Genomic DNA, 72,089 nt, shown 5'->3' with positions numbered 1-72,089 from the left:
GCAGTGGGCTATCTGGCCCCCACACTAAAATGGGTTCGAGACTCATGATCCACACCATGTAATAATAATCTTTACTTGGACTCCTTGAGTCCTGGGTGGAGAAGCAAAAGGTAAACAGATTTACGTGAAGAGGCCCCTCCACCCTTACACTGCTCAGCAAAGAAACAAAACAAGAAAAACAAATCTTATCAGACAATGTTTCACTGTGCAAAATAGACACGAAACAGGCCAAGAATAACCACAGTTGAACATTTGGCCTTTGCAACCAGTTACGTCTTCCTATACGACGATGCATTAAAAGCCCACCTATTCACATGAAAGAAATTTAACAAAGTTGTAGGAAATCAATTGAGGCTTTTCTAAATAGTTTGTGAATGGGAAATGAGTGGATGCAGCAGCTCACGTTGCTTCCTCAACTGCGTGCATCTCGTGTCTGAGTGTTCAAGCTGGTCGAATGCTACCACCAGCTTCTGAGTGGGAATTCAGAGGGCTGGCTGTTTGTCAAGGAACCTTATGCCCTGATGTCATCCCTGTTTTTAAGGAGGCTTCTTGTTCGTACTGCCACTTCTTTCGCCGAATCTTTTTGCTCTGTTCTTAGCCGTTCCTGCGGGCGATTTCTGCTTGTTATGTTACGTCTTAGCGGCCATAGTCTCCAAGTGCTTTATGGCAATCGCGCATCAAGGTTATTGACTCCCTGCTCACTCAAGCGCATTGTGGTGCTGAACGTGGCATTCACTGGTGGCCATAGTTTAGTCGGTTCCTGCAGAGTGCGAGCTTACGAATAGCTTCCACAACATTCATTGCACACCACCAAGATTGTAGTCCTCCTCAGAAGATAAGTGGGGCTCGTTCTGAGCCTACATTCATTGTGGCAAACTCCGTTTTTGGGCGGCAACTTTATGAAGGTGTGGTAATATTTGCTACAAATGCTTAATATCTGCAAAGCAGGAAAACAGCAGGAACTTCCACCACGCTCATCCACTTGCTTCACAGATCACCGAGCACTGGTTGCAGTCGTCGGTGGCATCCACGACGCAAACCACGTATAGCTATGAGAAGTAACAAAGTCGTGCCTCTGTCCTAGGGTATGTGCGCACACGACCGTGCTACAGATATCGCTTTCGTTGATTCGCACATTGTGGGTGAAAAACACAAGATTCTTTATCCTGGATTGATTAGGGGAAATTAGGGGAAAAGAATTTGGTTCGAGCAAACCCTCGAGATATCCTGCCTAAATTATAAGTAAATTTACTCCTCGTTTTATTGTTGTTGTTTTTGTCACTTTCCTGAGCCCTTCTTACCATTTCTCCAGCCATCTCTTAGTACAATTAAACTTTTGGAAACCACTTATTCCTTCATAAACCACTCTGATCCCAAAGCAATGAAAAAGTCTGCTTCAGTGTAAGTATATACCTACAATGCCCTGCTATTACCTTTGCCTGTCCCCATAGTGTACAATTTGTATCCGTCTCCTCAGGTCCTGACCGATGAGCCTTGGTCCTCAGTACCTGTCTTTGCCACACAGAAGCAAACATTTTTGAATTGTGAAAAAAGTTCTCTTTTCTTAATACAAATTTTCCTGCATAGCAGGCTTCTTTTCCAATCTCGAACTCCCTCATGTCTTTTTCAGCTTCCTTGACTGCCCTCTTAACTGACATAGTCCTCTTCATTCTTTTCCAGCATTAGCCCAGTACCTGGTAAACAACCCACTTATTATTTCCTACTGTCGCACCTCTCATGTAATGGCGACGAGATGTTTTGGTAGTGCCACCTCAAGGGCGCCCTCCTGTGACGCAGCTGGTAGGATGCGAGGAGACGACGCACTATGTCAAAGCACAGAGTGACTATGTTACTTCACATCTACGTTGATTACAAAGTGTATTTATCAAAGAAACGTGTATGATGTTTTTGTAAGTGATCTTTGTAATGAATAACAGTGCTTTGAAGTTGCTTTTAATATTAAAAAATACCTTACAACGTTCAAAAACAAGCATGGAACTTCACATTACAGCTTGTGTGGCGTGCATCAAGGCTATTCACAGCGTTTCTGATTCTTACTTTTCTGGGTCTGTGAAGGCTGCAGTAGAAATAGATTTTGCATTCATTAAAGTAAATGACGTGCTGTTTTTTTAGCTTTGCACGTGTGCACAGTTGTGTTGCAAAGCGCCGCACACTTGTTTTAGCTACATTAAGCTTGCCGATACCGATGCTTCTATCCAGGCGTAACTCGACAGTCGCTGACGAGCAAATGCTCATCAGCAAGAGACGCTTAGCTCCTTTTATATTAAATATGTAGCAAAGAAGTTTGTCACATCGCAACATCTGCTCGAAGAAAAGCTGAAATTTTCATAAATTCTCAAAAGATGCTGGACATAGCCCGGCGAATTTAGCTGATTGATCTATTTGTTTTATCCAATTTTTACTAAGAATTTTTACAAATTCACAATCTCTCACTGAGAAGTGCGTCACGCATTATGCACATTTGGTGCACAAAATTAAACATACAACGGTAGTAATTCATAGGAGGCGTATACTTCATTTTTTGGGACACAGGAATGTCACCGACTTACTACACTTAAAGGGGTTATGACACGAAAATTAAACAGATAGATTATTCTTGAAATGGAATGCTCATAGGCTACTTAGTATATACACCAAGTTACGCAATTTTAGAGCTCTGATAATTGCAATATTCAATTTACGAATTTTTATAATTTTCATCTGCCGACCAGGCAACACTGCTCAAATTAGTCACACCATGGTGTCCATAAACCACGTGACCATGAACACTCTCTCATTCTAGGCGCCCCCATGATCGCCCAAGCTCTTCTCGTCGCGGTACAGACAAAACCGCTCAAACAGCTCGGTAAAATTAGGGAGTTTTCGTAGATCGTTTTCGCCGTTCCGCAAGGCCCTCCGCAATCCGCTACAATAGCGGGAACTCCACAGTGAAGGCTATCGGCGCGCAGGCGCAATAGCAACTTCTTCGTTGCGAAAGGCTTAGCGGAGGGGGCAGCGCGGTCTACGAAAACTCCCTATTCTCGCTCTCGCCCCCCGGCCGGTTGACCCTCCACCCTGCATGCGCCTGCGAGATATTCCCGGACGACGGTGACCACGGCGAACTCGTCGTCGCTGGAGCTCGTCGCCAGCGGGTCGCAGCCAAAATGAACAGCTTCCAACATCTCTTGATAGCAATCACTCTCATCGCTGCTGCGATCAATGTCGAACACTTCGACAAGGCGATCGATGCCGTAGACGTAATCGTCACAGACCAGATGCTGGAAACGTGGAAGCTGAGAGAGAGCCGAATCTGTGAGTGCGTGCAAGTAGACACCGCGCTCGAGGCTGGCTACGTCATCAGCCTCCAGGTCCGCCCGGATCTGCCCCTCCGAGGGGCCCTCATATAAATCGATTTATCCACGAAATTATGGCGCCTTTTTCAAAACAAATTTATCAGGATTATAGAAACATACAATGGGTCCTAGCAGTATAGTTATGTAATATTTTATTTTTGGCATGTCATAACCCCTTTAAGACTTCAAGGGAGAGGGGGTCTCGCACGTTTCACATCGGCCAGGTAAATAAGCAGGGATTTAATTCAAACGACTCCGGAAGTCAGCCACCGCTTCTCCCTGCCAGTTATTTTGAGGAATGTTTGTTTACTGGTTTACAAAATTCAAAATGGAATCAAGTCTGAACTAATAAGAGACCAGCACTCACAGAACACGTTGGAACCAACAAGATCCACGGAGTCGCTTTCATTGGAGCGTTTACTACATACGCAAGAGACACTCGAATTTCGCTTCCCTATTTTCAGTTTTGTGAGACATTCCTTGCTCAGTTTTATTTAGTATGAATCAGAATAAAAAATACAGCCTATCCACTGCAAGAAGTTGTAATGGGGCAAAGTGCTGGATATTCCATGTTCATCTTACTGTTTTCTGTACTGAAGTAGTGAACAGCACGCCACTATTCGAGCGCTTCGACACCTCAGCACAAAAGCGTTTGTCAGCATGACTACGCATGCCACGCTTTCAACCTTTGGTAAAACGTCCTACTACAAATATTACTACCGTATTTTCCGGTGTATAAGTCGCGGTCTTTTTCAAAAAAAATTTCTGGTGCGTCTTATACAAAGGTGCGACTAATATATAAACTTTTCAGTCAAAACGGCTTGTCTTCGTGTTGCGCCATCTATCGTGGCGCACCGTAACTACGCAGCCATAGGTGCCGTTCTTCCGGTTTCCCCCAGGGGGCGCTGCTAATATCTTGGCTATGTAACAACAGTGTAATTCAAGAGAATTTGTGGGGCATACTGGGTACATTAGGGGTAGAAGCTGGAGTAACTAATCTTTTAAAAGATATATATAATAGCAACAAGGTGCTTATAAAATGGGAAACAAATGTATCGGAGGGGGCTTAGACAAGGCTGCCCTTTGTCGCCTTTGTTATTCATCTTATACTTACAGGGATTGGAGAACAAACTAGAGCGGAGCGGGTTTGCCTTCAACCTTTCTTTCATCAAGCAAGGTGAATGGATTAAACAATCACTACCGGGGCTGATGTATGCAGATGATATAGTGCTAATGGCCGACAACAAAGAAGATTTGCAGAAATTAATGGATATCTGTGGTACAGAGGGAGATAAACTAGGTCTTAAATTTAGTCAAGAAAAATCGGCAGTGATGATTTTTAATGATAAAGATGGTGGCGAGCATAGGATACAAGAGGTCATGTTGGAGGTAGTGGATAAGTACAGGTATCTTGGGGTATGGATAAATAATGGTGTTGAGTATCTAACGGAGCATGAAAAACATGTAGCGATGAAAGGTAGCAGGAATGCAGCCGTCATGAAACATAGGGCTCTGTGGAATTACAGTAGGTATGAAGTGGTGAGGGGGATTTGGAAAGGGGTCATGGTTCCCGGCCTGACCTTCGGCAATGCGGTCCTGTGCATGAGACCAGATATTCAAGCAAAGTTAGAAATTAAACAGCGGGGCGTAGGTAGGCTTGCTTTGGGAGCTCATGGAAATACGCCTAATCAGGGGGTACAAGGCGACATGGGATGGACGTCATTCGAGGGCAAGGAAGCTAGCAGCAAGATAGAATTTGAGGAGCGTTTGAGGGAAATGGAGGAAGAGCAGTGGGCTAGGAAAGTTTTCAGTTATTTGTACATGAGGAATGTAGATACCAAATGGAGAAAGCGAACTAGAAAATTATCAAGCAAATATTTGGGCGGCAGTGGGGGCACCAACCAGGAATTACGGGTTAAGAAAAGGATAAAAGAAACAGAGAAGGGTCTGTGGGAAACGGGTATGCAGACAAAACCAGCACTGGAGACGTACAGAATGTTCAAACAGGAAATTTGCAAAGAAAATATCTACGATAATTCTAGGGGAAGCTCTTTGTTGTTTGAGGCCAGGACAGGAGTATTGCGGACTAAGACGTACCGGGTTAAGTACCAGGAGATGGACACTTTATGTAGTGTGTGTGGGGAGCAGGAGGAAACGGCTGAACACTTAATACTTTTCTGTAAAGGGCTTCACCCAACAGTTAACAGTGACCGGGCAGATTTAATCAAAGCATTGGGTTTTAAAGACAGTGAAGGAAAAATAGACTTTACACGGGTAGAAATAACCAAGCGGAGGTTATCAGACTGGTGGCTAAAATCGAGGCAGGGGTGAGATTTAATCTTGGAATTCAAAACATATAATTAGATTTATAATGTTGGCTAGGTGGCGCAGGCCGCCGCCCGATTCACAGGGTTTAGCCAGATCCATCCATCCATCCATCCTATCTTGCCTTCCCCGTTCTGGCGTCTGGCACTGTACTGGCAGCTCTGGCCAGTGGCTCTGGCCATAATCGCCTTTGTTCCTGACTTGTTTCGTTCACGTCAGGCTCGTTTCGACGTCGCGCGCCCGACCGAGTTTTGAGCATGCCGCCACCGGTAAAGCGGAGAATTTATACCGCGAAGCAGAAGTTATCTGCAGTCAACTATGCGATTGAAAATGGCAACCGTGCTGCCGGAAGGCATTTCAACATCAGCGAAAAGATTGTCCGGGACTGGCGGAAAGCTGCGAACGAGCTGCGTTCTATGAAGAGCTCTAAAAAGGCTGACCGCGGCAAAAAGGCGCGATGGCCTCAACTAGAGGATCGACTGCGGACGTGGATACTCGAGCAGAGAGCAGCGGGCAGAGGACTTTCTACTGTGCAGGTACGGCTGAAGGCGCAAACATTGGCACAAGATATGAACATGGCTGACTTTGTCGGCGGGCCGTCTTGGTGCTTCCGCTTCATGAGACGGCACCAGCTATTCATCAGAGCCCGCACAACAGTCTGCCAGAAACTTCCAGACGACTTCAAGGAGAAGATGGCGAGTTTCCAGGCATTCGTCGAAGAACAAATTCAAGCCCATGATGTTAGGCCTAACCACATTGTCAACATGGACGAAGTCCCTCTGACTTTTGATATCCCGATGGGCAGGACCGTGGCCGAGAAGGGCGAAAAGACTGTCAGTGTAAGAACGACCGGCCACGAGAAATCGCATTTTACTGTCGTATTGGCCTGTTGCGCTGATGGTACCAAATTGCCGCCCATGATTATTTTTAAGAGAAAGACTATGCCTAAAGACAGTTTCCCGCCCGGAGTCGTCATTGAATGCAACGTGAAAGGCTGGATGGACACAGAGATGATGGGGCTCTGGCTGGAGAAGTGTTTCTCGCAGAGACCGGGCGGATTTTTTCACGCGAACAAGGGCCTTCTAGTGATGGACAGCATGAGGGCGCACATGACCGACTTGGTCAAGACGAAGATCAAGGCAAAGAACTGCATCCCGGTAATAATTCCTGGCGGCATGACGAAGATGCTGCAGCCGCTGGACATTTCCGTAAACCGCAGCTTCAAAGCGGTCCTGCGGCGTTTGTGGGAGGCCTGGATGACGAGCGGCAACCACAGTTTCACGAAAACTGGGCGCATGAGGTGCGCGTCATTAGGCGAGGTGGCCGAGTGGATCAGTGAAGCCTGGAACTCGGTCTCCGCAGGGACTGTGACCGCCGGTTTCAGAAAGGCCGGTCTCATTGAATCTGCACCTGAGAGCGGTGCCGCTGAAAGCGACTACAGCAGCGGGCCTGACGACGACGAAGAGCCCATCGCGTTGGATCCAGTGATCGCCGCACTCTTCCAAAGTGAGTCTGAAAGCGAGGAATTTGACGGTTTTACCGAGTAGACTGCGTGGCAGTGGTAATAAAAGTTTGGTTGACGTAGCCTGATTCAGTCGTGGTTCTTGCCTCACTCCAATCACACTTTAAGGTAAGTGGTAATACGTTCGTATCGTCTCCGTGGCTAGGCTTAGTGGGCCGCCCAAGCTTTGTTGACAGGTTTCTGGCACATTAAACTTTCGCTCGCTCAACATGCGCTGGCCAGCACATTTTGCGTCCTTTAGTTGTGAATGACCTAACTGCCCCTGCCAGAGTGTGCCGTGCTCTAGGCATTTCTCGCTAATCTAAACGTCGTTGTGCGTGAAACGGTACGGTATCTTTGAACCAGCTGATTACCAATGCGAAATTCCGGTTTCGCGGTACCGGTCAGCGTAAAAAGAAAAGCGCGAACCATGCAGAGGTGCGACTTATACAAAGGTGCGACTAATATATAAACTTCTTTGTAAAAATGGCTCGATATACGGAAGTGCGACTTATACAACGGTGCGACTTATAGACCGGAAAATACGGTATACCAAAGAAACACAATGCATGAAACAGGCTTTCCTGCGCGTTACCCGAGCAGCGCATGAAGCGAGAAGACGAACCAAAGGATCCAAGATCTACACGGTCTGTCCCAGTCTGTCCTACCCGTTATGTCACAAACAGACACAAGCACTCCAACACAATTGTGGTACCTTACAGCAGAACCCGATGTTTAAAAAACTACTTTTTCGTACGAACCATTAACGAATGAAACAGTCTTCCTGCCAACATTACCAATGTCTCGTCCGTTCAGGAATTCGCCTCATCACTACAGCGTTATTTCTTAGATGTGCAGTCCTAGATGTTTTTCCTTTTACTAGCGTGCAATGTGGTTTTCTTCTTGTGTGTTGCCCTGTGTGCCCTCTCCTGCCTTGGCTGCCAAATGGCAGCCGGCAGTATGTCTAAATAATAATAATAAAATAAAATTGATGCTAAATAGAGAAACGCCCCCCGTAGCTGACGTACGCCGCGAATACACCTTTCAAAAAAACGCTCCTAGGCCGCCTCGATGTTGCTGATGCTGATACGGCTGGTGCGAGTCTCGCACCCTCTGTCAGCTACAAATTTCCTGCCACTTTCTTGAACTGTGAAAACCCGCTCAGCGCAATTCTCTATTTGTGTTTTGCGGTTTTGCATTCAATGCTTTCGGGCCTCTCTTGAAAGTTTCCATTTAATTTTTTTTATACGTGCTGCGTACCTTTCTGTGTTATCTTCCACTGCGAGAAATAGGGCTGGTGAGTGCCCGCCATTCAAGCTTTCCTGCCCGACGTTCACGGGAAACAAAGTTGGGGAAGGACGTCGAACAGCCCTCGACGCAGTTTTGTGAACGATGACAATTGTTCACCCCCCTCCCAGAGATAATCCGTGTAGAGTCCTCAGTCATCTCCAAAAACAATTGTCCGGGTTCGGGTGGGAAACGGGTCAATCGCATTCGTTCCTTTGCCTTGGTGCCGTTGTGAAAAAAGGAAGCTCTCCCCAAAACGTGCCCCAAATTGAAGTCATCTTGGATTACGTCCGATCGTCAAGATCGTCCTCGACTGTGACTGTGTTATTTGAGATCTTTCTCAAATAAATTATTTTCATATAACGCTGCATCGTGTGGTATGTACGATATATTGTTCGAATGTTAACACTTCCTCAATTGTATGTCCATGTCCTGTCCATCGGTAAACATGTTATTTGTGAGTGGGAAAAATGCATGCCTTTCAGCTATCTTCTGTTGCAAATTATTTTTGACAACTAAGCACTCTGTCGTTTGACACGCGGCTACTAGGGCGGTGCCGTCAAAACTTACTATCGTAAAGAAAAAGAAAAGCGACAAGTAACATTCCAGTTGCATTCGTTCTGTCACGTGCGTACCCAACAAAAATAGTTTAGTTTTTTTTCTTTTTTGTTTATTCAAAAGTGGCACAATACTTTCTCAATGTCCTCGGGAAAATACATGCACCACAAAACTTCCAAGAGCCGCAGGGGTGGGGGGGGGGGGGGGGGGGGGGGGGGGGGGGGGGTGTAAACTTCTGTTCAGAAAAATAAACGAAACTCAAACTTCTTTCAATCTATCCGAAAAAAAAAAAAAGCAGTCCATTTGTACGTAAGGTAGCACAAGACAACCAAACTGCAAGCTGCCTTTCGATTTAAAACGCATTCCATTTCTCTTTTTGGGAAAGTTCTCGTGTGACCGGGAGGGTGGTGGGGAAGGGGGGGGGGGGGGGGGGGCATAGGGGAGGAATTGTGAGCCGCAGCTTGGCCACCCCTGGTCTAGCCTCAAACCCAGTGACTGGGCTCGAACACGATTTGTTGAGCCTGGGTTGGAGTGTTTCTTGGAAAGGTGTATAGGAGCCCAACATTTAGCCTGCCCAAAGTCAATTCACGGCTGTCATGAACCTCTCCTCAAATTCAACATCACTGCTTGCCTTCCTCTCCTCGAAAAAAAAACAAAAAAAAAACAATCACTACGCACATTTCCATCTGGGCATTTAGCTCCCTCTGCTGGGAGATCTCCGAATCGGCGTGGACACCTAGGAGTTTGTGAATAGCTATACAAGAAGCGCTGCTATAGAGTATGACCGCCTTTAGTCTAGACCAACGTTACTAGAACTCGGTTGGAAAACTGCACCAGAGCCTGCTGTCAAAAAGTGGCACCGAACTGTACTCGAGTACCAAGCTAATCTCCCGCAGCAGCCACTTGAGAAACTAACTGCACGTCTGCTAGTATTGGTTCTGAAGTATCGCATTCGATAGCTTCCGCTGTGACTGTTTTCTATTTTGGCTTTAACCGGCCATTTTGGTGCCGAAACATATACGGTGGAAGGGGTTTCAGGGATGCTAACCCGTTTCCCAAGCATACAAGCCGCGAATTACAACCGAACTTAGGACGCGCCCAGGTCGGGATGCACTACCTGAAATCACCGGTGGGACATGGTTGAATAAAAACAATAGTGATTGTGCCGCAAAACCTTGTAAACTAGATATTTTAGAAAACATCACGCGCATTATTTCGTCCTAATCTCCAATAAAAGCTACTACAAAAAAAGTTTTCGCCGTTTGTTTTTATGCAAAAACATGTTTTCTAAAAGCTCATGGTGACTACAGTAAAGAATGAAGATTGATCCGCCATCTTGGCATCTCGAGCCTGGGCGTTTCGGTGGTCTGGGAACATTCAGTGACTCTAGGGGTCCTAAACTCGTCAAACACAAAGTTGGGGCCGAAGTTGACAGAACGCACGGATTGGACAATCACAACAATGACTTTGCGTTTTGTCCACCGACGTCCAATCGGCGCACTCCACTAACTTTTGACTCCAACTTTGTGTTTGACGAGTTTAGGGCCGTAGCAGTAGCCAGAACCTAAGTAGCCATAGAAAGTAACTTTCAGGTTTCAACTCGTCGCTAAAGGATGGTACTGTTATCATATTTAGGTCGGTCTCGGTGGATGCCAGCGGCCCAGGTTTCAAGGGAGAGTTTCCCAACCGAGTGTTTTAGTAACGTTGGTCTAGAGACAGTCACTGTCCTGTTTATAAAAGAGTTGGAAACGAACAAACCAAAAAGAAACTCACCAGGACTTGAGGACTGAATTGGTTCCATTCGAATCGCTGCCCAAGGTCAGGTTTGTAAGGAATCTCGTGAGATCTAGAGGGACGCACGGGACCACTTCAGATCCTAGGAACCAAATGCAATAAGCAATTACAGTAATTAGGAACAAAGTGAGCACACCCTCCAAGCACATCAAGCTAGTAAGACACCAATGAGAATAAGACACAAGAAACACCAGGATTTGACAACTTCAAGATAACAATGATGAATGGATGCGGAAACGCATCCATTCATCCTGTGTGCCTAGTAATGGGTGGAAGCCTATGCCACCTGACTTTGATTTTGAAGGTATCTCAAAACAACCTGTTTCTTCTTGAATTGCCAGTACTGTAAAAATACTATCAGTTAAAGGGATGGTGAACCGAAATTTGGATAAAAAAAAATAATGCAGGAGATGTAGGCGGGACGCTACAATCCCTACAACACTACTCGTAAGACGATATCTCGGGTGGATGGCCGTATGTTTGGAAAGAGAGGTCGAGATTGAACCAGGCTGACGAGGCGCACCTCGTCATATCTCGTTTCCTCCTCTCTTCGCTTCGCTCCCTCAAGGTGGCGAGGCGGAGAAGACGCGAGGCCGTTCCCTCTCCTTCTCTAAGAAACACGACGTGAACATTTCTGTCAAATGCGCCTCCTTTTCTGAAAAATATGGACATCTGTTCGAGATATCGCTGTATGAGTGATGTTTTGGTGTTTGTAGCATCCTGTTGCACGCTTTTGCCACGTGTTTTTTGGGATCCAGATTTCGGTTCAGCATCCCTTTAAAAAAGCTGGGAGTTGCACGATACAAAAGCTGAGGTAACTATATATGGCTGGAACCTATTCGGTGTCCCTATATTAATGCTACATTTGTTTCATAAACTCGTTGAAGCGCGCAACCCTCGAATTCACCCACTGAGGAAAACCGCAACGTCCCTCTTTCAACAAAAGGTTTAGAGTGTTGCAAAACAGGGAACATGCACCAGGGAAAACTAATTTTATTATATGATATAATTGAATTAAACTTCCACAAATTATAATGCTTGATCTCCTTTATATAAATCTTGTATTAGTTTTGGTACAGCTTGTTCGCTAAAAAACGTTTTATTGTTTTTATAAATATAAAAAAAATATATACACTTTAATCAAACCTAGGTAGTTCTAATTCATTTATTTTAAAACCTATGCATGCCAAATTTGGCTGTACAGGACGGTTTTAAAAACAAAAATTCTTGCACGCTTTTTGTGAAGATACCCCAAAATTACATAAAGAGAAAAATGTGTGAATGGTACCGTAGATGCATAGCAACACTCTTCCACAGTGGGAAAAATAATTTTAGTTAAAATTATTTTTTGAGAAACTAAAGCTACAGAATACTGCCATGGACAAAGACAGTGTGAAGGCAACGACGACCATTTGAAGAAGCGCACACACAAATATGGCTCATTGCTCAAACATTGCTTTCAGACGCCCGAAGCGGCATGTTGCGGACTGCGTGCTCTGCGCGAAGTACACGGACGTGGACGTGAGGTTTGTCATATGTGCGCAAGGAGCAGACGAGGCAGCAGAGCATGTTATACTAGAATGAACAGGCCTGAAGCCGGATGTTACGTGTGAATAAGAGAATGGTGGCACTGGGCTTCCGGGGCGTTGACGAACAATACGCCGCCAATAGTTGGCAATCAGTGGAGGTAACGAACAGGAGACTGGAGCGCTTGTGGAGGAGGACAAGAGAACACAACTACGACATTGGCTAGTGTAGCTACAAGCCAGGCTAGACCTAGAGCCTGCTGAGATCCCCCGATACAAAACGGTTAGCCCCAAATTTAATCCAATCCAATCCAATGTATGTTCCTACAGCCTTGATGTTGGTACGCCTCAACGGGTGACCGGTCTCTTAGCTGTAGAGGAGAAATTTAACCAGAGCCGAGATGCATTGGCCTACTCGGCCACCGATTCTCCCCCGCTTCGAAACTCGTTCTAACCATTCGTTTTATACGAGTTTCGTGTCATGAGTATAGCAATTTCCAGTCGAGGTGCACGACGTAGTCGTATAGCTTTACTCTTTCACTAAATGTTCAGTTGAAGTTCGGCACTCGTCCTGTCCAATCCTCCCTTTGTATTTTTTGCGCGCTGTTACCAGTTTGTAATCAACAACCAACTTGCCTGCATCGCTACATCGATCCGCTACTGCTTTACCCGCGAGTCTCCTTTTAATTATAATTGGTCCGTTTATTGATTAAAACGACAAAGAAAGCGCGACATTTTCACGGCTTCAGATGACGCTACTCGTGCGCAAAAGCGCAAAAAGTCGACGTTGAAGCAGTCTCGCATGAAGCCATGGCCGTGATGAGGGCCTTATGAAGTTAATTTCAAAGCTATCGCTTTGCACCTAGGCACTCACTACGGTGAGGGGGCCCGGCACTGTAGTGCAGCCGGCAAAAGTGAGGGGGCCCCGTTTTAGCGAATAACGGGGCGCGCGTTAACCCATCCGCTGCGCTGCGCTTACGCCGCGTGGCGGTGACAGTCTGCGGCGGCTCATTACAAAAATGTGAACCCACTTGGCCCAACCAAAAATGCCGCTTGGCGGCGTCCGACTATTCGCTATTCACCGTAGTGCGACCGGCAAGAGAGGGGGCCCGTCGTGTGTTGTATGTGGTAAGAACAGCGAGAATTAATAACTTGTAATTTACAAGCACATTAACCCACGCCTTGCGGTCCTGTCCCTGTCCCTACACGTGCATATAGCATCTGTGACCTAAATAAAAAAATAAGAAGTAAAAAAGAAAAAAGAAGTATCGTCGTGAACGCGATTTGAACCGCGGACTCCCACTCTTGAAGCCGACGCTGTTCCCACAGCGCCACGAGGCACTTCTGGAATCTGCAATCCATTGGACATCTGTATCGGTTGCTGTTGCCCCGTCACCGTAGTGCAGTTTTTAAAGTGAGGGGCCCCGTCACCGTAGTCAGTTCCTCGCGCCTAATGATTCAGTCTTGGGGACAGTACCTGCTTTTGAGTAAGCGATTTGGCGAGCGATGACGACCCGTTTCGCTCGCCAGTTTCACTCGAGCGACGAGAAAAACTGCATGAAAGCGACGGGTGCAAGCGACCAAGGCGATGAACGTTCGGTTGAAGTTCGGCTCTAGTCCTGTTCATTCATCCTTGTCTATTTTTTGCGCGCTGCTACCAGTTCGTAATCATGAACATCGCTACATTGATCCATTACTCCTTTACCTGTGAGTCTCCTTTCAATTTTAATTTGTCTGTTTATTATTAAAAATGGCCTGGTGAGCGCGCCGTTTTCACGGTTGCAGATGACGACACTACTCGTGAGCAAAATCGCGGAACGTCGACGTTGAAGTAGTCTCACATAAAGCACCGGCCGTGATGAGGGCCTCGTAAAGTTTATTTCAAAGCTATCGCCTCGCACCTAACGATTCAGACTTGGGAACAGTACCTGTTTGTTGAGCGGAGGAGCCTTCGGACATGAAATCAACTTCACTTTTAAGCAGGGCCGTGGTTGCTGAGGGAATGCTAAACGAGCGATGGATCAAAGAACACGCGCCAGAGCCGTATAGACCTTTTCACCCTCCGCCGCATGGGCGCTGTCATCTTGGAATCACGTGATGCGGCCGCCATTAGGTTGCTTCAACTAGAGCACTATATAGCTCCTACGGAGCAGAGTAGCGCAATCCTTTGAACCCCGTGTTTTGCCGACAACATGGCCGACAGAGCGGCTCGGCGCGAGTCACGTGGTACTCAGGGTTCCAGGAGGCGGCCCGCCCTATGGAAGAATCATACATGGGTAAATTACTTTCAAAATGTAATTTAATTACAATTACAATTACTTAGCTCCAAAAGTAGTTTAACTACATTTACAATTACTACTACGCAAAAGTAGTTCATTGCAATTACAAATTACTTTTTAAAAGTAATGCAATTGCTTTGCAATTACTTATTTCTGAGAGTTACTCCCCCCATTGGGCCATATAACTGTAAACAAGTTATATGGCCGCTGTATAAATGTCACGCATTGTACTTTCCTTTTATGAAATTTGTTAAATGGATTATTGAACCTAATAGTTTGGAGTAATGGACTCCTGCGTTCATATATTCTCAAAACATAAAAAAATGGCGACAAAATTCACAGGTGCGAGGTGAATCTCCTTAGAGCTTATGCAAATGGTATCCAAGTCAAACCAAGAAAAAATAAACTTAAAAATAATACAAGGAAACAAATATGCGACAGTACTGGTATCATAAAACTCACGTAAAAATGGCTAATAAGAGAAACTTGTAAACGACGTCAAACATTTAAAGGATACGACAACTTATGAAAACATTGCAGCCACGATGATTCGCTGCCTCTCCCTGTCTGCGGACTTGTAGCATGCCGGATGTGGGTAACCGTAGCACACGAACTGTGGTCGCTTCCACAAAACTAGTATCACAATAGCAGCAACTCTATTGCCAGGGATTCTGGGTTAATTGAGTGCACGGTAACACCCAAAAAGCTCCTGAGATAAATAATAAATTTAGGATCGTCATGTAGCTAATCATTAGGATAGCAATGATTGTATCGATGTTGTGCGTCTCATAAAGAAGGCCGATTTGAATTTAGCATGGCAAGAACAACCTCGAAAAATTCATGATACACTGCAAACGACTTTATTTTCGCGAATTTCGCGAATCGCCTACAATTCGCGAAAAAAAATGTAAACACATTGGAATCTATATCGCGACCGCACCGCGTCGTGACAATTAGAATCCGCGAATTATTCCAAAACTGCGGCCTCTTGGACGCCTCGATTTCACGATTTACTTGAGCGTGTTTCAGCTGGAAGATATAGACGAGCTATTATTATTATTTTTTTATAACTGTAAGTATTATTCAAAGTAACAAGAAAGTTGCCTACCTGCAAGTGTTTCCGCAAATTGGAGGTCGCCTTTCGGTTTATTGAATTTGTTTTCAGAAACGGTCCGGAGAGTTTGCTCCTCACGATTATAGTTTTTTACATTGGTGCTAATCTGTTTAGAGAATTTTTCGCAACAAGGCCCCGGCAGCCTTTCCTTTTCCATTGTAGATAAGACTGTTGCAGCTTCTCAATGCAAAGCAGCACTGCGCGCCTCGGGGCGGTTCCACAGGCCAAGACGAGAGGACAACGCGTGGAGGGTCACGATAGAGGTGTAAAAACAAAGTGCAAGCCAAGCCCTCTATAAAAAAAGAAGCCTTCAACGAACAACAAATGCAAAAACAAACTCCCTACAGCTAAAGCCGCGATTTGTAAGTTTTGGAATCTCGTCCAATCAGGCTGACAAACGGTTGAAAGGGTTAGGTAGAGCGAACACTAAATAATGAAGATTTATATAAAAAGGTAGACGAGGATTGGGAGAAGGAAGAGCAGTGTAGCAAGAACAGTTGGAAGTAAAGCAGGGTGAGTCGTGTTAATGAGACCTGCTGCTTTGCATCTTCGCCTCGATGTTAGAGTAGCACGACTTACTGTTAGTGGTATCAACATACGAGATAGAGGAGAAGGACGTGAAAAACTCATAAAGAAAAGAGAATAATTTCATGAACAAAAAAGTTCCAAACTTGACTGAAATATGTAAGCGAATATGCTAGCGGCGAAGACGCGTAAGGAGAACCTCGAACCTCCCCGCCTCGACCGGATGATGTGATCGGAGCCAACCACCTCGACTTCGACCTCCGATGCCCCCGTGTGGGAATGAGAAATAAGAAAGACCCCTAGAAGCTGGAGCAACAGGAAGCAAACGAGACGAAGAGTCAGATTCAACTACGACAGGAACGAAAACGGACGCGAATGTAGCCCTCATTTATCAAATTATTTTTCAAATTCTTCATTAAATCGTTTTACAGTCTACAAAATCCTTCATTCCGTTCTATCCCAGCCTTTCTTTCCCATCCCTCTTTTTCATATTTTTTAGCAGGTTGGGAGACGCTCTCTCCTTTGTCGCTTTGGCTGTGCTGTCGTCTCCGTGGCCAGGGGGAAAAGCGCCGCCGCCACAAAATCTTGCAAAAGTAATTGTAATTGTGCCTGAAATTTAGCAATTACTGACGCTAGAAAGTAATTAAATTACAATTACAATTCCTTTTAGCCGAAAGTAATTATTACAATTGCAAATTACCAGGAAAAGTAATTAAATAACAGTAATTTAATTACTGTAATTGAATTACTACCCAAGTATGGGAAGAATACATGGAGATCGACATAACACGGCTGATTAAAAAACTAACGGCGAGTTCACATTTTTCAAAACTAGCCTGTCGTGAAGTTAGTAAAGCGCTAAACACTTTATCAAAGTTTTAATAATATCGGATGCGTGTGCAAATTTTGAGAAGGCAATTTCCAAGGCAATGGCGTTTGAAGCAGACGATTTTTGCTCGCAGCGGAGATGGGCTTTTCGGGTTGGCCGGAGCGGGTCACGTGAATGGTGTGACGTCGCCGTGTCGTCTGCTGCATGATGCCGCTCAGGCAATTTTTAAAAAAAAGTTACGTCCTTGTATGGCACAAAACTTATCGCATATTATTCTAAAATGTTTCATTATTATGTCAAAAACAATTGCGATTCCGTACATTCCCACAATACTGGAGAAACAACGATTTTCTCACGTTCTCCATGCATTTCTGACCGCAGTTGGAACCTCCGGGCGTTCGCCGCTAGTCGCCGAGAGACGGCGTTCTAGATTGCGCTACTCTGCTCCGAAGGAGCTATATAGTGCTCTAGCTTCAACTTGCTGCTCCGCTCTCCCCTCCGCGCCCTGGCGGATGCGTTGAATTCGTGTTTTTCGTCGCGTTTCACCGCGTCTCTTGCCTTAGTCCGCAAAGTGTCGTTCTAAACTTATACTTACTATGCAATTGCATTACAACATTATGCGCGCAACTTCTGTAGTTAATTTTGTAACACGTTTTTAATATTTTTTTTTTTACCGTCGGCGTGCGAGATACGTGTGAAAAGGCTTTATAGGAACAGGAGTCAGCGTTAGCTGTTGCGCACATTGAATACATATATGACTTGAAGAGAGCCTCGAGAGTTCAAATACCAATAACTTAGAAGAACTGAGGTTTGGTTACTAATAAGGGCGGAACATTTGCAATAGGGAGCCCAATGCTATTATATGTAGGAGTGCGCATTGGTGTCAAGGAAGGAAACAAAACACTCCGCGTAATTAGCCACGTGTTTTTCCTGAAAGCATGGTGTTTTATAGTTACAACAGATCGAAAACAGTTTCTTTTGATTACACAAGGGAACTTGTGGACAAGACACTGAAACGAACGTTTAGTTTGAATTATTTCTTATGCTAGAAATAACCTTAACATTAGGCATCTTGTTTGTTCGCAATATCACACCTATATCTGTTTTGCGTTCTTAATCGCGTGTGCTTTTATTTATATGTTTTACGCTTTATCGATTTATTTATGAATTTCACGGAATTGTATATTGTGCTTGGTACCATGTCCATAGTCTTTCAGTTGCTAAAGTCATTTTTTTTTAATATAACCATGCAGATTGAATTAATTTATTTCAACACAAATATTTGTATTCCCCGCGTAAGAAACTGTCACAGACAGCTTGATAGTGCCTATGATTCACAAAATGTGACGCCGAAAAGAATCCTTCTGCATGAAAATCACCCGAGTGCGGCCGGTTGCCGACGGCGAATAGGGAGTTACTTTCATTAACTGGCTACGTCAAGATGTGCAAAGCGCATCGTTTCAAATCAGCGAACAGCTTTTTACACAGGTCCATTGGGTGGCGCCTGGCGTTCGACTTCAGCCAAACTTATCGGAGATCATTTCTTTTGCGCTCTTCAATTTCATTCGGCAAATTTTACGGAAGATGAATATCCGACTTTATTTGAAGTCTGGCATTCACTTATCTCACCATTCTCATACCTTGAAAACGTCGTAAGCAAATGTCCATATAACAAAAAGTTTATTTCATAAGGCCAATATTTTGACATGCTGTTAATGAGTACTTTAGTTAAAGAAATTTTCTAGTCAGCCTACGCTGGTCTATCAAAATATTTGTCGAGCGCTTAATTTCTTTAAATAAAACAGGCCGAGACAATATCACTTTTTTTATTTTATCTAAGTGATTATATAAAACCTTTCTAGTCATTATAAAAGACGTTTTCAGTCTGGAAGTTAGAAAAAGTTGGTGTACGAAAACCAAACATCGAACAGTAAACTTGTCAGTTCATCTGTCCTTGGTGATTCAACAGATTGGTAATCATGTTGTCGACCTGATTTTTCACTGAGCACTCATGCGATATAGTCTATTGGAATATAAGGTTAGCAGTAGCAGCTCTGACTTGAGCGCGAGCTATCTACCTTCCGTACCGCTCGGTGCACGCACAGCCAAAGCACGGCAGTAGGCAACGAACGCACGCTGCAGGCGGAGCTTGTCCTGCTCTTTATCTTTTTTTTTCTTCTGGAAACTAGTGTCCGCGGGTACGGCCGTGGACAATGGTACTCCTCCCTGTGCATCAGAGCAGTTGTTTCACCGCCGAACATGGCCGAAATTAACGATGAACGGAATCAGACGCATATAGTGTTCCTAAAAAAAGATCGCAACAAAACCACTTCGTGGTTTGCCAAGTGGCTCGATACTATTGTTTCATTCGCTGTGTGCTACAAGAAAGAAATTTATATCGCAAAATTAATCGAAAGTGGCATGAAACAGCATCACAATCCGGTACACGTTGAAACCGAAACCGACAGAATTGAAGCAACCTAATGGTGGCGAGTGCGTCAGCGCCCTCTACCCGCCGGTCAGGCAACTACCGAAATGAAAAGGTCTATATGACACGCGCGTGATGTTATCTAAAGCCTTTGAATCAGGCGGCGTCTCGCGCCCTCTAGTCCCTCCGTCGCCTCGCCTAACGAGCATCTGCTGCGAATCGGCGTGAACCGCCGAGCGAGTTTTTGATATTTGGGTAAGACATTGAGTGTTTTATATAAAAAAATACTATATATAAAAATAGAAACTTGGGTAGTTCTCGAGCCCGGGGAGCCAGCGATCACGGTGTCAAGTGCAGAATCAGTGAATCAGGAGTATAATAAGCTTTAAGCGAAACTAAAACAGCGGGCAACAGACGCGCCTTGTGTTGGCGTTCCGAGGGCGGTACGAAATCGAGTCCAGGCGCTCTGTTCTGTCCCCTTCTCCTCTTCCTAAGCATTTGCACTTTTTCACATCATGTTTAACCAACTAGCCCGCCATCGAGTCCAGGCGTCGACAAAACGCAATGCGAAAACCCTCTGCCTTGAAGAAGACCCTGCTTCGATCATGACAGGAACGACCAAGGCCAGGGATGACGGTGGGTTGGCGAAATACAGCGACTGAGGGGGGTAAGTATTTCTGGAGGAAATGCCCTTTAGATGGCCGAAAGAAGCTAAAGTACACAATACGTCTGCACGCCGTGCAGACATATTTTACCTCGTTAAATATAAATTACTACCTAATTAAACATAAACAATAAGACTGTTCTACATAAAATATTAATAAATTTGAATATTCAAACATATATATAAATAGTTATTCATCGTCTATTGTAATATATTCATATTTTGCAGCTAAGAAGGATGAGCATCGTAAAGGCGTCCGGTCGAGTATTACTACCCAGGCGAAGAGTTTCAACTGGGACCACTTGGTCCCATTTGCAACTGGTCCCAGTTGGAGTTGGTCCCAGTTACCGCTGGTACCAACTCCAGCAACAGTGAAGCACGGCACAAAATGGAAGGTTGACAAGACTTTATTGTCAAAAACTTGGAGAATGAAACTAAATAGGTTCGGTGACGTACACGCTCCGGGTTTAGCCACTTGCTTGCGACGGTTGAATCGCTTTTTCAGAGTAGTATTCGTGAGATGAAGGAAGATCGGCCGCTGGCGTCTGTTAGTGAAGACGTCCTCAGCTTCTCTCCCCATCGCGTGAAGAAAGGTGCTCACCCGTGATCCCGCATTGCGCAGGTGAAGTCCTGATAGGATGCTCCCACCTTGCGATCTCTGTCACAACGGTCAAAATTTTCGAGGTAGACCTCCCGCCATTTTCGCCATTGACTCCGGAAGTGTGACGTCATGGGTCCAAACAAACCATTGCTAGGGTCGTTGTTAGGGACAAATACGTGTGGCTAGGTTTCGCTACGAAAACCCGACCGTTCAGAAATCGGCAGTAGGATTTAAGCTTCTAAAAATTTCAGATATAGAAAGCTTGAATGTCATATATGTTGCGACAGAAGTGTGCCGGCCATCGCTTGTTTCTGAAATATTTACGACTGCAACTTCCGATCCTCAAGATGCCTGCAGCAGACGACGAATGCAAGAAGAATGCCGTCTGCCACACACCCGCCGGCCAAGCCGGCGCCGGCGTCTGAATCGGGTGAAGAAAGACAGTATTCTGATATTGCATTTGTTTGAAATATAATGAGTTTCAGACACTTATAAGAATTCATAGTGGGGTGCGATGCAAAAGTGTTTTTAGTTTTCTTCATTAGCAAAGGTCAATGCAACCCCAACTTGTCAAAATTGTTGCCCCGCGTGAACTGGGAACGGGAAAGGCATTTGAAGTCCGACTGGGAATCACTCCAACCAGTTACTTTCCTAACTGGTCCCAGTTCGCTCCATTCCCAACAGGGAGTCAAACCAGTTGACTCCCAACTGGGAATGGTTCAAACCAGTTGACTCCCAACTGGGAATGGTTCAAACCAGTTGACCCCTCAGCTGGTCCCAGTTGGACTCCTATTGGTCCCAGTTGATTCCCAGTTGGTACCAGCTAGTCCCAGTTGAAACCAGTTGAAGCGCCAAGTGGTCCCAGTTAAAAATTTTTGCCTGGGTACTGTGTGGTGCATGTTAGGCCCCAGGCTAGCGGTTGTACTGCACTGGCTAAATGCGTCATCCGCAGCTGGGAGACTCGTCACCCATTGAGGCGTAACAAGTTCTAGGCTGCATAAACATACACAGACCCCATTTTTTTTTATCTTGAATTATTTTTTTCTCCGTCTATTGTTGGCTCTTAGCCTTTCCAGTGTGGGCTATCTGGCCCCCGCACTGTAATGAGGTTGAGACCACTGCCCTAGAAGAAACTTTTTCCAATTACAGAGGAAGCATTTATTGAACCTCTTTGTAGCTCGTTCGTTATCTGAGTTAGGCCTAGGTTCTCTGGGCCCCGGTTTCGAACGAAGGCGGGGGGTTCAGTGGCATTAAGGACATGTTCCCGCTCACATCCAGCGGGCTCTGGCTTCGGATAGAGCCCAACAATTTTCGGTTTGTCTTTTCGACACCTAGTATGATGTAACAACTATGTCCCAGAGTGGCTGACGGAGGTGGGAGAGGCAACAAATGTGTGGTAAACCACGGCAAAAAGTATTTTGAGTGTGCGGTCGGGTATACATAGGCCAGACAAACTGATCTGTGGATAACCGAGCATACGAACATGCACTTTCGTTGCGGTCTACCACCGGGGGGCACCTTCCTTTAGAGTGACAGTTGCATGTGACACAGTCTAAAGTTCAGACTGTGACACGTGCATCTGTCAGCATCACGATTTTGGGCAAAGGGGCTGATAGAACTGCGTGAATTGCTGGAAGCCTACGAGATAGGAAAGGAGAGTGAGCGTCAAACATCGGTGAATTTACACAAGACAGAGAACTTTTTTGAGCCATGTTGACGCTTTGACGGTGTGGTTGTTTACCTCGGCGTTTTCTTTACACTAACGTTCAGTTGAAGTTCGGCATTCGTCCTGTCCATTCCGCCCTTTGTCTGCATTTTTTGCACGCTCCTACCAGTTTGTAATCAAGAAACAACTCGCATGCATCGCTACATTGATCCGCTACTCCTTTACCTGCGAGTATCCTTTTAATTTCAAATAGTCCGTTTATTGCTTAAAGTGATCAAGAGAGCGCGACGTTTTTCACGGCTTCAGATGACGCTACTCGTGCGCAAAAGCGCGAAAAGTCGAAGTTAAAACAGTCTTACATGAAGCGACGGCCGTGAGCGGGGCCTTGTGAAGTTTTTTTCAAAGCTATCGCCTCGCACCTAACGATTCAGTCTCGGGAACAGTACCTGTTTGTTGAGCAGAGACGCCTTTGAACGTGAAATCAACTTCACGACTTCACTTTCACGCGGGCCCCGTTGATGCTGAAAATGCTAAACGAACGATGGATCAAAGAACACGGCTAAAGCTGAAGCCCTTGAATCAGGTGGCGGCACGCGCCCTCTGGTGCGTCTGCTGCGAACCGCCAAGAACCGTTGTGCGAGTTGCAAGCTGTGCGAGAATAACCTCGGGAAAGAGTTGAGCACGTTGGTTACACATATTTAGGAGACACCAGCTGAACAAACCAAGCATACAAATGTAAGGAGGACGAGTGAGAAGCATTCAACCGCTGGGCGTATTTTGGTCCGTGCCTACATTGGGTGATGGTACCACTTACTGAGATAAAAGAAAATAGTTTCTCGAGGCTTTTCAGTAACATTTGGATTGGATAAAGAGGCACGTTGGTACTTTCCAATCGGGTCCACCCGAAAACGCCGCTTCGCGGCGTCCGACTATTCGCTAAAGTGTCATTCGATGAAACGTGGGCGTTCGCTAAAACGTCATTCGATCAAGTGAGTGCCTCCCCTGCAGCATTTCAGTATAACAAATATTGTGAACACTTCGAAGATTGTGAGTACTTAGCTGAAAAAAGGATGTTTCTAAAATTGAAATACCTACAGGGCTACTTCATTGTTTGTAAGGACAAAGCTTAAAATAAGTGTAGAAAGAGTTAGGCAGGCAAATGGTATTGGTATTGGAATTATATATGTCTGGTAATAGCAAAAAATAAGGCAGATTTATTTGCACGGCACCTCATGTGAAGCAACTTGAGGCAGTGGATTTGTATATGCATCAGAATGTTCAGGTTTCACTCCCATTTCTTTGTCTAGATAAGGAAGTGTTCATACAGAGAAGATTGAAAATGGATTGCTTATGACCCAACGTATATAGCCTCATGATCCTCCCATTCTCATGACATATTCTATGTTTTTCAGAGATTGACTTCAAAAAGTGAAAGCCGTTTACAACTCCCTGTAACACCGAATTAGAGCGCAGCTCTTGAGGAGGAGGAGGGAAGGGTACTGGGGGGTGAAGTGACCTGGGGGGGGGGTCACGTGACCTTCGGGGTCACGTGACGATGCCGATGATGTCATCAGTGACGTCACTGATCACGCATCCGTGATGATGACGATGCAGATGCCGGTGACGTCACTGATGACGTAATCCATGACGATGACGATGCGGATGCCGTGACGTCATCAGTGACGTAACTGATGACGTCATCAGTGATAATGACGATGCGGATGCCGGTGAGGTCATCAGTGACGTCACTGATGACGTCATCAGTGATGATGACGATGCGGATGCCGGTGACGTAACTGATGACGTCATCAGTGATGATGACGATGACGATGCGGATGCCGGTGAGGTCATCGGTGACGTCACTGATGACGTCATCAGTGATGATGACGATGCGGATGCCGGTGACGTCATCAGTGACGATGACGTCATCGGGGAGGTCACGTGACCTCAAGGGGTGGGATCACGTGACCTTGGGGGTCATGTGACCCTGGGGGAGGGGTCACGTGACCTTGGGGGCCACGTGACCTTGGGATGACCTTGGTGGGTCGCATGACCTTGGTTGCGCCGACGGCGACGCCAACGCCGCTCAAGCCGGGAACGGGCCCCTAAGAGCTGCGCTCTAAAACTTAGATAAAGAAGATATTTCTGTAGCGAAATACACTCAGAAAAAGGCACAGACAACGAATTGATGTGAAGTCCATTCGTTAATTTTGCAAGAGCATTTTACTTTACCAATCATAACATTTATGCTTCTAGTCGGTAAACTTGTGTATCAGTTCTAAGCTACTTCTGGAACTTCCTAAACCCTATCTGAGGTGTCATAATAATATGGGCATAGTAACCAACACTCAAGTCATTAAAATAGACTCATCCAGTGTGGGTATCATAGGAAAGTAAACTTTAGCCATTTTTGGTCTACATGTGTATTTCCAACACCATTTGCTTAGCAAATTATATTGTATGATGTGAAGATGCCAGCGAATTCATCACAGCTGGAAACCATAATGACCTCATTAATACAGCTAACTTGGCTTTGACAGTTCTGGATACAAGGGACCAAAGCATTCATGAATGAACATACACTTGAGGATGCTTGAGCCTCCATTCAGTTTTGGTGGCCGTTGAGCACGCTACACCACATTGCAATCGTGCAGTGCAGAGCAGCACAATAAGCAATGTGAAGGAGCCAAAAAAGTAGGGATCTGCGTGTGGCAACCCTTTAGAGAATTGGAGTCAGTGTGAATAAATCTATTTTTCATAAAATGATTAAGCTCACACTATCTCACAGTGTCAATATGTAAACTCCAAAGCAACCATTTTAAAAGTCAGCAAGTATATTTATTCGAGAACAATGCTTTAACCTTTTCTCACAAACTGCATCATGCTGATCCTACAGTACGACCTCAAGTCTCTTTTTAGTTTCAATTCTTACCTGTGGATTGAAGTGCAAATATGTACTAACAGTTGGCTTGTATGATTTGCCTACATTGGTTCGCACCAGTTCTGTGCACAAAAGTGCGTGTGAAACGGTGCAAAAACAGTTGAGCACTGTGCTTTCAGGGCCGTACCCAGAAAAAAATTTCGGGGGGGGGGGGGGTTTCGGGGACAACGGCGGCCATTTTGAAAGTGTCTGTTGTCTTATTTTCACCTATGAATTATGTGCATCGGTGGCATATAATGGAGAGTTACAGCAAACCGGAGAACCGGTCCCGGTTTGGTACCCGGTAGCCGACCGGCGCCACTGCGCGTGCGCAGAGGTGGAGATTAAAATCGGCTGGCTGCCTGTGCACCGACCAGGGCCGTACCCAGAAAAAAATTTCGGGGGGGGGGGGGGGGGTCAGAACCCCCTATCCCCCCCCCCCTGGTTACGGCCCTGTGTGCTTTTATTATGTTTTGTGATGGACCACCACACACTTTAAATGAGGCAGCGTGGACCAAGTATGAAATGGTACAAGAGCTACAGATAAATCAAAAAAAGTTTATTGATAACTAACTTCTGACAGTTGCATACAATACTATGCTAGGTGAAAGCAAAGCCATCATGCAGGAAACTCCTCGCCTGCCTCCATTCATGCCTTTGGGTGTCGCCGGTGTATATTAACACAGCACTGCTGTTAACTTTTCTTTGACTCTAATACAACACGAAGGAGTGTTTTGCACTTCAATAACATTGAAAGGGCTCGAGTTTGTAGGAATTATTGTTTTCGCACGCACCCTGCAGACCAAGGGGCTGGCACGAGTATGAGGTCTCTAACCCATGACGGAGCAGACGCTGGCCAAGTGCCATCACCAGTCTTGGAGTGCCAGCAAGGCCCCAAAAAGGCAAAAAAACAAAAAACACCGGCCAGGAGCTCCTCACGTAGTTTCTTGTTTTGCTTCAGCAGGCCGAAGAAAACAAGGGGAGGCGGCATCAAGAGAGGATGGCCCTTCTCAAACGATATGTTGAGGCCTTCGAAGCGACAAATAAGCTTCTACATATTCCCTATATTTTTAGTAAGAATTAACTGAGCCCAATGATCTGCTTCACAAGCAGTCTTTTAATCAAGGTTTGTTTCTGTGTGCACTCGTTGGTACTTGAATTATTTCATAGGGCATACTGAACCACCCTCAGGTAGCTGTACCACTGGTGTCATTCGAATTATACAAGCGATATTGAACTCTTCATTTAAAGCGGTTACTACACGAGATGGGAGGTCCTTCCCAAGGCGACTTTATGTACTTGTTGGCGTTTCCATTAGTCTGCTGCAGCCTACGAGATAGTATAGCACAATTATTTCATAAAAGTCTGAATTAGTAAGCTTTAGCTTCGTGTGCAGGAATGCTAACTTAATAAAATCACAACGCTCGCGCTGCATTTTAACCTGGATACCTGGGAAACATCTACTGAAATATGTAATACTTCACTGGAATTGGCCTAATCATGATATCCACAATTTTTGCACTTCATTTTCGCCAGTCTTGCAGATTTAATATCTTCAATAATACATTTGTCTGTACAGCGTGCGACATTGTTGGCTGGAAGTAGTGCTCGCCGGTCTTTCCTGTGTTCTGTTCAGAATCAAAGGGCTGTAACTGCCCATTCGGAGCAACTTATGCGGTAGATTTTCAAGCAAACCATGAGCAAGTGTAGAAGTCATGTGCAGAACAACATGCTGTTAACCTGCACCAACGCCAAATACTCTCACATATTTATGGCAAATGAAACAGGTGTATAAAAACAATTGTACCTTGTTATAATAAAGGCTAAGAGGAGGACTATAATAGTTGTGGGGTAAACTCAGTAGGAAGGGTTAAAACAAAAAAATGATGAACTAATAATGTTATGTTGTTTTTTCTGTAAAATACCAGCGAACATCCATCCGAAATATTATAGATAATCTTGAAAAACTGGGGTATGGGTGCTTGCTAGATCCAAGAGCAAATATGAAGGGGTACAAAACGGTGCATGTCACATGTGCATGTGTGACATGCTTCACCGCTTTGCTCCGGTATGCTCGGAGAGCAGAGAAGCGTCTCGGTCACTCGTTGAGCTCGCAACTCTGAGGTAGGCACCTGATATGTTAATTGTTTTATTTTGTTTTTAACTTTTCGGATGTAACAGATAGGCACTTATTGTGGCAAGTGATCGTGGTGTGGTGGTCGGCTGTAAGGGGCAATAGAAGGAATACACTCATTTTATTATAGTATACTATACGCAGGTCAAAGATTATAACTAGGGTTCCACGTTTTCAGTTTCTATTTTCAAAATTCGGCATACTTTTTTGGGCGTTTATTTTCAAATTCAATTTTCGTTTTTTTCGGCGTATATTTATATCCACAAAAGTTTATCGGTGTTTAGTGCGGCACTTACTGCGTCATGACCTACGTAGCAAGATCCCCAACGTTGCTAAATTACCTCCCAACTAAGCTTCACAGGCATCCACCAGGTGCACATTGAAAGATAAGTTTAATTAGATATAACTTCAGTTTTCTTGTACCTTTCAAGGGAAGGATATTGATGGCTGAAAAGAAGGAACTGTCGTTTAACAATTTGCATTGACGAGGATGCCTGTGCTGAGGAGTGTCAGCCCAATAAAATCAGTCCGAATTTCTCCTAGACTCCCAAGTCTCTTTTCATACCATCCGAGATTCCAGTGCCATGCCTTCACATGTATTAAACAATAGAAAAGAACATGATGTCATCTCCTGCATAAGCCAGCTGGAGAGCAGGGATTGGGTTATTGTCAGAACAGATACCAGAAGCCACCACTCTCTGAACTGCTACAGAGATCCCAGCATCAAGCAGGATGGCAAAGCACGAAATTTCTGAAGAGCTACTCTGCCTGTGGGACGTTTGCTTCAGCTAAGGTATGCAATGGCAGACAAAAGGATAACAGCACAGCAGATGCTTATTTATTCATTTATTTATTTATATTTTTAAATAAATTTGTATTAATATTTACCCTCGGGCCTTGAGGGTAAACAAAAGTCTGATTACATATTTATCATCCACAGATTTTGTTAAAGCCAAACGCAAGAGTGAAAAGAAAAAAAATCATTGCAATAAAGATATGCTTTTAAATTAATTACACAATGCAAAAATAAACACACACTGAGCAACAATTCAAAGGACCCTGTAATTAATCAAATTCATGGCTGAGTTAGTATTAATTGAAACTTGGCTTCACCGACCGTCCTCATTCTAATAAAAAATATAAGAATGTTAGCCATGAGCGAAGCAGAGAAACAAACTATTAACCTGTGTTACACAAAAACAAGCAAGAGGAATTTTCCAACATATAAGGACACCTACATCTCAAAGTAGATGCCATATAAACACATGATTGCAAAGATGCCATGCAAAGAAGGAAGGCAAAAACAGAGTATAAGCACATGAGTTCCAAATTTTATAAAAACTTGAGTCAATGCAGTCCTGAAGGGGCACTACACTGTTTTCAGAGTGGGCACAGTGCTAATTTATAGCAAAACCTGCTGGGCAGTGCGAAGGATATTCAACTAGCGATGTCCCAACCGGTAGCAGGAAATGATGTGGTGCACACACACGTGTGGCGATCAGCCCCCCACCGAGGGAACTGCTAGAATGAGGTCTTCCCACAATACAGGACATCAAAAGAAAAATCTAGGAAAAAGTTACTTCACACTACTTAAGGCCCGTTCACACACTTGCGTTTCAATACGACCAACTGAGACAAGACCGGCTTTCAAGCCTCTTGTGACTGCTGCCTACCGTCTGCACAGAAATGCAAAATGCCGTAAGCCCTCACAAGAGGCTTAAAACCGGTTTTTAGCCTATCCCGTCGTAAGCAGTCTCAGGGGTGTCAACGAGCCGTTACTTCAGTACCAAAATCGGCAGCCGCTGAAAGAAACAATACAAAACGTTTAAACTGCCAATCTTTTTACTTTTTAATAAACAAGATTAAATTCTGGTTACACATTAACTTTTGTTACATTCTATCTTCCTCGTAGATAGTAGTATAAAGGGAAAACTATAAAGACATTTTTTCAAACCTATTAGACCTCGCCTCAAAGAGCACACCTCGAGCGAGTTCAAGGGACTTTGGAACAAGAGCTAGAGCATGACCCAATGTACATTCAGGTGCAGAACAGAGTAGCTGCTCTGAGAAACATTAAACAATGTCGCATATTTATTGACCCAGCTTCTAGATCACAGTTGGAGATGAATCATTTACTACTGTCCAATACATTAGAGTGATGACAAACAGTGGCATTTGGACAAGAGGCTCCAGAGCAAGGTCAAATAGTCTGGCTCTGTCTGCAGTCTATACGGCCAACGAAGAGGGAATTCCAATACAAGTTTCTCGGAAATTGCTGGCACTTGAAAGGCCCACTTTGTTCAGGTTTTACGCAAATGCTCTTAAGGTTTGTGAACCTCATGGGTGAGCATGTGCCCGATAAGGTAAGATAGGATAGACAACGTCCTGGGAAACCGCAGGAATTTGTGAGGCTTATTGCGCATAAAGGCTTCAGTGTGGCGAACTTAAAAAATAAGCAAAGCCTTTGGGACCTATGTTCAACTCGGGTATATGCATACTTCGATTGAAATGGCATAAAGTTCTGCGCATGAGTTAGATGATTACACAGGGGGCATGCTTATCTTACGGGTCAACCACAAGGCATTCTGCATGTGTGCATGTTCTGGTGGGTAAACTCCTATTCTGAGCAAAGCTCTCAGGCATTCTTTGCCCTTGTAAGGATTTTAAACACTGTGTGTTTGATGATGACGGAGCAGATTACTACTAAGAGAAAAGGCTTTGGGGCACTGCTTGCACTTAAATGGCTTTTCACCCGTGTGCCTTCGATTATGACTTTGCAGACTGGAATATTCACCAAAGGCTTTGGGGCACTGCATGCACTTGAATGGCTTTTCACCCGTGTGCGTTCGATTATGGCTTTGCAGACTGGAATATTCACCAAAGGCTTTGGGGCACTGCTTGCACTTGAATGGCTTTTCACCCGTGTGCGTTCGATTATGGCTTTGCAGATTGGAATTGTCAGCAAAGGCTTTGGGGCACTGCTTGCACTTAAATGGCTTTTCACCTGTGTGCGTTCGATTATGACTTTGCAGACTGGAATATTCACCAAAGGCTTTGGGGCACTGCTTGCACTTGAATGGCTTTTCACCCGTGTGTGTTCGATTATGGCTTTGCAGATTGGAATTGCCAGCAAAGGCCTTGGGGCACTGCTTGCACTTAAATGGCTTTTCACCTGTGTGCGTTCGATTATGACTTTGCAGACTGGAATATTCACCAAAGGCTTTGGGACACTGCTTGCACTTGAATGGCTTTTCACCCGTGTGCGTTCGATTATGGCTTTGCAGATGGGAATTGTCAGCAAAGGCTTTGGGACACTGCTTGCACTTAAATGGCTTTTCACCGTTGTGCATTCGATTATGTCTTTGCAGATTGAAACTGTAAGCAAAGGCTTTCAGGCACTGCTTGCACTTAAATGGCTTTTCACCAGTGTGCATTCGATTATGACTTTGCAGACTAGAACATTCACCAAAGGCCTTGGGGCACTGCTTGCACTTAAATGGCTTTTCACCGGTGTGCGTTCGATTATGTCTTTGCAGATTGAAACTGTGAGCAAAGGCTTTCAGGCACTGCTTGCACTTAAATGGCTTTTCACCAGTGTGCATTCGATTATGACTTTGCAGACTGGAACATTCACCAAAGGCCTTGGGGCACTGCTTGCACTTGAATGGCTTTTCACCCGTGTGCGTTCGATTATGGCTTTGCAGATTGGAATTGTCCGCAAAGGCTTTGGGACACTGCTTGCACTGAAATGGCTTTTCACCCGTGTGCGTTCGATTATGTCTTTGCAGATTGAAACTGTGAGCAAAGGCTTTCAGGCACTGCTTGCACTTAAATGGCTTTTCACCTGTGTGCGTTCGATTATGATTTTGCAGACTGGAATATTTACCAAAGGCTTTGGGGCACTGCTTGCACTTGAATGGCTTTTCACCCGTGTGCGTTCGATTATGGCTTTGCAGATTGGAATTGTCAGCAAAGGCTTTGGGGCACTGCTTGCACTTAAATGGCTTTTCACCTGTGTGCGTTCGATTATGACTTTGCAGACTGGAATATTCACCAAAGGCTTTGGGGCACTGCTTGCACTTGAATGGCTTTTCACCCGTGTGCGTTCGATTATGGCTTTGCAGATTAGAATTGTCAGCAAAGGTTTTGGGGCACTGCTTGCACTTAAATGGCTTTTCACCTGTGTGCGTTCGATTATGACTTTGCAGACTGGAATATTCACCAAAGGCTTTGGGGCACTGCTTGCACTTGAATGGCTTTTCACCCGTGTGCGTTCGATTATGGCTTTGCAGATTGGAATTGTCAGCAAAGGCTTTGGGGCACTGCTTGCACTTAAATGGCTTTTCACCTGTGTGCGTTCGATTATGACTTTGCAGACTGGAATATTCACCAAAGGCTTTGGGGCACTGCTTGCACTTGAATGGCTTTTCACCCGTGTGCGTTCGATTATGGCTTTGCAGATTGGAATTGTCAGCAAAGGCTTCGGGACACTGCTTGCACTTAAATGGCTTTTCACCAGTGTGCGTTCGATTATGTCTTTGCAGATTGGAACTGTGAGCAAAGGCTTTCAGGCACTGCTTGCACTTAAATGGCTTTTCACCAGTGTGCATTCGATTATGATTTTTCAAATGGTATGTTTTAGCAAAGGATTGGGGGCACTGCTTGCACTTAAATGGCTTTTCACCTGTGTGTGTTCGATTATGGATTTGCAGATTGGAATTGTATGCAAAGGCTTTGGGGCACCAGCTGCACCTAAATGGTTTTTCACCTGTGTGCATTTGATTATGGCTTTGCAGATTGGAATTTTCAGCAAAGGCTTTGGGGCAAAGCTTGCACTTAAATGGCTTTTCACTCTTGTGCTTTTGAGTGTTGTCGATCATTTGGGACTTGGAGTCAGACATGGGAGGATGCTGGCACTTGGCTTGTTCATCACCATGAGCAGCCAGGTGGTTCACAATTACATGCTGATCTTTGGTGACATAAGTGCAGGAACAGCATCTGAACCAGATGCCCTCGGCAACTTTCAGGGGGCAGCTGGTCTCCCCCCAAAATGTGGCTCCATCACCTAGAAGAAAAGACCATGTGTATATTGACACAAGAAAAGCACAACCAAGACAGCCACTTAGTTTGGAAAAGAGTAGTCATTAATGCATTCTTGCTGCTGCTACACAGTTTAATATTTTGCTGCGCTTTAAAATTCGATTCACGGAAGCACTCAAATGCAACTGGAACCATTAAGGGAAGTCACTAATCTTGAAAACAAAAATCCCTAAAAAGATTTATATATGTATTTTATTACCTTGATTTCTTATTCCTACTTTACATATCTTGACACTTTAAAAGGGTTTTTTGGTTTGAAATCTTTTTTGTCACAAGAAAATGATTTAACTCACTATAGTCGGTTACAAGTGAAGAAGGTAGGAGAAGCTCCTCCCATAAGCGTGATGCGTCCGTTTGAAATCCATCCGCAGTCGAAAGAATAGTTCCCTGGAAATGCCCCTTGTTCCGCTTCAATGAATTGATAATGTCTACAGAGTGATGCCAACTTGTCTCCGACCCCCACTTTTTAAGAAAGCAACCTTTGTATTCATCGGGGAGGGAACCGAGCCCCTAAAAGTGGCCTTTGTATCCATCGGAGGGGGAACCTAACCCCTCAGTCTTTTTTGTTTCCATCGGAAAGGGAAAATTCTAATCTCCCTCTTCTGGCTTGCACAACGCTAAGTCAAATTCGAAAGATAAAGCAAATATTCACAACAAGCCAAAACCCTCTCCCGCGTTGGCCACGACGTCACGGCAACGATAGGACGCTATGGGATGCGAAGGTGGCGGAGGGATATATGAATCCCTCTGAGGAACATTTTCCGCTACCTTCTTGACCTGTAACTTACTATAACTTTGGATTATAAATCTGGGTCCAACTACTTTTGGGGGGCTGGATACCTAATTATTCAGAAAGTGGAACGAAAACAATATTTCTGGAGATTGTAAAATATGTCGTTCTCTAATAGTAAATGACTTATTATGGCCAGTCAGACTGAAAGTTTTGCTTGAAGTTAACAGTAAAAGAATTTCAACATGTGATACAGTCCTGTCCTGCTAATATAAACACCCTACAATATAGACCGTTTGGGGGCCCATCCCTCCTTATGCAACTCTGCCTAGTGAATATTAAAACTCGCAGTGCAGTCTACGGACATCTTGTTTTGGAAAGAAACTGGGTAAATACATTCAGGTTTGTCTTATTATTACAGACACACAAGAGTCCACTAATAAAAGAAAAGAGATCAGTTAAGACCTTGGGTTACAGAATTCACCGAGAGTTTTACTGTCTGCTGTTGGTGGCACTTCGTTCGGAAGGCATGACCATGGCACCGAAGATTGGCTAAATTTAACTGTGTTTTACACCCAAATGTGCAACATTTTCTTCCCTTCCATTATGTTCTTCAGGTTCATCATCTGCACCCACTTTCTAGTTTGTCCGGCCTCTTTCGTCTATGCACATTTAGGGGCAACCATGTTTTGGTTGAAAACCAGTCCGGTAACCATGGGCACACATTGCCAAGGCGATAATTCCAGGAGAACTTAGCTGGATCAGGCTAGAGTTCCTGTATAGGTTCCCTACAGAAGCCAGAGTTGCGCGTCTGCTTTCCAAGTGCAGCCGCACCACTATTCACTGAGATCCGATCACATGAGGAGCAGACTCAAATGCTGTGCAGGAAAGTAGACGTTGCACGCGTCCCAGTGTACATTCCTCTACTTTTGAGCACGCTGTGTGCCTTGAACGTGCAGCACCGCTATTCGCCGAATTCCGTCACATCAGGAGCAGGCTCCAAATGGCGTGGAGAAAAGACGGCACTACGGGAATGAACGCACAACTCTGGCACCTGCAGGGAGCCTATACAGGAACTCTAGTTCAGGCCAGAACAGGAGTCCTAAAGGAACACTGACACACCCCAAAAATTATTATTGTTTTTCCAGACGATCTATTACGGTGTCAGAAGACAACCCAAACAATATTTTGCTACAGCGTCATATATTTTTGAAAGTACAAAACCGGAAGTGCTCGAAACCAAAACTGGACTGGGGAAGAAGAAATGTAGAGAAAGTTACCAGAAGCGTGTCCCTTTGAAAACCCACAACTTTGATTATCTTTGGTGATTCTCTGTAAACCATAGAAAATGGCACGTGACCGCTCAGAAAAAAGAAAACGCAACTCAAACAGGCCAGTTCCCGATCGGCCAGTAAACGGTTCTATAAGATTTTTAGGCCTTAGGCTGCAGTGTCTCCCCACACACACCGGCTGGCTTTATGAACCAAGGAGTAATAAACCCCTCCTGTCGTTTTCGTCTGCCCACTCTAAACTGGTAAAAAGGGGAATCATCAACATTTGCCTTAAGAACGCCCTTAATAAGTCCTGCTTTCACTTAGTCAAGGATAGCTTTAAGAATCAAGTAGCGAGGCTCACGGCCGCGGGCTACCCGTTGCGCCTCTTAACGGCAGTCGCAGAAACTCTACTAAAGAGAAGACGGATTGAGAATGCTGAACATGTTAACAGGAAAAACAGGAACATCACAGTACTACCGTACCTACACAAAATATCCCATAATCTGAAAAAAGTGGGACGCCGAGCTGGTGTTCACGTGGTCTTTTCGGCTCCAGACAAGCTATCTATGATGTGCAAAAGAGTGAACTCTCATGTAATAGAGAGACAGGTGTGCACCAAGAAGCACCAAAGCCAGTTTGTTACATGCGTTGCGGGTGTTGTCTACTCTATTCCCCTGTCCTGTGGCCGGAGATACATAGGGCAGACAGGACGTTGTCTTAATGAGCGTTTAAGAGAGCATCGTTATGTGTCTCAGGTTGTGTCGGGGCACCTTGGGGTGCATTGCCGTGATTGCGGATGTACTCCGTTTTTTGAACGATGCACGGTCATCAGAAAACAAAAAGATAAACTGACACGTGAGATTATAGAAGCCCGCGCCATTGGACAATCGGGCTCTGAGTGTGTTAGTGCCCCGTCACTTGCCTTGACAGAAAAGGAGTGTATTTTTCTACTCAGATCGGAGAGCAATGGCGTTTGCAGATGACTCTAGGAACACGTGTAGTCCTCCTCTTGTGTTTCTTTTCTTGGCTTTTGGGCCGGGCAAATTGTGTATTTATACAGGCTGTCAGTGCCAATAAAGCTCAGTTGTAAGTCAGCGCTGTGTGTGTCTACCGCCTTCTACTCTGTCCTTGTCCTTGCGCTGTTTGTTTTCCGCTAATAGTTCTGCTCTTATAGTTTTAATTTGCCTTGGGTTAATTTTTTTTTCTTTTCAGCTTTTTACCGTATTAATCACCTATATGGCAATCTCAACCATTCACGCCTTCAGAAAATATCACCATTAAAATACAAATATTTTCTGAGAATGCTGCTAATAAAATTGTGAGGAAAGCAGAAACTGCCATACGAAAATTTATACAATAAAATCCCGTAAGGGCGCCCTCCCCGAGAGATTGCTCATCCAGTTTTTCTCGCTAAATATCTGTAACATAAAAATTCCGAAACATTGTCCACTCCCCGATTCCCATTAGACTTTAAGCGATGTCCGACGGGAATCGCGCATCAACGGCGCGATCTGCGGAAACAGTGCATACGAAAAGAGAGTTCAAAGCGGGAACCTGCATTTTTGTCTGCGACCTGCGCGCATGATATCGGCTCCCGTAACACGTGAGTTGTTCCCACGTGTATAAAGCATCGTGAAATGCAAATGTGCTGCATTCGCAATATCCGTTCCCGAGTTCGTAGCGGATTCCCGTAATTTTGCCCGCAATTTGCACGTGCAATATCGAACGCGCGAGTTGTTTCCGCGTGTATGTTGCATCGTGAAATGCGATTCTGTTGCGTCCGCGATCTGCGGTTTCTGTTTTTGTCACATGCGAGTTTGTAGCGTATTCCCACATTTTTGGCCACGATCTGCACGCGTGATATGGGCTTCTGTGACAGGCAAGATTGTAGCGGGTTCCCGCGTCTTTATTGCATCATGAAATTTGAATCTGCTGCATCCGTGATCTGCGGTATCCGTTTCCGTGAGATGCGAGTTTTCGGCAGGTTTCCGCGAATCCATCGCACCGTGAAATGCAAATCTGCTGCGTCGACCACTTGCGGTATCCCTTCCCGTGACGCAGGAGTTTGTAGCGAATTCCCGCATGTTTATCGCATCGTGAAACGCGAATTTGCCGTGTCCGCGATCTGCGGTATCAGTGCACGCGTCTCGTGGTTTGTAGCGGGTGCCCCAGTGCTTATCACTAATTTTTAATAAAGTTTTGCTGCGGCATCCACAAAGATGTTTTTCACCATTTATCTTTTCATTTTTGGTGGGCATCCTTACGGGATTTCACAGTATATACAATTGAACCTCAATTTAAAGAAGTCACCGGGACCAACTAATTATAAAAAGAGACCTCGCGCATAGGCTGCGCGGGGAATTGGAATTCGTTCGTGAAATCGGGAAATTTGTAAAATCGAGGTCCAACTGAGAGTATATATATATTTTTTAGAAATACTAAGCTTGCCTAATTTCGGAGCGAATTGTTCTATTAAAAAATGCCAGCACATTGGTGTGGCAATGCCAATGTAACTTGTTATCACAACAGGTAATGGCCCAAAGTGGACCTATAAACAAATTAAAGTTCAAGACATTGCTGGCAAAACTGCGAGTTCAAAAGAAGCAGAGAGAATGAAGTTACTTCTTTTTAAAATCTTTCCCCCCCCCTTCCAATTCCACCTTATGTTGACCCTCAATTCTTTGGGGCCAACCATATGGCCCCCACACTCAAATGAGTTTGAGACCCTTGACGTAGATCGCATCAGGCCAAGAATAAGCCCAATTGACCATTTGGCCTTTGCGCCAAAAGTTGTGTCCCTATGCGGCAATGCATTGGAAACTTGGCTATTTACATGGGAGGCATTTAACAAAGTTGTAGAAAATCAATTGAGTCTTTTTTAAGGCAAGACACTGGTTCTAAAATCGACTTTTTTGTTTATTAATGGATTATAATGAAAATCAGTGTGTATATGTGTTTTGGCTTCCTCTTTTCAAATATTCAATTAGTTCTGCAATATCTCAATTACTTTTTGAGTTACGAAGAAAATAATGAAGCTTAATTAGGTCATTTCTTACGACTCATTAAGGAACTTTCTAATACAAATTTTTTTGCATAAGTGATATGGATTTGTAGCTGAAGACCTGCCATGCAAGATGATGCTATTTATATTTTTGTAAAGATAGATCATTGTATAAAACTAGTCTAATTAGGTCAAGTACACTATTTACAAAGCCTAACGAGGTCACATTATCACTAATAATAAAATTTCGGGCCCATACTGTCATACAAAAATAGCATCACCCTGCAGTTCACTTCTTTCTGAATCCAACGGTATAAAGTTTATAGAAATCCTTGAAGAATAATCTCATGAAAACAACCGTAAGGCTAGGCATGTAGACGAAAAATGCGAAGCTGAGAAAATTGCAGTTGAAGTTTTAACACTCATTGCATAAAATTGAGTAAGGGATCTCATGCAATAATGTTCAGCAATATGAAGCATAGTTCTATCTGAACAAATTGAGATGAAAAATTCTGCGATCCGTTCACAAGAACCTTTAAAAAATAATATAAAACTGAGAAATAATGTCTGCAATGTAAAATAAAGTTATAAAAGAATGAGTAGACTCTATAAGGGACAACGGGAGGAGGCACTAAGGGTTGCACGTTCCGAAAGCAGATTTTGTTTGGCCCTGAAAAGGGCCTTTGTTCATGTAGCACTCGAAAGGGGAGCCCCCTCACAGCTGTCCAGGACTGTAGTACCCAGCTGTTCCAGTCCGGTGTTGCCTGGAGAACCTCTGTTTTGCATTGCTGCTGCTCTGGTGGGCAGCGTTGGCCTTACACAAACGCAGATTGTCCTTCTCCATGCTGCGGCGTACGAGGCAGTCACCGGCAGAATAGCCCAGGCTCGCAGCAACGGACTCGCTCATTGCCCGCCTGCCCTGATTGTAGACGGCAACAGCTTCAGCAGCAGCCCTCTTGACGCTGTCCAGGGAGGCATTGGCATTCTTCGAGGTTTGCGTCCAGATGACCGAATGCAGGCTCTCGCTGGCATTTTGCGTCTTGCCTTCCCTGCACCGTGCCAGCAGGTTTTCATCACTGAGCCTTGCAAACACTGGCTCGAGGGCGGACCGCACACAATCTGGAAGAGGGTTCTTGTGCGCAGGTGGACACTCGCCATTTGCCAGGGCTCTGTTGAATTTGCACCACGACTCAGCTCCGTCGGGGCACTTGCTGTGGTCTGGGGCACTGTCTGTAGACGTCATGTGCAAGAGGGTGGCTTCCACTGCCCTCTTCATCCCTGGCACATCGTTACTGTTGCTCCTAAGGGCATAGCTGTAGTAGTTTTGAATCTTCTTGATTCGGTCCTGCGTCAGTCTGCCCTTTCCGCCGAGTGCTTCACCCTGGGCCTTCTTTTTCTCAAGGAGGTTACGCAACGCAGCCCCCATCCGCTTGTGCACATGATTGATGCAGTCCTTTTTCTCGACCTTGACGAAGCCGTAGACTTTTGCCTCGGTCAACGCATGAAAGGTTCGGCTATCTCCATCCGAGAGAACTGTGGTGTACCTCAGTCCGTGCTTGGCCAGGGATCTTTGAAACATGGTCAATGCAGCCTCCACTTCCATCCGACCTGAATTGCAATCTATGTTCCTCTGGCACTCGTGGGCTGCATACCAGTCGCCGTACCCCTCTTCCTCCGGCTCCGGTCCCAGGGCACACCCAAGGCAAAAGTTGGAGTACACCACATGGTCAAGAACTAGGCCGGAATACAGCTCGACAATGCAGCCCACACCAATGTGGGAGCTGCGTCCTCTCGTCATCCAAGATCCGTCAAAGATCACGTCGATGTTGCCGACAGGGTTCAAGAAGTCTGCATACAGTCTCTTGACAACTTCTGAGCTGGCAGCTTCACTTGCGCTTGCTGACTTTTCGCAGGCTTGCACATGGGTCTTCAGGTGTCCCTGAGAGGTCTTGTGATGCAGGCCGCGGTGTGACAAGTTCATGGACGCACAGAAGTCTGCGAGGGCAGTGACTCCTTTCCCAATTGACTGAATTCCCTTCATTGCCCTCATGTTCACTTCGAAAGGAGTGATCTTCGCCGTTCCGGCAACTCTTGGTGAAGAAAACTGCTTCTTCTCGAACTCGCATGTGGCACAGACGAGCAGAAGCTTGACTGCCAAGCCATACTCTTTGTCCGTGGCCTTGCTTAGTGTCAGGGTTCCCGCACCGCAGCTTCCGCACTTCGCCTGCGCGAAGAGGTCGTTGAGAGCTTTCATGTCCACTAGAATGAACTGTGTCCCAGCGTCGCGCGTCTGGCCTCCTGTGGTGACGCCGAGAAGGTCGAATTTGCGCTGGGTCGCCGACTTTTCCGATAGCGCACGCTTGCATTCGTCCGATCGTGCGACTCGTTGCGCCTGCTCGGCCGTGGAGTAGTATGCGGTGTCGACACGAACCGCGCTCGCAAAGCTCGACAAACTGCCGCTGCTGCATGGAGTCGCGATGTCTCCGGCTGATGTTTCCGGAGGATCCAAGGCATCCGGCGGTGCCGATCGCGGTGGCGCACTTGCAGCAGACAGCTTCGGCTTCTTGTTCCACGGTCGCTTCCTCTTCCTTCCGAACGCTTGCCGCGTGCTCGATTTCAACCAAGCGTCGTCCGGCATCTCGAGAACTCGAAGCGAAACAAAACAAAACACGCGCGACTTCGTAGGAAAGCGAACCAACAATGTTCAACGCAAGCGCGCAAACGGGAACTAAAACGTGCGCTCGGTAACGGAAGAAACAAAGCAGACAGGCCTAGACGGGCGGAGACGGGCCCAGGAGCAGACGACGCACCTCTCGCCAGCGCGGGAACGGAAAGGAGGAAAGGAGAAAAAGAGCGGAGGGGCGCGTTTAGGCCAATAGCAGGGGCGCTAAGCGCCGCGCGTGCTCTGACGTACGGGCACCTTGCTAGACGGCCAATGAGCGATCGCAATTGGGGCCTTCAAAACCCGCGGAATGCGGACGTTTCCCGATGTTGTCGCGATAACGAATGGCATGGGGACGTGGGGAAAATAAGCGGCTTTCCAACAGGACCAAGATGGCCGCGATCCGACGAGCGATCGCGAAACGCGCGGGGCGCAAAGTTCCACTTGTTTTCATTGAACTCGCTGTGTTAGGGCTCTGCGGGGACATCGTAAATATCATTTCTTTCATGCTTAGACATTGAATTCGACATTGAAACTTTGCAGGCAGGTACCTTAGACTACAATTAATCCAAATATGTGAATTTTGACAACGTGAAATTTCGCGTTTTTTTACCATTTTAAGACCCGCGTCTCCCCTTAATCATTTGGTGAATGGGAAATAAGTGGGTGCACCAGCTCATGTTGCTTCCTGAACGGCCTCCGTGTTGTGGCGGTGAGTGAACAAGCTGGTGAAATGCTACCACCAGCTTCTGAGCGGGCATTCAGCGTGTTGGCTGTTTTTCAAGCATTGTGCCTTGATGTCATCTCCGTCTCGAAGGAGGTTTCTTGTTCGTACTGCCACTTCTTTCGCCGTGTCTTTTGGCTGTGTTTTTAGCCATTCTAGCAGGCGATTTCTGCTTGTTATTTTCATCTTCATTTCATTTATTGATACTGTCACCCCATTGGGCTAATACAGGAGTGGGTATACAAAAATATGGAGCGAAAAATAGGGACTCTAACCAAAAATTTAATAAACTATTTTGGCTAGAGTCCCTACTTTCGCTCCATGTCTATTCCTAACCAGGCAGAGGGCTGCCGAACGTTTGCCTTCAAGTATACAAAAATAAAAAGATAAAAGTAACCACTATACAAAAAACAATTAACCTAGACAGTGGATTGCACAAAACTGCTCTCACACTTAAAAGCACACAAGAAAAAGCTACAAAACAGAAAGCAGCACAAGTATGAACATTTCAAAAGAAAGCAGAAACTTGGTCTGTATTTGTAAAATTCAGGCTTTTCATGAGTGTCACATTCAACAATCTCATTTATATTTTCTAAAAGTTATAAGGGATGTTGACAAAACACCAGAATCGAACAGCACATTCCACTCTGATGGTTCTAGGAAAAAAGTGAATTTAAAATTATCATTTCGTACAGATTGATTACGAATGAACGTGCGATGGCGATGCCTTGAGGATTCGTTAGTTCTGATTTCGAAGTAAACCGAGTTGTTGATCTTTATACAGTTATGTATAATATGGAAAAGGAATTTCAACCTTTCATACTCGGTCCTCAAATCCAAAGTTGGGAGGTTTGCGAGTTCACATAGTTTTGTAGGAGAAAAAGCACTGAATTTTTTTCGAGTTTATGGAAATTGGAGTATGTGGATCCCACACAATTTTCGCATACTCAATAATCGGTCTTACCAGGGCCGTACACGTCAGGCTTTTTATTTCCGGAGTTGCACTAGCAAGGTTTCGCATGAGACAACATAGTGCTTTGTTGGCCTTGAGGCAGACTTTATTAATGTGGGTATTCCAACGTAGGTCAGATGTAAATAATAAACCTAGCTACTTATGCTCTTTCACTCTTGCAAGCCCGACGCCGACAATGTGAGAGCTGAGTGCTAAAATATTTTTTTCTAGATACTGACATGAAGACTGATTTTTCAAGATTTAACTCCATCTGCCAATTATCACACCATTGTTGAATTTTTTTGTAGATTACGATTTAGTTCGTCCTGGTCATCTGAAGTTTCTATCTTAGGGTATATCATAGTCATCTGCAAAAAGCCTGATTGCAGGGATGGGCAAAATACATGCAAATATGTATCAAAATACAAATACAAAATACTTCATCAAAAATGTATTTAATTACAAATATAATTAATTACATTTATAAAAATGCATTTAAGTACAAGATAAAAATACAACCAAATGTATTTGGTCTCCTCCCAAATACTTTTCCAAATACATTCCTCAAAATTTCCGTCAGCGACTTCAGGGCACCTGCAACGGGTTTCTCGGTATCTCATTTTAGTTTTGCATTGCACACTCGGGAGTTAGTGTGCGAGGCTCTAGTAACGTAATAGAAATATAATCACAAAAAAATGTAATCAGCTTGGACGTAATAGGTGAAAAAAGTACAGAGCTTCAAGCAGCTTTTTTTAGTCTATTATATTTTGGTATACACCGACAAAGAACCGAGACTACTAAGACGCGCAGCGAATTTTTTAGAGAATTTTTTATTGTTGCAACTTGCACCAGTTACGAAAATCTGGAGGACCCACGCATTTAGAATGTTCCAGGCAAAAATATGGATGGAAATTGGGCTGGAAAGCATCACTAGTTGTCACAGGCACTAATTTAGCCAGTCTGCCAGTGAACGTCCATTTCGTCACTATTCTTGCCCTGGACTAGCACCGTAATCACAAAGTCACTAAGCACTTACGCTTGACTGAGAGACACTGCATTCAGTGCAGAACGTAGTTTTCTTCCTGCTCTGGACAATGACAATAAATTTGAGGGATGTATTTTCGCCCACAAAATTATATTTAATTACAATTGTACTTGAAATACCCACATTTTAGTATTTAAAGACACACGTCAAATACATTACCCAATTTGTAATTAAATACAAATGCAAAATACACAAAGTATTTAAAATACGTATTTCAAGTACAAGTATTTGAAATACTGCCCATCCCTGCCTGATTGGAATGGTTATGTCGTTATGCAGATCATTCATGAATACTACAAACAAACGGGGACCCAAAACACTACCCTGGGGAACCGCTAAAGATACCGGTGAAAAAATAGACTTATGCCCCTAAACTTTGACAAACTGTTCCCTAGAAGAAAGGTACAATGAAAACCACTGCGAGATGACTGGATTTTTAAAAATGGCGTTAATATTTTTTAGTGACAGCTTAGAGTGCGACACTTTGTCAAACGCTTTCGCAAAGTCCAAAAATACTATATCAGTTTGACTGCGACAATTAACTGTATACGAGAGGTCATGTACAGTTTCGATAAGTTAGGGTTGTGGTGGAAAGTCCTTCCAAAAGCCATGCTGGGAGCAGAACAATAACTCATAATCTTCAGGATAATTCATGAAATATTTAGATACAATATGTTCAAGCAGCTTCGAACATGTACTAACAAGCGAAATGGGACGATGGGTGCTCACGTCAGACATACTGCCACCTTTGTGGATAGGAACCACTTTCGCGCGTTTCCAAGTACTAGGAAAGGAAATATTCTGGATGGATGACTGGAAAATCATGGATATTTGGAGTAGAGCACTGCACGTGCCCACGCCAGCCCAAAGGTTTGAGTCCAGCCCTGCCCGCAGGCCGGGCTCGGACTGGGTAGCACGCATTTTCTCGGGCCCGGGCCGGCCTCCGGCTTGAACAAAATTTTTGTCAGGCCGTGCCCGGGCCGTCGCGTGTGGCAAATTTTAAATTGTTGAAAACAAAAAAGTGCTCATTGATGTTTTAGGTTCAATGAAAACAAACAAGTGAAACGCAAAATCACTTCGGCGCTGTTAAAAAAAAAATAATAAAAAACCTTTTGAATTTGGAAAGTTTTAACGTGGATAAAAGGAACGTATAGATCCACCAGCAAAATGGCTCTTCAGTCACAGGGTACAAGATGAGTGTCTTTTGCTCTGCCTTTCAAACTAAAAAATATACAGAAACAATGTCAGCTTGACTTTGCACTTTGTGGAAAGTCAAATATAACCTAATTTGTGCAAAGTTAGCTTATATTTGGTGCCTTACTATGGCACCAAATATAAGCTAACTATAGATAATTTTAGGCCATACAGTATTTTGAAGATGCACTAGCGTGATTCTAATTGTTTCTATACAAAAACATGCAGAGAAGAAAGTTCTCTGTGAAACGAGTTGAACAACGAAAACTCCAATATCTCTTCAAGAAATGCAGAAATAAAATATCGGCCACTTTTTGTGTTCTCAAATCACTTATGAACTGCATATTTCGTCCATATTCTCGAAAATACATGGTCTAGATCACAACATTTATTGCATCAAAAAAAAAACACTGTCCAAGTTTAAAAGAAATGTAGATAAAATAGACTGGCTTTATGCTTAAACAGTTTTTAGGTTAAAGCCCGCAAATTTTTTCGGGCTCATGTATATAATCTGTCGGGCTCTGGCCGGGCTCAGACTTATATTTAAAAATAATTGGTCGGGATTGAACCGGGCCACGCCTCTAGCGGGTTGGGTCGGGCCGGGCATAGAAATTCCGGCCCGTGCAGTGCTTTAATTTAGAGACCAAAACTGTGTACCTATTGAAAAACTCATTTGGGTTTCCGTCGGGCCCGGGGCTTTTTCTTGTTTTGATTTGACGCGATTTGACCGAAGGGTTAACATACCGCCAAAACTTGTCTGGTGCCTCACTGAAAAATCTTTTAAGTATTACATTGTAAAATCTCTCTTTAGTTCTGTTTAATATCCTTTACTAGCCGTTTTAATTTCGGACTCACACGTTGAATGCATGATTTATCTACGATATTCGAACCATGCGAAGGCGCTCGCTTCCGTTTTGAGTTTTCTTTTTGAACGTATTTTTTCCCTGTGTATCCAGAGTTTTGGTTCCTACTCTTTTTATTACACTTTGGAATAAACCGCTCGAGGCATTGCTTAGTCATGGTACCCGTAAAGAAACCCAGGAAAAGAAATGTAAAGCCAACCAATGACTTGTCAAGACAATCAATCGAGCACACTGACATTCTCGGCAGCCCCAAAATTTAGAACCATCTTTTGCGAGTAACTATGCATATTTGGGTCCATTTCAAAAGACGCAAGTACTATTTTATGATCCGAAGGGCCCTCGATAGTTTCACAGCCAGAAAGAAACGATTTCAAGCGTGCCGATATAAAAATTAGGTCCAAAATTGATGACCTTGTTGAACTCACTCTTGTGTAATCAGTTACAACCTGGGAGAGATTGTAGCAAAACGCAAGCTCTATTGTTTGGTCAAAGCTAGCTACTTCCATCGATCCAGGAGAAACTGATGACCAATCTACCACTGGTAAGTTGAAATCCCCCACAACTAATATGTTGTCCTCGTGACATGGATTTAAGTCCATGTAACTTTGAAGCTTTATCATCACCTCAGCTGGCAAATTTAGAAGCATATACATTCCACCAATAAACAGAGAACTATTATTGAGCTCAGCTTTAATCCACAATGCTTCAACATCACATAGATCATCAAGAGCAGAAAACGGAATGTCATTTTGAATCACACGATAGCAACTCCCCCGCCTTTTCCTTCTCTATCCTTTCTTACGATTGTGTAGTTCAGAGGAGTTACTTCAGAGTTGAGGACATCTTTATGCAGCCACGTTTCTGTAATTACGATGATATCAGGTTCGTGTTCTAGGATTATGCTTTCAATTACATCGACGTCATTCAAAACACTTCTGGCATTCATGTTCATGATCTTGAAGGACACAGGTTCTTTGCATTTTAGGGTGTGTTCAGATAAGGACAGTCATGGTGGTGTCACGCCTATTTTTTGTTTTGAATTAAACCTGTCCACACAATTGGACAGACCTTACTTTTTCAAGATACTTCATTGTATCCGTGAGAAAAATCACACTCTAGAGAAGGTTGAAACAATGCTTTTCCCAACTGCGCGATGATGCGACTTTGAAGGTTGGAGAAATAAAAAATGCTGCTTTCTACACAGTTAACTTTTTTACGTTTAATGCACGCCTACTTTACTGCCAGAATTTGTTCAAGTCAACTTATATGAGCATATATTTTAAGCGAAATAAAATGCCAAACTTGGCTTCTTGAGCAAATCTTGCATAATGAGGCATTTTTCGGCGAATTTTTAAGTCGCTTAAAATTTATATGCTAAACCTGAAACTTTTAGTCTCGACTGTTTATTGCTTCGTCAATTTCAAGCCAATTAATTAGTTTTCCACTGTTGAAAGTATTTTCTGCACTGCGCCCAGAAATTTTATCAAAATCAGAAAAGTCAAAATTTTGCGATTTTTATGCAGCAATTATATTGCTGCATAAAAATGTTTTAGAACAAAAAAAAAAAAGTGTAAACAGGTTACGGTCGCATCAATTACCGCTGGGGTAAACTAGCGACGCATGCAACAGTGTCCGTACTTGGTCATATTAATGCCCAGGCGCCATGAAGCACTCTAGAAATAACACGTGAACTTGTTTTCATCGCTGATGTGGCTGATATTGCCAATGAACACTCAACTTTACGGCGCGTCCAATACTTTTTAAGATGTTTATTATACTTGGCTGGTTAGATGCTCATCGTGCTACCTTTTTAAATTGGTCTAGTACGAGTACTTGGCTGACAAAATAACTGAATTGTCATTCTAAGAACCGCTAGGACCGAGTGATGTAACGGAAGTCTTTGGCCCGACTGATAAAGGGCGTGGTGTGAACGGAAGGTTAAGCCGGTGGTATATTATTGCACTGTAACGCACGGCGTAGCTGGACTCCAAGCCGGAGCATAATTGAAAACGGCGGAGGAGAACAAGTGTTTCTTGATGCAGAGTTGCCGACAGCCCATAGATATGAGCAGGGACGATATCATTAAATTTTCAATATTTTGTATTTGTACTTTTATCAGATGGAGTAGATTTGTACTCTGTCAACTTGACTATTGGAATACATTTATGTTTGCTAAGCAGGCACTTGAAACATTTGTATTTCCTAAAAATAAAGTAGTGATGGACTGAATCTGCCTAACTTCAGATTCAACAAAGTTCGGCAAATGCCAAACTTTTGAAGGAAATTTCGGCAAAAATTCGGCGAATGTCAGCGCACGTGCGAGAACGCAACGGGGCCGTGGACTGCAAATGGACGCCGTGCAGTTGGCGGTTACCATTGTGCAGGGTTGTAGAACCAGTGGTTACGGCAAGGTGTGGTGTAGGCAACACGGTAACTGCCTCAAGAACAGAAGATAGACCAGTAATTTGCGCAGACCACTGGGCAAGGGACAAATGATGCAGCACATTCTGGATAACGTGATTTTCATTCGATATTTCCAGTGATGCAACAAGGTAGTTGAAACATTGGCCGACAATTACTTTGAAGCACTCCTCGCAATTATAACAATTCTGTTTTTGGCTCAGATGTAGTGTGTGTCAAAACAAAATAATATTGCGTTTTTAATTAGCGTTATTTCGCGATTTTCCTGTATCTGCATAAAACTAAACGCAGAATTACAATGCTCGACGTTGCACATCTGACGTTCCTAACTCTCCCTATCTTCCTAAACATCCGTGTGTGTCCTAACACCACACACTGGCGTGTTAAAGGTTAAAAACGAGACGCTGCGAATATGGGACGCACACTTTCATGTAAGGCTGATGTCAAGTTACTCTCAAATCGAAAAACATGCACATTTACAATAATATTATCATCTCTTCTGGAGAAAACTCAGCAACCGTTGCACTTGTTTTCGTGCACAAAACGTTGACTCCCAGAGGAAGCAAAGGACGCAGCGTTATTGCCTTAATTTTAACAATGTACACACACATGCAGCCTTGTGCTGATAATGCCTCAAAACCGAAATTCTCCTAGCGTGATTCGTGAATGCGCTATGCTCGCTTCTATCCAACCTCGTCAATCACGTTGTCACGCCACTTCTCCAAGGAGTCACTAAAATTGTCAGAAAACACACAAAAACAACACCGATACAATTATCTTGTAGAATATCACCTTATTTAGTAATAATTATGTCAACATGCATTACATGTTGCATTTAGATTAAGAAAAAACACAACAAAACCTTTCTTATCCAGAAAAACTAAATATCAATGTTAAGTCTGGTAACAATGTATTTTTGACGAATCACAAGATTCGGTCCCAAACTTTCGATTTGGCAAAAGTTCGGCCCATCACTATAATAAAGACTGTAGTCAGTAAGTATTGGGCTTTATTTCACTAACAAAATATATATGCATATATGCCAAATGTTTAATTTTGTACAGTACTTGTCACTATCCCCAGACTAGACGATAATTGAACAGGTGCCAGCAAGCTCTTATGTACCTTTAAATACCGTAAAGTCCCGAAAGAATGCCCAGCCGAAATGAAGACAAATAGTGAAAAGTATGGATAAATCCATGTTACAGAATGCAACCGCAAAATTTTATAAAAAAAAAGAAACTGGTGATAAGCACGAAAAAAAGGGTCGAAGGGGGGGGGGGGGCAAAAGAAGGCACAAGCTACAAGTTACGTGAAAAAGAAACTCTGTGACTTCAAAGTTTCCTATTTTTCCCCTGCAGCAGTCTCAGGTTTCAAGCATCATAATTAACTACCACGAGCTCGCTCCCCTGCACATTCTCCGACTTTTCATTAATGATACCACAGAGGGCAGACCTGGCGAATTCGCGTTCCACGGTGCAATAAGCGCACGGGAATTCGCCATGAACTCCCCTGTCGTGGGTACGGCAGCAGAACGCGGACGCAGCGCATTCACTCTTCACCATGCAATCTATACACGCAAGAACCCGCTGCAAACTTGGGTGTCACGGGAACCGACATAAAGCGCGCAAATCACGAAAAAAACAATGCGGGAATGAGTTAGAAATTTGCATGTCGCAGACTGCGGACCGTGCAGATTCGCATATCACGGTGCAATAATAGCCTCGTCCCACTAGAGCGACAGACAGCAAGAAACGACAATGGCACAGGACAACGAGCGACAAACGACACCGACGGACAGCCTGTTTGTCGGAGTCCGCCGTCCCAGCTGGCGGACACGACGCAAAACACGGGGGCAAGGAAACTTGTGTCCTAGTGGGACTGGAGTTGTCAACGAAACAATTCAAAATACACAGAAAACCAAGTCTGGCGACGCGGTTTTCGTGTTTTGCTCTTTGGGCATAAAACGCGCCGATAAACATGTGAAAGTGGAGACAATTACTTTATTTCTTGATTGAAGCTTCCACTTCTCTTCATTTGCCGTTGGCGACTTTCCGTAAACAGTCGTGACAATCGACACCAAACATTTTCTGAACTAGAAATACCCGAATCGTTCCCTTTCGGGCCGTTCGAGGCATTCTAGGTGAACGCCACGGAATTTCACGCATTTTGAGGATGTTTATAACTTCATATTCGTATGATCGAGGGCAGGCGCTCTTTGGTGGACAATACGGCATCACGATTATCACAGAACGTAATGACAAGACTCTCGTCTGCCGGAATGGTTAGCCGCGGAACGTCATGTCCTACTTCGTGGTGAGCAGTCTTACTTTGGTCAGTCTTCGCACATTGGTGTATCAATCCTGATGCAGGGGCGTAGATTTCGGCGTCTTGAAGCACCACCTCGCGCACCAAGTTTTCGCGAGCAAAACCAGCCACAGCAAATTCCCTTTTGCAACACGACCACCCGGCGCCAGCCAGCAAGCCGCGCCTGTGACCACTACGGGCAATCGAGGGACCGGAACTGCAGGGCCGGGAACGAAGAGTGGCCGCCAAGGGCTTCTCGTTCTGGGAGGAAGGGTAGAAGGGTGGGAAGGGAGGCAAAAGAAGGCACAAACAGGGCCGGGAACGAGGAGTGGCCGCCAAGGGCTTCTCGTTTTGGGAGGAAGGGTAGAAGGGTGGGATGGGAGGCAAAAGAAGGCACAAACGGGCGAGGAGGATAAGTTTGTCTCTGAGAGATGTTCCTCAGTGGGACTGCTTGCTGCGCTTCAGGTCCAACGACAGACAAGAACTCATCCATCGTCGATCGTTTGTCGGCACTTGTCGGCGATTGTCGCGGGTGTTGGTCGCTGCAGTGGGACAGCATCGGCGACACGGAACTTTGTGGTGTTGTCGGACAAAAATCTGTTTGTCGCTCTAGTGGGACAAGGCTATAAGCACGAGGGAACCCGTGGCAAACATGCTTGTCACACGCACCGATACCGCAGATCGCGCGGTTTGTGTGATTCGCGATGGACATTGCGTGATCGATATCCGGAGGGAATCAGGGGGGAGGGGGGGGGGGGGATGGTTGTCTATGTTTTCAAAGTTTTATGTTATGGATATTCAGCCCAAGAAACGGGATGGGCGGGTGTTCATACGAGAATTTACGGTATACGCGATTTGATGCATGCAAGTTTTCGTTCTGTGAAAGCAACAAAAAAGTAAACGACGAATTGTTGTTTTAGTGCTTGTGACAAAGCCACCTATGCATGCCCCATTTTCGGAGATTATACATCCACATGCCGTTGTTGGCTGAGCTGTGGCACTGACGGCACAAAGCAACGCACCCAGACAAGTGCTTCGAAGACACTGGTATGGGAAAGAGAAATAAGCACATGACTTTTATTATGTGTTGAATTCATCCAAATACGGTATATTTCGGAACAACAATAAAATCGTTTAGTTTTCTTCGCATTCGAAACGTAACGACTTGAAAAACCAACTCGCACGATGTTGGCCCTCATGCTGCTTACGCTTGAAAAACTGTCTATTTACCTGGTCCGGAATAAATCATGGTCATTCTCACTAGATGAAAATAGGCACTTGGCGCCAGCTTTCAACTAACGAGAATAACCTGCGTTGACGTTGACACGGCCACATCAATATATATGTAAATAAAACAAAAAAAAATCTTTTTTGCACTAGTTTTGGCACAACATGTGCGTTTCGGAGCAGGATGGCACAGCGAAAGAAGATTGGCGCAAAATGGTGCAGTGGCGCAGCGCTTCCACCCCTGCTGATGTAGTGAACACCACGCCACTATTCGAGCGGTTCGACACCTCAGCGCGAAAACTGTTTGTTAGCACGACTACGCACGCCACGGTTTCAAGCTTTGGTAAGATGTCCAACTACAAATATCACTATACGAAATAAACACAATGCAAGAAACAGGCTTCACCGCGCATTACACAAACGGCGCATGAAGCGAGCTGACGAGCCAAAGGATCCAAGATGTACGCGGTCTGTCCCAGTCTGTCCTACCCATGACGTCAAGTGATGATGATGATAGCTCGAGAAGCGCCCTTTGTAGTTCATGCACACCGCCAATAGGAGCCCAACATATAGCTTGCCCAAAGTCAATTCCCTTTCCCCAAATTCAATTTCGCTGCTTTCCTCCCAGAAAAATCCAATCGCTCTGCACATTTTCATCTGGGCTCTTAGCTCCCCTGGAGGTGGATCTCCGAATTGGTGTGGACCCCTAGGAGTGTGTGGACAGCTGTACAAGAAGCGCTGCTCTAGAGTATGACTGCATCTAGTCTAGACACAGTCAATGTCCTGTTTATTAAGAGCTGGAAAAAAAAAAAATGAAAACTTACCACGGCTTGAGGACTGAATTGGTTCCATTTGAATTGCTGCCCAAGGTCAGGTTCGTAGGGAGTCTTGCAAGGTCAAGAGGGACATACGGGACCACTTGAGATGCTAGGAACCAAATGCAATGAGCAATGGCAGTAATTAATAACAAAGTGAGCACAAACTCCAAGCACACCAAGCTAGTCAGACACCTACAAGAATAAAAGACAAGAGACACCAAGGATTTGGCCATTTTGAGATAACAATGACGAATGTACGAGGAAATGAAATGCCTCTATGCCTAGTAATGGGTGCTAGCTTGTGCCACCTGGCTTAAAGGGGCCCGCAATCCTATTTAAGCATCTACCTTTTTGCAGTTTTCACATCTCGTGGTTCGGGCAATCCAGCGGGCACGGAAAGAGTAACTAAATATCAGTGCGTCATATTTGAACTGGACGACGCGGAAGCCTCCTTCACCTACGGGGGTGCTCCGTGGTACCGAACGTGCGTGGCATGTGACGACATTGCGACGTCGGTCCTCGCCAGCTCCTGCCTTACGACTGGTCAGAGCCGCTAAAAGTTTTTTTTTTTTTTTTTGTCGAAATACGAAATATAAGTGGCGCAAACCGTTTCAATTATTTATGAAAGTAGTTTTTGTTTAGTATTTTAGATTAGAAAAGAAACAAATGCAGTTTATAAATACAGAAACAAGAAATGACCCATCGACGTACTTGCCACCAAGCAGTGGAGAAGGCGGTGCATACTAGAAAGGGGTAGTGGGGTCAGGCACCGACGAGTGGCTAGCGTAGAAAGTTCCCGGATGTATGCAGCAGCACTGCGGTCGTATGGGCCGCAAGATCCGACCGGTTCCAAGCAATACGAAGGCCTTCGGAGAGCAGGTTCGGCGTCCGGTTTGCTTGTTTGGCAGCACGAAAAGGCTCTTGTTCTGAACTGATCTTTACCCCGTGTTTGCTGTCGTTCGAGGCCAATGAAGAGTCATGCCGAATTGGTCTTTAGCCACGCAGTAAAGGCAATGCAAGCTGCCCTGGTCGCCCGCTTCATCCAGGCTATCCAGCACATGCTTTAGTGCCGCCCTCTCGAGCCGTCGACACAGAGTGCGGCAACAGTGTCCGCTCGCTGAGCTCACTACCCCTCCTCTAGTCCACGGCCACCCAAGCAAGGACCAGAGACGTCATGAAAACGGTTATTTCTTGCATGTTATTGTAATTTTAATATGCCTATAACTTTTAAGATAAATAAAAATTCGAGAAAAAGAAAGTTTTGCTAAGTTACTATGTTCGTGCGCTCAGGTTTGGTGCAAATTAAGAACTAGCCAAAAAGTTGTTGCAGGGCCCCTTGAAGTAAAAACCGCATGTAAGCGATTTGGCGAGACTAGACAAGCGATGGCAACCCGCACCGCTGTCACTCGGTCAGTAGTGCGACGAGGCAGACCGCATGAATACGACGGGAACAAGCGACCAAGGCGATGAGCAAAATTTTCTAGAAAATCAAAAACCGAGCGATGCGACGAGCGACAGTGAGAAATCCCAAATGCTGTCGCCCATCTCGGCGCTCGCTAAATCGCTTACATGTGATTCAGCCTTTAGAGTTCGAAGGTGTCTCAAAACAATCTCTTCATTTTTGCATTGTCAGTCCGACAAAAATACTAACAGCTAAATGAGTTAGGACTTGAACGATACCAAATCGGAGATAACTGTATGGCTGGAACCCATTAGGTGTCCCTAATTATTGCTAGATTTCTTTTTTAAATTCGTTGAACCCCGGAACCCTGAAATCCACCTATTTAGGAAAACTGTCATGTTCCTCTTTCCTCAAAAAGTTTAGTGTTACACTGGAGGAAACTATATTTTATTATTTAATATAACAGAATTAAATTTTCACAGCTAATAATGCTTGATCTCCTAAATATAAATCTTGTATGAGTTTTGATATGGCTTGTTGCTTATGTTTTGGATGCTCGGAACACGCAGAAAAAAACTTGTTCTTGCACACATGTGGGACATGGCAAAACTTAAGAGCCTAGCCAAATAAAAAAAAAATTTGCTCCTCTTAAACCACTAAGTGCAATGAACAACAAAAATACTGTGTGAAAACCTATCATATTTTAAAATAAACAAAAACCGCAAAAACACAATATCCGAAGGCCTAACAATCGTTTCGTAATGTTTTTATAAACATAAAAAAATTCCATTCAAACCTAGATAGTAGCAATTAATTTGATGGTATAGGACAATATTAAGCAATTTGATGGTATAGGAATTGGATGGTATAGGAATATATTAAAAATAAAAATTGTTGCACACTTATTGGGAACATGCCCCAATATTACATAGACGAAAAAGTGAGTTTGAATGTCACCGTATATATGTAGTGACACTCTTCCACAGTGGGAAAAATAAATTTTGTTAATATTTTTTAGTGAGAAATTGAAGCTACAGAAGAATGCAATGGAGCAGAGACACTTTGGCTGAGAGGACGACCATTTGAAGAACCGCGCACAAAATTGGGTCAAATTTATGCAGTACTGGCTTGTCAGTTTTTCAAAATGTTTAATTAAAGAATTTCGGGATCATAACCAGTCCTTATAACGATCATTAAACGCCATGAAACCAAAAATCAATTTTTTTGCGAAAGGTTGCCAATTTTTGATCCATAGCTCCCCTTAGATAATGAGGAATCATTTATAGTTTGCAATGGAGCGATATATACTTTGGACGATGCTGCATCCTCATCACTGCACAAGGACTGATGACAGTAAGAGAGATGATGTTACAGTGCATTCGTAAATATCAAATGCATGCTCCAAGCTTCATTGACAAGTGTTCAACATTTACAAACCTGAAATGAAAACCACGCAAAACCCGATCATTGCAGCTAGCAATCATATTAACAAACAGCATATCTCCCGAAACAAATTACAGTCTTTACTGGAGAAATAAATGATGCATTGCCGAATACTCGTATCTGCCCAAGTAGAGCTAGCAGTTCGAACCAGAAGCCAGAGTTTCAGAACTCTCATTTTATTAAAAGGTTATACGTGATTTTCTGAATATATAGATAAGAAAAGGAGACAACCCGTTCTCGGTTACTGGGGCCATTCAGCTCCATGTATTCTGCCACTTTGCCATTGAAAATTACATTGACTTACAACTTTGTACTTTGATAACGGTTCGTTCTGAAACTTTGGCATCTGGTTTGAACTGCTAGCACTGCATTTGGAAGGAGATTGAGCGCTCACCGACGCATAGCTCCATTTTGTAGTGAAGAAAACTCTGTAAATGTTTTTAGGGGTTTCCACGTGAACTCATTGCACCACGCCATTGGTCACTCAACAATTGTTCTTGCCGAGAAGAATGAATTTGGTGGTGCGAAACGAATATTGCAGAAGGTTGTACACTCAGCACCAAGGCCATCACAATGAGACCTCGTGCAACAGCAATCCCTGCCACGTAAACATTTCCACAAAAGGAAAAGAATAAGAAAACGCTATGTGTGTAGTATGCAGATACTGAGCATTTTGTTGACATGCTGTCACTGCTGGTTTTCAGAAACATAGGCACAGGGATACAGTCATGAGCTCCAGACAACAAAGCCAAAGTTTGCAGCCTTCATTTCAGGCCACAGGCACGGCATCACGTTGCAAAATGTGAAATCAGGAAAGATGCTGAAAGTGGGTAGCAAATGTCTGCAGTCAATGTCTTCTGAGCCATTTAGAGTACCTTAATTTTTGCCAATCAAATTTTAAAATTATTTTAGTCACTGAGTGGGTGAGAAGGGCAAGGCACGTCTCTTTCGTATGCCCAGCCCCTAGCAGCGCTCGTTGCCTTCGGCCACGCTTCACCTGTGTGAACACGCTTGAGGCTGACAAAGCACGGAAGTGTGATCGATGGTAGGATCTCAGCGCCGGATATCTTTGTTGGGTGGATGGATGGATGCTAATGGCTGTACTTTTTATAACGAGCAGTAGCTTGCTCCATCTAGGCTAGAAACCAAAAACCAGCAAAAGTATGGTTCCTCTCCTAGCCCTTCTAAGCCACTTTTCCTTCCCCTCTGCCATTTTTTAACTACCACATCAGTCAAAGAGACTAGACATCACACCCCGCCTTATCTTCTTTCCTCTCCCACCCCCCACCTCCCCAGCGAGTCGTCAATTTTCCTTTGGTGACCCCAACCCCTGATTGCCGAACCCCATGGGAGAGAGGGTGGAGGCATTTGGTTGGAGCCACGCAAGAGGGTGTCCCAGGTTTGCTCTGTCCCGCTTGTCCCCAGCTCTGCTGATTAGTTTTACTACTTCGTTCAATTTTCCCTAGATGATTTCCACCAATCTTCTAACTACTTCTTTGCAGGTGTATCCCTTTTCTCCTGCGTTCTTCCATCCTTGTTCTTAAGAACTCCACAAACCAACGTCTCTCGACCCGAAAAAAAGGAGCGCCACTTTGAGGCTGTGCACTGGCCTTGAGTTGCGCGACTTGGGAAGGCGCATAAAGACAAGCAATGTTGGATAAATGGAAGCCTTTTTCACGGCTAAAACCAAAAGGAGGGTTCACCTTTCAGGACAATTGTCACCGAAAGAGGGGCATGGCAGCGATTGGTGAGCCAATACAATTAACAAGCAATTAACTACCTTGCAACTTAGTGACCTATTTTTGGTGCAAAACTCAGAGGCGGTGGCTGAGTACTTGAATTCTGGTACCCATGCAAATGCGGCTGCGTTCTCTTTAGATGTAGTTGATTTGTTTTACTTTGTTCCCTAGAAAGGCCTCTTCGCGTCGGTGTGTGAGTGTATCGACGACAACGGTGTGGTCTAGAGCACTATATAGCTCCTATGGAGCAGAGTAGCGCAATCCTTTGATCAGCGTGTTTTGCCGACAACAAGGCCGACAGAGCAGCTCGGTGTGAGTCACGTGGTACTGAGGGTTCCAGGAGGTGGCCCGCCCTATGGGAGAATACATGGAGATCGACGCAACACGGCTAATTAAAAAATAAACGGCGAGTCCACACTTTTTAAAACTACTCTGTCGTGAATTTAGTAAAGCACTAAACACTTTATCAAAGTTTTAATAATATTGGATGTGTTTGCAAATTTTGAGAAGGCAATTTTCAAGACAATGGCGTTTGAAGCAGACGATGTTTGCACGCAGCGGAGATGGGCGTTTTGGATTCGCCGGAGCGGGTCGCGTCAACGCTGAGACGTCCCCGCGTCGCCTGCTGCATAATGCCGCTCATGCAATTTTTAAAAAGTAATTACGTCTTTACATGGCACACAACTCAGCACAAATTACTCTAAAATGTTCCTTTATTATGTCAGAAACTATTGTCGCTCTGTATATCTCCACTGTATTGAGGAAACAACAATTTTCTCTTGTTCCCCATGCATTTCTGGCCAAAGTTGTTACCCCCAGGTGTTCGCCGCTAGCCGCCGAAAGATGGCGTTCTAGATTGCGCTACTCCAGAGCCGCTTATCGAGAGAGTTTGGCCATACATTGGTTTGAATAGGCGAGCATCTCGGGGCCAACCACAGGCCGCGAAACAGCCCCTAGCGGTGATCGTGAGCTCTAAATTTGTGACACGACTAATTCAAGCCGTTTTAGCGTCGCTAGAGTTAAAAGGTGTGACTCTCAGTGACTGAAAACTTTGTGCGTGCGAGGTTTTCGTCAAGCCAATATTCAAGTGTAGAATAAATGAACGTGCGCTCCAAACCAGGGCTAACTTGCTAGAAACAGCGTCTCAGCTGAGACGGTGAAAGAAAGCACTGCCAAAGCCAGCGCACGAGCCGAGCGGGACTCCGCGTTTCCAGACGCTCGTGCGCCCCACCCTTTGCACTGTTTTCTTTCCGCCAGTCACAGGACGCTGTTCTAACAAGCCAACATCAGCAGTGCAGAGAAAGGCACGGGCACGAGCGCGTGGCTTTGGAAAAAGGCTCCTATGCACGAGTTCTCGTACAAACAAAAGCGTTTTGCTGAGCTAGGTTCACGCGCCTGTACCTTTGTCTTCACTGCCGACATTTGTGAGATGGAGCAGAGAGACCGAGATTGAACGCCTCTATTTCACGCTTTGAACGTCGTTTGCAATAATGTGACGTCGCGGTCTCCTGATTGGTCGACGCTGTGTCACAAATTTAGTTTACGCTCTAAGCGCGGGGGGAATACTCGGCGCTGGCGGCGGCTTTTGCTCCGCCTTTTGGCCAAACTCTCCCAATACACGGCTCTGCGCTACTCTGCTCCGAAGGAGCTATATAGTGCTCTAGTGTGGTCAAGTTCCAGAACTTGTTTCTTGGAACTGCTCAGGTTTCACTTTTAACCAACTTTCCTTCAGTTTGAAGGCGTGCATATGTTACAAAGAGAAGGAGTTTGTATAGAGGCATGCCTGGCTAAAGCGCTTGGCAGCATTTTTTTTTTTTTGGAAAAGATTGACCAAACCATTGGCGAGAATTTGGGTGCGAGTAGTGCCAGAAAGGATTTCGACTTGTTGACGATTGCCTGGTGGTAACCAACACGCCTGAGGGGGCTTAGAACGATATCATTGTCAATGCAGTGTTGGATGTATTCACGCGACACTGTGGGCCCATTTGCTTGAAGCCGGTTAACTTAACCGCACGGCGGGCGTCGGCGGTTAAAGAGCCCCCCAGTGATACACGCGCCGTCCGACTTTCTTTCAGGCGGCATTGTAGGCCCGAGTGGCGTGCCGTCGGACGACACTGCAGACACAGCCTAATTTTAATTGGTAAGTTTCTTGCTTAAAAGGTTCAGGCGAGCGCGCGTTTTCACGGCTTCACATAACGCTACTCGTGCGCGAAAAGTCGACGTTGAAGCAGTCTCACATGAAGCCACGGCCGTTAGCGGAGCCTTGTGAAGTCTATTTCAAAGCTAGTGCCTCGCACCTAACGGATTCAGACATGGGAACAGTACCTGTTTGTTGAGTAGTGGTCATCGAACGTAAAACTGCGTAAAACAAACCACATACACACGGTTCCGTTGTTGTTGTTGTTGCTGAGAGAATGCTAAACGAGCGATGGATCAAAGAACACAACTGAAGCTGAAGCCATTGAACTGGACGGTGACTCTCGCCCTCTGGTTCCTGCGTAACCGAACGAGTGTCTGCTGCGAATCAGCGTGAACCGCTACGCGAGTTCTTGACATTTGAGTAATATATTGCGTGTTTTTTTATGAAAATTATTATATTTAAAACAGAGACTAAGGCCGTTCTTGAGCCCGGAGAGGCGGCGATCACGGTGCCAAGTGTAGAATCTGTGAATCAGCCGTATTGTAAGCTTTAAACCGAAACTAAAACAGCGTACAACAGACGCGCGTAGTGTCGGCGTTATTACGGGAGCGGTACGAAATCAAGTCTAGGCGCTCTGTCCTGTCCCCTTCTCCTCTTCCTAGCCATTTGCGCTTTTTCCCATTAAGTTTAACCAACTAGCTTAATTTTAATTTTAACATCAAAACCGACGTGCCCCATCGCGGCGAAATACCACGCGGTGCACTCTGGGAACTAGTTGGCCACTCAGTTTCGGTTTCGACTGAGCAGCTTCATCTCATGCTACCACGCCGCGACCCAACGCGCTGCTTCCGTTTTCGATTATCTGACTTTTCACGAACGTACAATACACTCATTATCGAGCGATACAAAACGAAGACCGGGGCACTTTCCTTGGTTCCCGAAACACCAGATATTGTGCGTGCGTTTGCGAACGTAGTAAGTCGTGGCTTAGTCACCTCACCCGACGAATGCATCTTTGAGCTCAATGTCAGTAATCCCGTCTAGTACCAGTCAACTACAACTGAAATTTGTTCGTCTGGAGCCTTACACGCAATTTGTTTGCCAAACGTCCGGTTCTTGTTACTTCATTGAACGAAAAGCAAGCCGCATCCTCACGGGGCATCAAAGTTGAGGACAGCGTTTACGCATGAACTTTTAAGGAAACGCAATAAATTCGACCTCACTACTGCACAAAAGTTACTATGATGTCTTCCTCGTGTCATCATATATCTCCCACTCAAATTTTATGCTGATAGAAGATTAACTTTCCGCAAACGCTGAGATCGGCTAGCTATAGGAACCGTGCGCATCTAATTCAAGCCCCGACCAGGGCGCCCCTAGCGGCAAACGGGTCCATTGCATCGGGGAGCTTCTGCCAGCCGCTGCGTTGGTCGAGCGTTGTAGTGGGTCAGCGCTGTAATTTCTGAGATGGCTATTCCGAATCAAGAAAGCCGTAACAATTGCTGCGTGGTCGGCTGCAACAGTACGTCGAAGATCGCGCACGGCATGAAGTACTACATCGTGCCTTCGGAGCCGCACGAGGCGGAGTACTGCGCGGCCTGGGTGCGACTTGTGCGTCCATACAGGTTAGTGGCGTTTCTTACTGCAATAGAGTGGAAAGTTGGGCTAGTTGGTAGTCATTCATCTTGGTTTTAAAAGCGCACAAAAGACGAGGACAGAGTAAGAAACACAAACGACGGACGAGCGCTCATCCGTCGTTTGTGTTTCTTACTCTGCTTCGTCTTTTGTGCGCTTTTAAAACCAAGATGCGTTTCTTACCTTCCAGTTCGCGCTTTGTTTAAAGGGATACTACAACGAAATTTCGGCGCTCATTTTTTGGTCTATATGTGTTCAAAAAAGCAGCATCAAATCGAACATACCGATATCTTGTTAAAAAAGTCACGAAAAGGAATTTTAAAACGAATTAAACGATCAGCAAAGAGCACCTGGTGGATGTCGCTAACGCCTCGCTTGTAATGCCCGTCTAGCAACCTTGGCAGCTAGTGACGGAGGTTGTCTCGCCTCCGGCCACGACGAAAGAAGAGGGGCAGGAGGAACTCCCCTCTTCCCGAGAATGCCTTTTGTGTGTCGCAGAAGTCGCTACCCAGGCGAAAATTTCTAACTGGGACCAGTTGGCACCTCAACTGGTTTCAACTGGGACTAACTGGTCCCAACTGGGAATCAACTGGGACCAATAGGAGTCCAACTGGGGCCAGCTGAGGGGTCAACTGGTTTGAACCATTCCCAGTCGGGAGTCAACTGGTTTGAACCATTCCCAGTTGGGAGTCAACTGGTTTGACTCCCAGTTGGGAATGGAGTGCACTGGAACCAGTTAGGAAAGTAACTGGTTGGAGCGATTCCCAGTCGGACTTCAAATGCCTTTCCCGTTCCCAGTTCACACTGGGCAACAATTTGGACAAGTTGGGGGTGTATTGACCTTTGCTAATGAAGAAAACTAAAAACACTAACATTTTTAGATTTATACAAATAGGGAATTTTAATTACTGGGGTACATTTATATATTTATAAAAATAATATAAAAATTTTAATTAACTAAATAATTTTTTAATTGGAAAATATAATTAGTGACAAAATGTGTTCACCTACATTTACACTTTTAGTGCATTATTAAAATATATTAAAACATTTATTTAAATACCTACAGTATTTTTTTTTTCTTTTAATAAATAAATTTATCTTTTGACTAATCAGAGCTAGCCGGCCGCCGTGGCACGCGGGTGCGGATTAGTGGTACGCGCTGTCGACAGATGGCGCTGCCTATGCTGACGCCGGAGTCGGACGGACGCGGTAAAGAAGGGTCGCCATCGCCCAAGTTGGCGTCGTTATGAAAATGTCATAAACTACAGCTGCGCTTCTTTGGACCTAACTGTACACACACCACGGTGGCGGCGGTGAACTTCGAGGATGGAAAGATGCAGTTCAGCGATCGGAGGGCACCCAGGAAAGACCGGACGCACATAGACCGGACGGAAGAGAACACGCCGCGGAGAGCACAATGGCGAAAATGGCGGGAGGTCTACCTCGAAAATGTTCGACTGTTGTGACAGAGATCGCAAGGTGGGAGCGCTACCGCATCTTATCAGGACTTCACCTGCGCAACGCAGGATCACGGGTGAGCACCTTTCTTCACGCGATGGGAAGAGAAGCTGAGGATGTCTTCACTAACAGACGCCAGCGGCCGATCTTCCTTCATCTCATGAATACCACCTCTGAAAAAGCGATTCAACCGTCGCAAGCAAGTGGCTAAACCCGGAGCGTGTACGTCACCGAACCTATTTAGTTTCATTCTTCAAGTTTTTGACAATAAAGTATTGTCAACCTTCCATTTTGTGCCGTGTTTCATTGTTGCTGGAGTTGGTACCAACTCCAACTGGGACCAGTTGTAACTGGGACCAATTCCAGCTGGGACCAACTCCAACTGGGACCAGTTACAACTGGGAATTGTTCCATAAACCAGTTGCAACTGGGACCAACTGGTCCCAGTTGGACGACTCCAACTGGGACCAGTTGCAACTGGGAATTGTTCCATAAACCAGTTGCAACTGGGACCAACTGGTCCCAGTTGAAAATTTTCGCCTGGGTATTGTCCCCCTACAAGATTATAGAAGATTAACCCGTCACTCAAAATTTGTACAAAAGCAGCCGCTTCGGTGGCTGGAACGACTAGGCCATCCTCTCGCCGTCAGCCTCGCCGTAGCTTTGCTCGTCTTGAGACGACCTACGTCATGATTGCGTTGGATGTCACGTGGTCTCCGCTGGGCCTTCTCCGAGCGCTTGCCAGAGTGGGCCGTTTATAACGAAAAATACAGCCACCAGGCTCAAAATACAAACGTGCGATTGTCATTTACGGATATTGTGGATCATATTCAACCTATTTTTTAACACGACGGGAATATTTCAAATTTCGTTGAAGTATCCCTTTAAGCTGCTCACGAATGATACAATTAAATTTTTTTTCTATTCTAGCGACGATGCAACAGCATCGACACCGACGGCAAACTCTAAAGTATGCGGCAAATACTTCACCGGAATCGAGAAGCGGAATGCGGTCGCCCACCTAAGCCTACCCTTGGATGTTTCCATCAGCATACAGGAAGATAGTAGTGGGAATCGCGGAACGGCGTTAAAAAAATCACCCAGTTTTTGTCAAGCTGATTCAGAAATAAACGTGCATAATTACCACAGTCCACTCAACGCCAACTGCATCTTTTTGCGGGCGCGCTTAATTTTGTTACCGGAGCACGGCGCTCCGTGACGTCCACTTCTCCGTCGAAACGGACCTCCTTCACGTCGTACACGCGGCCAGATTCACGAAGGAGTTTTCCCTTCTTCATATTGGTACCACAGAAGAAGCTTTCTGGATTCGTAACCGCCTTAAACCCCGTCGTAATCACGCCGGGTACACTGTCCGCTGTGCTGTTCATCGCCATTGCTTCCCCCCGATGATTCTGCACCGGCTACCGAAGAAGCTTTCCGGATTCGTAATCGCCCACTGTCCTCTGTGGTGATCGTTGCTATTACTTCCCGATGATTCTGCGCCGACGGCACCGGCTACCGAAGGAACTTTCCGAATTCGTAACTGCCTTAAATTCCTTCATAATCACGACGGGGACACTGCCTACCATGCTGTTCGTCGCCATTGCTCCCCGATGCTCCTGCGGCGGCTACCGCTAGGTCGCGGCGAACAATGGGCGACCGCCGCGACACGGCCGGCTTGCTCGCTTCCTATGACGGAGGCCCTAACAAGCGTCCCCTACTCCTTGCTAAGCCTTTTTGGACGAGCTTTTACTGACGCCCGAGATCTGTGCCGGGAACGGTGTGTCTGAAATTATCTCGGCATACTCAGGCAGGAAGAAAGCAAACACATAACAAATATAATGCCCATTAGCAACCGTCAAATACGCTTTGAATTCGTTCGAGCACTTGTCTGAAGAATGTCGCACCGTGCGCCGGACGGGCATGAACCCCAATGCGGTGCGCATAGGGGTTCATGCCCGTCTGACGCACTTCCGGCGAACGGTGCGACATTCTTCACAGAAGTGCTCGATTTTTGCATTCTTAAAACGGTCTGTATGCGCAAATTCGCCTATATGATTGCAGGATAACTCTATGCGCATAAGCGATGTTGAATATTAGTGAAATGCAAGCGGGTGGGGACTTCACTTCGTGCATTGCTGCGGGTCAGTGCAAATAAGAGATAAGAAGTGTGTTAAAATTGAGCTTTTCAATGGCACCTCCGAGTTTTACCTCGCATACTCAGGCACATTAAGAAAAACAGTAATTGCAAAAAGTTATATTTCGTCTATGGACGCACGAAACAAACAAACTTCCCGATCAACAACACTAATGTAAAGGCGCGAGCTCGATGTGTGCATACTTATTGTTTGCTACAGCTTGTTGATTCGTTCACAAGCAAGATCCCCGAGCACCCGAGCTTCGCAGCGTCGAGACTCCCAGCACTGGCTCGTCCACATACCTCGATTGGAGCGCTAACAGGAAGGCTCAAGTACAAAAATACAACAACCATGTGTTAAGACAAGCTATACGTCTCGGGCTTGTGCTAAAGCTTCGAGGTCTGACCATTTAGGTTAGTTTAGAGACCACAAATGACGCTCTCGGGACCAGAAAACAATCTCTTGTCGACGTGTCGATCGAAACCGAAACCATGACACCCTCCTCCCTGGCCAACTAGTTCCCAGAGTGCAACGGGCGCCGTGTTGCATGCAGGGCTTTATGGAAGTAGTCTATTGGTCCAGGCGTCGACAGGACGCCTTGCCAAAAGCGTCCCGTCGACCTTGAGGAAGAGACTACTATGAAGTTCGATCATGACGGGAACGACCAAGGTTACAGAAGACGGTGGGTTGGCGAAATGCAGCTACTGGGGAAGGAGATTATTTTTGGAGGAAACGCCATTCAAATGGATGAATGAAGCTAAAAAAACACAATAGACCTTTCCAGAAAAGGGCTGCTGGCCGGTTTCATTTTCAGTGTTCGTGCATATCGCGCGTGATTTGCTCGTTTTCCGAAGCGACGCACACGCGCGTGCTGAGCTGTGGAGATTGCACGCTGAGCTGTGGATTTGTAAACATTGGAAAGGTCTATACATAGAGTTATTATAATCTACGCTAGAGGTTCAACTGGCGCTAGTGTGCTGTTGCAAATTGAAGCAGACAGCAAGCAGTCCGAAATTGACTTCCGGTAGTGCATTTCTACGGAAAAAACCGAGTGCATTTCCTCTCTGCGCTCGATTATAAGAACAAATATCACGAATAAATCATAACTACTAGGCACATTGGAACATTTCCCAGACACGCAGATGAAATAATTGGTCAGTTACGGCGTTTTTATTTTAAAATCGTGGCACGAAAAACGGTGCTAAAACCGCTTCGTACGTGTATTTATGTGCACTCTCGGACACTGTTAGCGCGAACACGGCGTCGGCGCTTTCCAGCATGGGGGATATACGTGCCAAACGAACGAAGGACATGTGGAAAACGTTGAGAGACGGCAAGAACTACGCAGTAACACTGGATAAGTAACTCTGCTTGCAGACGATCACAATAAATTGAAAGTCACGTAATATAGTCCGATTTGCAATAAATAAGTACTGCTTTATTCTTTCTGCTCATGAACATGTGCGAAGATGCTTGTTCTGTGTTCAAATCATCACCCGCACGCTCCAAATCTTTGCAAATAGGGGGAAGGCAGAAAACAGGTGCGCGATAAAAACTGCCCAACATAGGAAATAATAAGAAAACACACCTCTCGTAGCCCACGTACTTTATTCTTTACGTTTCGAACGTTTTTTTAACCACTCGTAAAGATGCACGACGGGGTCATTTTCATATAGTGATAGGACAGGCTTATTAGCAATATATAAGCATACGGAATGCTGGCGAACTTTGAACACACTCTACATCCCTTTCGATCGTTATTTTGCTTAGAATCGTCGCTCGTTTCTACATACCTGCCATGGAACAGAGGTTTGGGCCTGGAATATAGCGAAGTTTAACATCGTTCAGTGGTAAAGAAAAAATGATGTAACCCTAGTAGCACGAGATGTTGCAGGAACGTTACTGCAACGTGGCTAATGTTGTGCAACGTTATGCAACGTGTAACAATGTAACGACAATATTACTAAAACCATATTGCAAAAACATTATTTCGAAACATCAACACAATGTTACACAAGTGAGATGCAACGTTACACTACTTTTACGTATGTTACTGAAATGTTGCTGCAGAAATGTTAGGGCAATATAATCCAGAAACAAAGAGCCTATGTTTCAAAGATAACATTAAGGAGATGCATCTGTGATGACTTATAAAATGTTACAAAAACATCCCACAACTTGAAAGGACAACACGCCTTTCTGTCTGCAGAAACATCTCGCCTGTATTTATTTCATAAGATCCACCACCACAATGACATCCCCCTTTGTCACACCTCCACCTATTGTCAGTCATTCCCGCCTATGTCATCACTAGGCAAGAATCATCCCCCCTACTTATCGCTGGCATAGCTGATTGCACCGAATTTAAAGATGCAGTGTGATAATGAATTCGGGGTCTTGTTGACAATATTTTGATTTAGTTTTTAATGTGTTTGTTTGCAATTAGATATTTCTGTCCACTCCACTCTGTAATGTCTCAATGCGCTAAGGAAATAAACCGCTACAATATTTCTTCGTCCGCACCGGGCGTGAAGCCCACAAGGGTTAATTTTGGCTCGAAAAAAGTGTTTTTCTTATACAGTCCCCACTCGGTGTATAGTCCACAGGGGCAAATTCAAACTGAATATCTGTTTCCTTAGACGGTCCACATTATGGGGAGAGGTCCTTTTGAGCCCGCTTGTCGTGGTGAATCACAGAGCTCATGAGGATTAAGCTTGACAAACAAAGATTGCCTGGAGGCACTTAAGCTAACAGCCTGTCAACCCCAAGACATCAAAGGCCTGGACGACACACTGACAGTATGACCTGTTTCTCACTTCAGCAAAGCAAAACATATTGTAAATATTGTATTGTAAAATATCTAGAACGAAAGACACAAAATGTATTGTATCCTCTGCACCTGCAGATAGTCTGCAGAGTGAAATATTAACTTTTAGGCATGCATAGTCTGCAGACTATGGTCTGGGAACTATTGTACTTTTGTGTGTAAAGGGCTCCATTGAATGGATGTAGCAGTTTGGTTTTACTGAAGTAATTTCTGAATTAACTAATGAATATTTAATTAAAATAGACGTAGCATGGCCTCCCAGTAATCAGAAATAGTAAACGGAATGCACAGTCTCCCCAATTGCCACTTCAGTTTTGGTAGAGCTACACCTGCATGCAGCACGAGCAAGCTCAAAAGCTTTCGAATGGCCCCAGTGAGCAAGCGCCCACGAAGCAGGATGCATGCACCACGTGCCCTTTCGCTCACTCATGTCCAAAGGGCCGTCTCACGCTGCAAAGCTGCGGTCTAGTGGCTGTAGCCTTCGCTGCACCTTATTTAAGGGTCAATGCAGTGTATAGTTGTGCAGGAATATTTGTCACCATTGTTTTTGTTTCTGTAATTGTAACTGCGCTTGTAATTTATTTGCACACGGATTTGACGTGTATGCGACGACGTGCAAGGCTAGACAAGAAGGTGATAACCCTTATGCATATGCGCCTACTAGCAGGCCGCCCCTACAGTGCAGGAGACTGGAGAAAGGGGACTCAGTAGGGTAAAACAAAACAAGCACACACAGCAACAAGAAAAGTAATGGTGCAAGTCACTGGTCGTCACGAGCTCAAAGCCAGTTGGCGAGAGAAGAGCTAGCAGTGCCGGGTGGTCCTCCCACGGAGAGGCTCAGGCTGCCCAGTTCTTTTGCTTGTCCGCACTGCAGAGTACAACGAGATCCCGGAAAGCGGTCCATCGAGCATCCGGCACAGTGCGCGCATCCGTGAGGCCCGTCGCCTCTCGTGGGGGGTCGCCGACCAAGGGCACCCACACCAGGCGTGCATCGTACGAGCCGTCCGCTGTGCCACAGATGATCCGTGTCGCACGGCGCTGCACACTTTCGAGCCGTTCCCAGAGGTGCTGCTGGGGCGGGGACCAGGTCGCCGAGCAATACTCCAGTCCAAAATGGGAAGTACGAGGGCCGTGTAGAGAGCTCGCAGAGCTTCCGTTCTACAGATTCGTCCCCCGCGATATGAACTCACACATCTGAAGCGCCTATCAAAGAGTATGCACAGATGTAGCACTCGTAAACCTGAGTTTTCTAACTTCTGATGATGAAAAGCTTGTACGCGGATCACTTCGTCTGCTCTCAATCGGTGTCATCGGAAAAACGCTTGGAAAAACGCTTAGGAAGAACGGGAAAACACGGCTGCCATTTTGAGTACGCTGCCTGGATGGATAGATAAATACCCTTTGTAACTAGGGATGTCGCGAACCACCCCAGGTTCGATTTCGAAAGGTTTCGATATTTGCGAAGCGAACTTAGGTTCGATTTCGAAAAATTTCGATATTTTCGTACCGACCGAGGTTCGATTTCGAAAAATTCGCAACTTTTGTCCACAGCGGAGTTTCGAATTCGAAAAGTTCGAAGCTTTCACGGTTTCTAAAATTTCGAATTCGAATATTTCGAATATTTTTTTACTTCAGGTTCGATAAATTCGAAGATTTCGAAATTCTTTGGAAATAAAATTCGAAAACTTCGAACGCTTCGAATTTTTATAGACATGAAGTTCGAACAATTCGAAGATTTCGAATTTCTTTTTCCATAAAGTTCGAAAAGTTCTAAGGTTTCGATTCTCTTTTAACGCTAAATTCAAAAAAAAAAAAAAACAATTTTGAAGATTTTGAATTACTTTTTAATCCAAGTTTTCAAAGTTCGAAGTCCGATTTTCAAGTTTTTCCACAGTTTCAGTTTCAAATAACGTTTTCACGACTCACTGGTTTTCACAAAATCAAGTTTAGAAAAGTTAGGGTGTGATATCTAGATTCTGCGAAGTTGGTCAGGCAATTAAATGAGACGACGAGTGTCCCGGATGTGCTAGAATATTTGCCAGTGCAGAATTGTGACCGCCAGCCCCGTGGGGGGGGGGGGGGGGGGGGGTCGGGGGGGTCTTTAACATGCATCAAGCAGTAGTGATTGCACGAACACACTGTTTTACGAGACTCTTCCAGTTCGAAACGGCCAGGGGCGAGCAGGAGGTTGAGGCTCAGAAAAACCGTGAAGCGACCTGGCAAACTAGCTCGCCACCCCTTGCACGCTGGTAGTAATCCGATCCGGTGAAGTTTATAATTGTCCTGGAGGTTTATTTTCTGGGACGGAGGAATCGCCTCGCAAAAAGCACAAAAGCCGACACAACTCGAGGTCGAGGAGCGTTCTACCATACAAGTAGCGTCGGAAGAGGAAAAACGGGGGGAAAGAGGGTAGCGGGGGGGGGGGGGGGGGGGCTTTAGCCTCCTTCTTCCCCTTGCAGGTATTTCGGACTGTTAAAGAAAACAATACGGGGAAAGAGGGCGTGGTCGAGCTTATTTTAATCTGAAATTATTTATGCATATGTATAGCTAATGTCGCTCTTACCTGCATAAAAGGTTGCGTAGATGGTCATTGTTAGAAACTCGTTGTCAGATGGCACTGCTCGTCACATGCTTAGTGGTTCGGAAGTTCAAAGCTGTCTTTTCGACCTAAACACCTGTGCCAATAGTAACAAAAGAAAAAAAAAAAAAAAAAGAATAAATGCGGGAATAAAAAGCAGGAGAAAAAAAAAAAAAACTATCAAGAATTCGTCGGAAGTATTCTATTCTTGCATATTCAGAGGTTCAGAACTTCGAAACAAGTTTCTTTTACCAAAGTGTGTACAGGCTAAAAGAAACACGTCCCAGGAACGTGAAGCGAAAAAAAAAAAAAGTTTTCTTTTAATGACGTGCTGAACTTGAGCACTACTAGAAATCTTCTCCCATGAGTTAATTTATTCCTTAACGTGAAAAAACAATAAATATATTATTTTGTATTCTGCAGATGGCAATGATATGTACTGTCTGTGGTGTTAATTTAAATGCGATACCTCAAACAACTTAGACAAAAATAAATATCAAGTTTAGGTCATAATTGCATGCAGATACATGTTTGGACATTTCTTCGAAACTCACGTTGAATAACAATAATCACATCTTAAAACGGCACTTACCTAGGCTATACATAGATCATTCTTAAAAAAGTATAACTTATCCACCATGAATAGCTCCGGCTGCAGCGTGCTTCAAATCTGGCACAAACGATAATCGTCAAAAACCCGTCGTCCTTCCTCGCCCCTTCGGGGATTTATTTCTTTAAACCTAAGCATGCCAGTACATTGAAATAAACGACATTGTCTTTCGTAAGGAACGCAGCACCGCGTGTAAAAGTTCGAGAAAAAAAAATTACGAATGTACCCCACTACTTGAAATCAAATGAAACCGTCCGCCGGTCTTTCGAAGTTCGACGAACGTCGAACTTTTACCCTAAAAGTTCGAAGTTCGTCGAACTTCTGACTTTTCAGAGTTCGAAAGTTCGAAACTTTTCGAATTCTCTTGATAAATAAGTTCGAAAGTTCGAAATTCATCGAATTTTTTGGTCAGTCAAGTTCGAAAGTTCGACAAGCATCGAACCTTGCAGCGAAATAAATTCGAAAGTTCGAAAAAGATCGATTTTTTTGCGTAATAAGTTCGACGGTTCGAAAAGCGTCGAACTTCTTAGCTTAACAAGTTCGAAAATTCGACCTCCGTCGAATTTTACGATATAGACAATTCGAAAAATCGAAATCTTTCGAACCTTTCGAACCGCTTGATTCGATCATCGAAACTTCGATGCGAAAAAAGTTCGCGGCATCCCTATTTGTAACGAGTAGTAACTAGGGAGCCTCCCTAGTAGTAACAAGCGGTAGCTTGCGTCACCTAGCGACGTCGACCAATGTTCACCAACACAGCCAAACTTTATTATCGACTAAAGTGCTAAAGTGATTAAAAACAATTTTATAATTAAAAAATTATACCTGTTATTTGGTACTATATACAATAAAATTATTTATTTTGTTCATTAATAAAATGATCGAAAGCGGACTCTATCAATACCACCTAGAAGACAAGGCCTGCGCATGACGTTTCGTTAGTAGATCCCCGACCCGCCCCAAGCGGCAAACACCCCGAAGCTTGACGAGAGTAGGGGCCGCGTCGCAACTACGTCGCATTCATTTGCGGCCGCAGCTGTGTGCGTGACTGCTGAGCGCGAGCTGATAGCGAGCTTCCAAGTGCATTTGCGACGTGCACGCGAACGCTCCCTCGGCCAGGAGCGCGAGCTAGCACGCGCTCCTGGCTTTGGGACGCGCATTTCTAGCGCGCGCGCTCGTTCTGCGGTAGAACGCTTCGAAGCAGCTGCCCGAGGTATAAACAGGGCCCTCGAAAATGGCGTCCAGTGTCAGCGTCCAGCGTCCAACGAAGGGCTTTTCAGCCCTTCGCGCAGCAGTAAGGCAATTTCTCTCATGCATTTGACGCTCCACGTGAACGTCTAACTTCATCGTTAGATATTTGCAAGAGACACTCGGCGTGAGCATCTGTTTCATTATCTGTTACACAAACCACCGAAGCAGGCGATGGAGCAGACGATGCAGCAGACGATGTCGCTCATCCGGGCTAGCTAGGGGACGCTGAGGGGATCTACTGGTGATGACGTTTAGAGGAGGAAACGCGCAGGCCTTGTGTTCTAGGTGGTATTGGCTCTAGGCCTTTCGTCTCTAGCCATAGCCAGAAGTAGCACTTCGTCCCTGTCGTTCTGTGTTTTGTCCCTTGTCCGTATCCCCAGTCTCGGGTTACAACTATGCTCAATTTACACCTGCTAGCCTGCACCCTCACCATTGCTTCATTACTTTTCTTTTGTTTGCGCAGCCGTTAGCGTTCCCGCGCAAGGCCGAGGCTTTTGAAAGCGCTATCCGCACCATCGTCACCATCGCCCTATCGTTCAATCGCCGTTCTCCCTGCAAATAACACAAAACAAGGTACGTGGTATTTTGTTACTTGTTATTGTGGAGAATGGAGCGCGTTAAGCGTTCGCTGTCGGAGTTGTCCGATCGCCAGAAAAGAAGAATCGCGCAAAACGCTCGGAGGGAACTAGAAAGGTACCGCAAAGAAGATCCCGTGGACTCCAGCACCGATGAAGACGTTTGCGCTCCTCCGGTGACGACAGAAGGTGAGGCAACCGAAAGCTTGATTGAGGCCAGAAGTCAACAAGGCTCCGAAGTTACTTCAAACGAAGACGATGACGTTTCCCTGATAGATCCTGTGGACTCTAGCACAGATGAAGATGTTTGCGCTCTTCCGGTGGCGGCAGAAGCCGAGGCAACAGAAAGTTTGATTGAAGTCCAAAGTCAACGAGGCTCCGAATTTACTTCCGAAGGAGACGATGATATTTCCTTGAATGACCCAGACTACCAGTTGTACTGCACTGGCTAAATATCTCATATATAGC

The 72,089-nt window shown here is 45.0% G+C and overlaps 2 protein-coding genes across 2 annotated transcripts in view; both read right to left on the bottom strand.

Annotated features, from left to right (window-relative positions):
• Positions 1-1,533, bottom strand: part of LOC121838409 (zinc finger protein 431-like) — a 4,266-nt gene extending 2,733 nt beyond the window's left edge. The window contains exon 1 of the mRNA XM_042294656.1: positions 1,434-1,533. Coding sequence (XP_042150590.1) covers positions 1,434-1,449 — 16 coding nt within the window. The 5' untranslated portion in view covers positions 1,450-1,533. The remainder of the gene's footprint in view (positions 1-1,433) is intronic.
• A 26,797-nt stretch (positions 1,534-28,330) lies between these two features.
• LOC115314377 (zinc finger protein 431-like) lies at positions 28,331-58,811 on the bottom strand. Its single transcript, XM_040208180.2, has 3 exons — positions 58,732-58,811; positions 51,829-51,931; positions 28,331-32,569 (listed from the first exon to the last, which is right to left on the bottom strand). The coding sequence occupies exons 2-3, from the start codon at positions 51,854-51,856 to the stop codon at positions 30,168-30,170; spliced, it is 2,430 nt and encodes an 809-aa protein (XP_040064114.1). The 5' UTR covers positions 51,857-51,931; positions 58,732-58,811; the 3' UTR covers positions 28,331-30,167.
• Positions 58,812-72,089: the final 13,278 nt, after the last annotated feature.

The sequence above is a fragment of the Ixodes scapularis genome, unplaced genomic scaffold, assembly GCF_016920785.2.
Source record: "Ixodes scapularis isolate PalLabHiFi unplaced genomic scaffold, ASM1692078v2 PGA_scaffold6__148_contigs__length_123643588, whole genome shotgun sequence".
NCBI lineage: Eukaryota > Metazoa > Arthropoda > Arachnida > Ixodida > Ixodidae > Ixodes > Ixodes scapularis.
This window is presented reverse-complemented; position numbering and strand designations above follow the sequence as displayed.

Coding starts and splice junctions, on each gene's coding strand:
- LOC115314377 (XM_040208180.2), bottom strand. CDS start 51,856: ATGGAACCAATTCAGTCCTCAAGCCGTG. Junction 32,570..51,828: donor AATTCAGTCCTCAAGCCGTG/GTAAGTTTTCAT, acceptor CTTTTCTTCTAG/GTGATGGAGCCACATTTTGG.